At 41.2% G+C, this 72089-nt stretch overlaps 1 protein-coding gene across 1 annotated transcript; it reads left to right on the top strand.

Annotated features, from left to right (window-relative positions):
- Window positions 1-14594: 14594 nt before the first annotated feature.
- Window positions 14595-51576, top strand: LOC309602739 (chondroitin sulfate proteoglycan 4-like; the record flags this gene model as incomplete). Its single annotated transcript, XM_082336610.1, has 10 exons — window positions 14595-14679; window positions 24986-25149; window positions 25741-29310; window positions 30172-30642; window positions 31475-31651; window positions 37016-37214; window positions 40770-40901; window positions 45040-45212; window positions 48839-49022; window positions 49523-51576. The coding sequence occupies 10 exons, from the start codon at window positions 14595-14597 to the stop codon at window positions 51574-51576; spliced, it is 7209 nt and encodes a 2402-aa protein (XP_082192736.1).
- Window positions 51577-72089: the final 20513 nt, after the last annotated feature.

Here is a 72089-nt window from a genome sequence, read left to right as displayed (position 1 = left end):
AAAATTCAAGATGTCTCATTTTAAAAAGTTTCCAAATAAACCATTTAAAATGCTCTTTTGAAATGACACTTCAAGACTGTCAGTTGGCATTCCAGTTTTCCAAATACCAGATTAGGAAAAGGATATCAGTTTAAAAGACATTAAAGCTGGTTGGCAGATAAGGTGTCTTTTCCTCCTAATGCAGGCAGGATGCTTAGAAAGTCTATAAGGAACAAGAGAAAACATCTCTGTCCTCTCCATACCTAAAATGCTTTTACCTCCTCCCTCCCCAGCTGCTTTCCTGCATGCTTTCAGACCCCAGCCTTGGGTCCTGTTGGAGGACATGGCTGGATAAGAGGAGAAAGAGAGGAAGGGAAGTACTTGCCAGAGCTGGATGGGAAGGGGAGGTAGTGTTGGCAATAGAGTTGTTATTTTTGGCTTACGAGTTTTTAAAAGTATTCTTTCAATTGATGATTTGCTATTATTAAAAACCAAAGCTAAAACACATGCTTAAAATTAAGCTCAGCAAAATGCAATTAGAAAAGTTTTAAAGATGCCTCTTCTCCCTGCTGCCCCTGAGAAAGAAGAAACCAGTGCTGTTGTGATAAAGTGGGCAAACTCATCTGCTTGCCGTTTAGGAGAAATGCTTCAATATCCACATGTCTATAAGCTAGCAAACTCTGTTTCAATCTGCTTGCTTCCCAACACTGCTGAAAATGAAATAAAGGTTTGGCCTATGGATCTAATAAAATATTTCATTTCACCACATTTTTTACTACATTGTTTTCCAAGGTAGACCCAAAATATTTCCTGACCAATTCCTTTTGATTTAGCTCCCTAATTGAAAAGTCATATAATTCACACCATTCTACAAGCATATGACTATGAAACAAATACTTTAGAGCTATCTGCTTCTTTGACTGTTCTCAGTGTTTTCAGAAAATTGTTAACAAAGTAAGACAACAGATAATTTTAATCTAAACCTTATACTCCATTGTTGCAAGGACAATGTGACTGCCTTGCATGCTTCCTAAGAATTACCTGAAACACCTAGTGAAATTCACCTAGGTATCAAAAAAACCCTGAGAATTAGACAAGGACTGCATCTATTTTCCAATTTACATCTGGAGAAGCCAAGATGAGAAGAGGGAATGAGTCATCAGAAAAAATAGGAATTAATCACATTCACACTGGAAAATGAATGGTATAGAATACTCTAAGATTTTGATCTTTTGGCAAGAACACTAGGTAATATTCCCTGGAATTTACCGAAATATTTGCAGACAAATAAACATACCAACTTGCTGTGTCCCCATCTCAACAAGTGCAAGTTTGTAAAAGTTCCTCATAAAAAATTGTATCCATATTTCTGTATCTCTTTCTCATATTACTCTTGCTGTTGCTTATAACACTAATGAGACGAAAAGAAAGTGAGGAGTGCTCTTTTTTGTATGGGAAGACTCTATGATATGATATAGTACTGCTAGAAAAAAATAAGAATTAAACCCCAGCATGCTATGTTATTCTGCTAGCTCACTAGAATATACTTCTCTCACCATGGTTACATGTAACAACACCAACTCAAATGCTCAGATGGTGTAAATCAGCATCGCTGCACTCACTGAAGCAGAACTGAGACAATTTCTATCTCAGCTGGACTTGGGGTCCAGTTAGTTTGATATAAGCTTTCACAAGTTCTTCATGGAAAAGCAAATCACTGTAGTGTTCATATTCCAGTGATTAATTAACGGACATTTATTCATAAGTCTCAGTGGTCTTCAAAGCACCTCCTTTCACACTTCCAAAGTTTTCTTTGCCTGATATTGCTGTGGTGTCTGTTACATCGGTGCTGGCATGTGCCTATCCTCACTAGCCAGCGTACGTGAGATTCCACAGTTGTTACTCTCTGATTTCACAAATAGAAATAACTGGTGACTTTGTGGTTTCTTTGGCAAACGTTGACCTTTTACTGCAAGTCTTTCCACTGAAAATTAACATAATGAGGGAGGTGTTAAACAGTCAAAATAACATAATTGCTTAGTCTGATGATCCAAAACAGCAGCAACTGGGGAGTATTAAGTTTCAAGACAAAGACAAGATGTTAAGCCCATTGGTTAAGATGTGTAACTCCTAAATCTATTTTCTCAGCAGGTGAACAGGCTGCCTGGGTTTTGAAAACTACTGGCCACACTGCAGTTTGTCTTGGAACTGGAAGGAGATGCTGGATGCTCAACACTTTTGGGGAAAAGGACTGGAAGCACAAAGGAAATCCTTCTTTCTGCTGAAGGATGGAGAGCTCAGACATGCATGCCCTGCATGGCGGTAGCGTCAAAGGTGGAGAATAACAGAACAAGTAAATTTCTCCCTTTGTTATTATTTCCCTCTTGAGGACTGCTACACAGATGGGGGAATATCCTACAAAGATTAGGTATCAGGGAAAGTAATGCTCTCAATGGGTCTATTTCTGAAGTCATACTGCATTCAGAGAATTCTGAGCAGTTGCAAAATACAGCTCTGAGGCTGCCCATACCAGTAAAATCCCTCTTTGACTGTCAGGTGGAGGTTTAAAACTATCTCTGTGAGCAAACCCAAATGTTAAGGACATTTTTCCAATACATGGATGCTGATGGTCAAAGCAGCAGGTACTTGTGTACTCAGAGACTTGGATCACTAAGATCCATAGGGAGTCCCTTTCTACTTCTGATTATTTTCATTGGATCACATGGCTGAAAGCTGTGGCTTACTTAAAAAAAAAAGCCTCCACACCATATTTAAGGGAAAAATGACTATCATCTGCAACATACCACTATTCAAATGTCAGCTATCAAATGACTAATTCTGTTTTTTCCATATGAAAAACCGCATTTGCACAAAGGCAGGGAACCGATTGCTTTTTTTCAAAACCCTACAGGCTTTAAGAACTACAAACAAATCGCATTTGATCTATCAAGCATTATATTTTATAAGCGCCAATTTTGCAGCTGTGAAGTGGAGTCAGGAGTGGGTTGGAAAAAGTTACAGAGACCCATAAAATTCACACCAGTGGGCTCTCATTGTCAGCAGTTTTGAAACACTGGAGTTCAACCGGATTCGGTGGTACCACATGAGTTGGAGCGAGGAGGGAGTTGGGCTCCCTGTGGGCAGACTACTCCTCAGGAAACATCCATGCAAGTAGTTAGGCCTCGTCACAGCAATCATATTAGATTAGGCCAACCTTTGCCACTGTTAATGAGAAAAACTGCGACAATACTGGGAAAGCAAAGTTTTTTCTACTTTTCAGGTGTTTCGGTCAATGTCTACCTCAAAGGGTTCTCACTGGCAATGCAAGATCAACCTTGTCAGGAGAAGCAAGAGTGTCTCCAGAAAATTGCATAGATTGGTGGGCTGTGAATACAGAGCTGAGCAGAATGTAATGGAGATGCATGTCTATTTTCCTCATATGCTGGGTAAAGAGAGTACGGAAGCCAAAATAAGCCAGACTTTAGCTTAAAAGCTAAAGTGTTTGCAGAAGAAGCATGGCCAGATTATGTAACAATAGCAAGTATTGTTCTTCTGTACAAAGAATACAAATCTAGAGTCTCAGAAAATCACACTTCATTGTGAGCATGAAAAAGTGGGGACAGAAGCTCCTCTTTTTTGAAGGGGAACAGGACTGCAACTGGAAATCTCAGGGGTCTGCCTATGACATAACTATAAGGTCTCTGGATTACCCTGGCTTTAGGGAAAATCCTGACAAACTGTAAAAATAAATTATCAGTGAAACCTCTTCCCTGATTCTTTAGGATACTTACTCTTCTTTCTGGTACCTACATCCCAGCCACACATATACAGACAGCTACCTACTGCCTGCAAGACAGACAGCAAGGCAAGTATAAGCAAGGAAGAAACTTTCCCTTTCTTTCCCTTCTGCACTTTTTCCCTTTACACTTTTTTTTTTTTTTTTTTTTTTTGCTTTTCCTTGTCTGTCAGCATTTCTTTCGCTCCATTCTTTGTCCATCCCCCACAATCCTTTCTAGGTCTTCCTGATTCCTGATAGAAGTTGGACCAACCATCAGCATCCAGGCTCCCTCTGTTTCGAAGCAACTCATCTCTGCTTGCTTTTGATTTCAGTGATGCTGGTGTGAAGAATTTCTACTTTGAAACTGCCCTGGGGAGTGGACACATCTTTAAAGCAGCCTGGGGCTCTGGATACAGTTTGGGAAGTAATACGGGCACTCCATGTACCTGGCCCTATTTCTGCTCTCAGTGCTAACTCAGGTCCACTTGTATGATGCAGCGGTTCAGTGCAGGTGGGTCTCCAGGCCCAGCTGCTGTTTTCGACCACCATATCACTAGACTGCCCTGGCTGGGAGAACCATACCTAGTGCTTAAAGTGTCACTGCAAGTTTAGAGACCTGATCTCAAACAAGGGCACAAGTTTTACTAGTGCTGATAGTGCTACTGCCAGGTTGGGGACAGTGGGAAAGCATGGGGAAAGCTTGCTTAGGTGAGAGCTGTCATTCTTAAACTGCTGAAGAGAAAAGCGATTCCCATCCCAGCAGAACCCCAAAGCAGCAGCTGAAGAACAACAGCACTACGTAGATCTGAGATGACCAGTGAAAGCTGGAAGGAGAAACAAGCTCTCACAATATTTGATAGAGATTTTGCACTGAAAGACATTGCAGATAAGCCCTACCGTCACCTGCGATTGGTCAGGGCCTGAACTCGTATTTCTTGTCCTACAAGCAGTCCTTCATGAACATGAGCTGTCAAGGGAGAAGCTTGATGTCTCTCAGATTATCTTGTTGCCATCTGTGGCTTTTGCACCACGTTCTCCTAGCTAAATAACAGCAAGAAAACAAGCTTTCATCAGTGATCAGTCTAAAAAAGATACACAGGAATAGCACATGATCAGACAGCTGGAAAGAAACACAGAGTGACAGCGTTACTGATATTGGAGTCCCTGTCTGAATGGGTCCTGGGCAGATGTAGGACTACATGCACTGCCAGTGGGTGGGCAATGGTTGCGTTTATGGACTGCTTACACACAAGGAAGGGAAGTACCTCCCATATACCAGTCTACGGGCATACTACCCGGAGTAGTGAAGACACTCCATAAAATGGAGTAAGTATCATTGACACCATTTACAGACAGGGAAGTCTGTAGCTCATGTTGGTTTCGGAGTACGTCTTTCTCTCTCCCAGCTCCCGTGGGGCCACCCAAACCACTGAAACATTCCTTGGTAGTAACAGCGCAGAGTGAACTGGCTCCAGTTCAGCCGGTCTGGACAGTGGAGTGGGATACAATAACCAGTCTGCTTCCAAAATGTAATCTCAGGGTTGAAATACCACACACCAGAACAAAGTGTTCGCACCGGGTTTATTAGGGCACTGAGGGATCTGCCAGACAGGATGAATCGAACATGCCTGAAGTGTTAAGAGGTAGCTTTTCAAACCGACACCCTCCTTCTTAAGGAAATTAATGGATTAAAAATTAAAACAATCTTGCTCTTCTTTTTACAAGGAACTATCCTGGCTGGGAAACACTGGGAAACCTGGATGGATGACAAGTTAGCCACAGTGACAAAAACTGAAGCTACATAAGGACTTGTCCCCCCAGCCTGCAAAAACTGTAGCTATTAGGAATCATCTTTTACCAGTGACCAAGTCACCTCGAGACTTGCCATGTCTCCGTGTTTCTAATGCGTACTAGATTAAAACTTTCTTGATTAAATCCCAGCCCTGTCAAGCTCAACACAAACGGTTTTGCTGGTCTTAGTAGGCCTTTAGGTTAGTACTATTATTTCCCTTCCCATTCACAACCATACATCACTGAGTTTGTGGCATCTGCTTCATCAAGGATGCTAGCTTTGATGGTCTTTTTGATGTTCTCTTCACTCAGAATCCCTCCTGTACTTTCCCGGGTCCTCTCACCTGATGCAATGCTCCCAAGCACCTGAGTGCCAAGCCAACAGCCCAGCCTTCAAACCCCATTCTTCCAAACTCTGTGGCAAAACCTACACAATATATAAAATATTAACCCTATTAACCATTACAGAAATGTTTCACCAAAGTATTCAAAACCTAGAGGCAGTTCTACATAATGTCCCTTTTGCAGCCCAGCTCACCACACCTCATCTCCGTCTACCATTTCACTCTTTCCTCGACATTCATCAGACCTATTTCTTATGCCATTGGGCTGTGTTTGTTTCTAAACTGCCTATGCAGTGAGAAGTGCAGCACTTCTGTTACCCCAGGCAAACAAATGATAATGATGAAGCGACAGTGAACCGACAGAGTCCTGAAGAAAAAGCTGCAATGAGGCAGCTTGTTTAGATATGAGAAAAACAAAACAACACAGCTTCTAAAAGGTGCATGAAATCAATAATGTCCGAATTCTAACAAGTAAAGAGCCACAATAGTGAACATAATATACTGTGTACTCCACAGGCTCCAGGTTGCCATGATAGGCATGGTAAATCCTGCTGTGGCACAGGCCCATGCCAAGGCCAGCTGTGCTCCAGATATCTGGCGTGGGGAAGCGTAGGTGCTAGTCCGGCAGTTCCTATCGGTCTCAGCCATCATTGAGAGGTCACTATCAGACAGCACAAAGATAGAAAGCTGAGGCCTCCAGAGAGCAGCACGATGATGGCCATCTCGTGTGCTAGCTGTTGTAGTTGGCAGGTTTGAGGTAAATGGGTCTCCCCTAGATTTGACAATCTGGTCCATGGACTAAGGCAGAGCTAGACCTTCTGAAGTAAAAAGGGGAAGGTATGAGACAAGGCCTTTCTGCAACTGGGTCTGGATGGCTGCATATTATTCTGGTCACCTGTGTTTCTGAAAGACGGTTTCAAGCCAGAAGGGGAGCAAGAGAAGGCTGAAAAGAACAGTGAGGGTACTGAGAACCTAATTTGTGAGAGGAGGCTAGACAGATGAGCTAGGCTTGTTCAGCCAGGGCTGAGGGGAAAGAGAGTGCCATCTACAAATACATTCAGGAGAAATCTCAGTACCGAGGGTTTGGTAACTGTTTAGATTAAAAAGCAATGTTGGCATAAGTAAGATATCAGCTGCCCATAACGAACTTCAGCTGAAAATCAGAAGTTTCCAAACCATTAGAATAATCACATTCAGGGGCAATTTTGCAGAGGGGGAATCAGGTACAGGACAGGGATGAGACCAAGACATCTGAGTGTTTTTAAGATAAAGTTCAACAAATGAATAACAGTAATTATTATATGAGGTAATGTCTGCAGTAGCCGGGAGGGGGAATTTAATGATTCAGGTGGTCCCTTCCATCCTACTTTATTATGAACCCGCAGCCAACATTATTCTGTACCCATAGCCAACAGAAAAAAGACAGGCTCCCATTACTTCTAATGCAAGTGCTTTAATAAGAGCAAAACAGTCAAAATTGTGAAGGCTGTGAAAATAGCTAGCATGAGCCAGAGATAATTTAGCAAGCGCAGCAGCACCTGTGGAAGATTGATGCAAGACAGAAATCCAATCCAGATGTAAAAGCAACTATCAAGAGAAGGTATTGATTTACAGGAAGAGGCTGCTTTCTGCATAGCAATGGTGTGAACCTACTACAGCTGCAATTTGATAAGTAATCTCAAAAGCAAAGCCGTACAAAATACATTTGCAAATGCACCTTTTAATATAGGCAGCAGGAATGACAGCCATCTGAGTATGAGAGCAGGAGGGCTGTAAAGACATCACTCACTTCTAGTGATGTTAAAATGGACATGAAAAGGCACCAGATGCTGAAACAAAATAATAACAATGATGCTGAGGACATTTCTCACTAACCCAGGATCCACTTGGTGAAAGAAAGATATATTACTGTTATTGGACAAATCTGAACTGCTTGCACAGGCAAATGAGAAAAACAGATCAGTGTGGATGAATATAAATAATTTTCCTACAGAGTAAGTGTCTAACCAAAGGGGACTGAGTTACAAACAACAATCATGAAGTTACTGATCAGCAGGAGTGGCATAAAGAGTCTGCTGAAGCCAAAAAAGATTAGTAAAACTGCATAAATCAGCGAAGCAAAGCGCATCAGAAAAACAAAACTCAAAACGGTATGAAGTTTTTTTTTCTGTTTCACTACTTCTATCCAGCATTCTGACATACATTGCTTGTAAATGTGCTGCTGCAGTGTCTGATCCCCAGACAGTCTCTAAATCAGCCATATCATGGAATGAGATGATGTTTTTCATTAAAACTTAAGAACTTAAATTCTGCAAATGTCTTGAGGGAGACCACGTGCCACTGCCCTGGAAGTGAAGCCCTCTCCGGGGAGCTGCTTTTCTCTTTCAGTGTGCTGAAGCCAGGGGCATGAAAGCATTTTCTTTAGCACCATCCCTTCACGTTCCTCTGCCTCCTTTGACCTGTACAAAAGCCGAATTCTAGTCTCCTCCCTGTGCTAAGATAACTTGCATAGTCTTGCCGTAGTTGTGTTTCTGTTTTTTCTTTGCTGGACTTTTGGCTGACAGTTGTTTTTCTTTGGCAGATAGGGGTGAAGATGTGGTTCAAGACTCTCAGTTCTGACAGATTGTCTCTGAGGAAGTGTCTGGAGTTGGAAGCTTTAAACAGGTTCCCTTGAAAGAAATGACCTGAGACTTGCATATGGATTTGCAGAAGAGAGGACACTAAACTGCATCACTTAACACTGAACTTGGGGCAAATGAATGTTTCTTCTAAGGCCAGTGTGACAGTTCAGACTCTTGCACATATGTATATCAGTAAATACCTGGGATAAAGAAACACACCTCCACATACTGAAACTGAACAAACAAGCAAAAATAATACAAGCTAAGGCTACTGCCTTGTTTGGTGCATTTCATATGTTTGTTTTAATAATCATAATTTGATTTCAATAACACATGCTATGCAAACTAATATACCCATTATTATATTATGTAAATGAAGGAATTGTGTTGCTAAGAAATGATGAGATGTTTATCTGTGACTAGGAGAGACCACATGGGGAGCATCCTGTGTTTGCTAGCATGGATCCTGCAGGGAATAAGGCAGAGTCTACACCATGGCAGCATCATAATATCTACTCATGCTTCTTCATGGCATGTCTTTTCTAAAACTGTATTGCTTTAGCAGAAAGAGCAGCCTTTATTAGTGTAATTGATTAGCCATGGTAATTCAAGCATGGACATGAGGACAGCAGGTGAGGACAGCAGGTCCCTCACTGCACAGCCTGCAGACATGTGCAGAGCCGCTAACTGATGTAATGGGCCTTACCATCCATAGGGACAAAAAGAGGAGGAGCACACCTAAGCCTTCACTTCATGGATAGCTCCAAGGAGCAAATGCAGTATCTGGCCTGCCTACATGGCTATGATTTTCCTCTTGGCCTGGTAACATTACTACACTGGGGATCTCCATTGGGCTGGCCATGTGAGCGGCCCACTAAGGACTGTCACTTAGCAGCTGCTTCTCAAAGGCACACTATTGGCATGCAGGTAAAGGCCACTACCCACCAGTACCATCCCAACAGTTTCTTCTCGGGATCCTCCAACAGTCAAACCTCTTCCTCATAGTAGCAGCTGCAGCCTCCTGCACCGAGTCCCTCAGGCTGTGCCACTGGCTGAAAAAGAGGAATATTTTAGTTTCCTGGATGACCAGTTCCTGAATGCAATCCCAGAGCTCTCTGGTAGGGCTCACCCAATATCAGGAGAGGAGCAAGAGCTGAGCACTCATTCTGTGATATCTTGGAAGTGACAGGGTTTGTATGGTGAATACCTGAAGCAGGCTAAGAGGTCTTGGTTTGAGGCATGGGCCACCAAGGGGAAGAAAGGAAGCATTTGGATCCCTAATGAATGCCAATGCCATCCTCCTCTTTTGTTCAGAGCAGAGAGCCTTGCCTTGCTTTAGGCTTGCATGTTATGATCTCCCGCAGCACCAGCTGTATTCCCAACCCCAGTGGCACAGGGTAAGCTATCATTCTGAGCTACTGAGGACTGCCAGTCCTGGGTGCACGTAAATTTCTCATTCAGATACCTATAATTTTCAAAATTGTTAAAGTGGTTTAGGAATATTCATGGACCAGCATCCCACAGTAACTTGTGGGATGCACCTATGCACTTTTGGGAAACCTATTTTTATTGCAAATATGTAGCCTGAACTTCAAGGTGCTGAGCATTGAGAGCTGCCATTGACTTCAGTAAAAATTCAGTTGTCGAACTTGAAAACTCAGGACCACATGGTCTACCTTTTAAGTCTTCAATGAGGGATCACAAGAAGAGCACAGATTTTGTAGAACAGGGCCCTTGTAATTTAAATTACCAGAAAAATAATGTAAGAGATTCTTTTACCCCATTTTGAGTGCTGACTTTAAACATCCTCTTTACTGAAAAAATGAAGTCCTTATTAACAATGCCCTTTTTTAAATTCACTTGGCTTGCTTAATGAATCGTTGGAAAACTTGGAATTTAGAACTTGAATATTGTTTGATCCCATCTGAATTGAACGGCTCCTTCATTTTCCCAGAAGCTCTATTTCAACAACATTTTCATTTATAAGGCACTATTTACTTAAGAAATTGTTACAGGGAAAAGATTTTCTTGCAGCATCAGGACTCCCTCTAGTGTCATTACAGCCAGGATCTTCTGGGATCTGTATGGACCACTGCAGGTTTGTGTTTGTTTTCGATGAAGACTACAGAGCATACATCCGTAACTTCTTATTTGTATCTGAGATGCTAAGAAGCTTTGGTCCGCTATGCTGCCCCTCCACTCAGGAAATCCAGGATGAATATTTGCCATCTGATACAGCATTAAATTAAAATTAAAATGTCAAATTGTCATTTTAATGCAATAAATGTTGGGTTAATACTGCTTTATCTAAAGACTATCAATTTCTTCTATTTAGCTGGAGATCTTCACGTTAGTAGCACAGGACCTCTCCTGACTGCTTGCAGCCAGCGTTCAGTCTTTCCTGTCAGAATTATCCACACATGTCTTCTGAGTGTTTGTTACTTATCCACAACAGCAATTTCAGCATAATTTAACCCAAACCAAAGAAATCTGATAGAAGTTGTTTTAAAACATATGGAGAGTTTTTTTTTTTTTTTAAATTAGTTGAAAGCCTATGGGAACCCTAAGGAAGTCTGGGCTGCAGCAGCAACTTGCAAAGAGTATTGTTGGCTGAAAACTGAATAGAAACTGATCTCTAAAGTGGTGCTGGGTACCACATGAAACTCCTTTCTTTTCAGTGGAACCTTTCTCCAACCAAATCCAATAAAAAAAACCCTGATGTGTAGTGTATTATAGTGGTCAGTAACATCATGCATTCTGCTTTAACTAATAGACTGACAGGCTGTCAGATGCAAACAAGCAGATCTCCATCATTAATAGGAAAGAATCTGAATGATTTTTCACATTTGCACAGAAGTACTCAGCACTGAGGTTGACTACTGGATATGCAACTGGCACACAGGAACAGGGAAGAAAGAGAGAATACAAACCATCACATTTTACATACTGGATTTCTGCCTGTCTGGCTGCATGACCAGCATTTTTTGTTTAGGAAATAAGTCCTGCTGTGCTTTCAAGACATAAGAAATCCTTGAGTAATAAAAGCCAAAGATGATTAAAAAACCCAACCCCCTCCCCCTGGGAACTGCAGAAACAAAGAAAATTCAGATTTACATTTCTTAAGAAACCTAAGTCTTGCTGAAAGCAAGTAGGACTCAGGGTTGGAAACTCCTGAATGAGTTAAGAAAATGTAGCTTAAAGCTATAGGCCATTTAGGCTTTTCTCAAGATGTGGCCTCTCTCTTCTCAGAAGTCTTTTAATGTTTCTTTTAAATGACCATGGAGACTCCAGCCTGAGCCACAGCATCACAGAACGGTTGAGGGGGGAAGGTACCTCTGGAGATTGTTCAGTCCGACCCCTCTGCTCAAAGTAGGGTCACCTACAGCAGGTTGCTCAGGGCCGTGTCCTGTCAAGTTTTGAATATCAGCAAGGATGGAGACCCCACAGCCTGTCTGGGCAACCTGTTCCAGTGCTTGACTACCCGCAATGGGAGCGAGATTTTTGCATTTAAATGAAATTTCCCATGCTCCAGTTTGTGCCCATTAGCTCTTGTTCTTTCACTGGATACCTCTAAGAAGCCCTGCTCCCTCTTCTTCACGTGCTCCCATCACCTGCTCATAGCCACTGATGAGATCCCCCTGAGCCTTCTCTTCTCCAGGCTGAACAACCCTAGCTCTGTCAGTTCCTTCTCCTGTGTCAGAGGGGATTGCCTTGCTTTGGACGAGAGGTAATTTTGAAATGAGCATATGAAAAAAAAAAAAGATTACTTTGTTTAAAGAAAATATTCAGTGACTGCTGAGTTACTCACTAGAGTTACACACAACTTATTAATTGGCTAATTGCATTTTTGTGGCTGTATCGGTGTAGCTACAATGTGGAATAGGTTTTAAGTTTCACATACCCTGAAATAAATGCATCACATCATTGCCAAACTTCATCCTATACCTTGAACCACAAGGTATTTCAAAAAAAGTCTCATTCTTTTTCACGAAAGTTTGGTAGCTCTGTACCCAGTGTGATACCTCCAACCGCATCACTGATTTGTTTTCTCCTTCTCTGAACTCAGACGTCCAGCTAGCGATCCGGTCCCGCACGAAGTGCCCCTGCTTGCACAGCGTCCTGCACGTGGCCTCACCAACTCTGCATGTGGCACTGGGGCTCTCGCACTCCCCGTCCCACTATTTCTGCATTTAGCCCCAAAACGCCTCGTATGTATGGAATACTCCCATTTACCTACCTTCTGCCCCTCATCCAAGCATCTTGCTGCACTGTTTTTTTCCTAATGTGGTTTTGAATATGACTTCCCAAGGCCTACAGTGCAAGTGATGCTGTCCCTTTTGAAGTATATCTAAGGACCCTCGTGGCAAACTTCTCTGCGCAGGGCTAGGGAAGCCAAATACTCCTAGGTGGGGATATGTTAAGTCATTCATGTGCAACACATGAATGGTGCAAAGGCAAAATAATTCCCCAGGCTTCCCCACCACAGCAAAGAGTTTCACAGCTGCACACCTGGAGGTCTGCTTTTCCAGCCTCAGTCATATTATCAATCGTTATTCCATGTTAAATCCTTTATTTGCCCTTCTTGTTCACACCTTAGACTGATGCTTTTTTACAGTTCCTTCCCTAGGTTTTCACAGATCTTGAGTGCCAGTCTGAATGAAGTTTATTAGGCCTCTGCCTTTGAGATCTTTAATAAAGCTGTTAAATGATAGCTGGGTGAAGATCACTCCCCACGATTTCCCTCTGAGCATGGATCACCCCTCCTTCCATGTACGTTATTCTAAAACTCTAAAGATAGCAAAGCCTGCCAAAAATTGCTAAGCAAAATGTAGACTAAATGATGACTGCAAACCTCAAAGGAAGAGAAGAACCAGACGGCTGACCCAGAAAAGAGATTCATGGCATCACCATTTTTCTTCTTTCTGCAGTTTTGGAATATTATCTCGGTTACTTATTCTGCTTGCTTAGTGTCAGATTTCAGGTCACAAATTCCAGTCCTATGTGTAAGGGAGTAACAAGTTAAAAAAATAACCAACCTGTTGAGACACATTGCTATGCACCCTGCCAGCTGATAACATCAGAGAAAATTTTATGACTGCAAGGCAGTTCCTGGCACGGATGATGTATGTAACTGAAGGCATGTCTCCGTATTTGAATTAAGTACTGTAAGTAGCTTATACGCGAGTGGTTCAAGTGTGCTCTTTAAAGCATTCCCTAAACTGAAACCTTGTGCTGTCAAGCACAGGACACCAATGATGCGGTGTGAAATGCAGAACTTTGTCTAATTTAGGTCCTGTATTCGTTATAATCATCTCAGTTTCTGCTCCTAATGCTTTGTCTACCTGTTACATATTTCTTCCATAAAGCAGTATGATGTATTTCTTCATGCACAGTATGCAAACACTATGAAGGACAGGGCTGCTCCAGCCAGGAGAAGGGCAGGCTTTGGGGGCACCTCACAGCAGCCTGCTCCCGCTGACGGCCGGACGCTGAGGGTGTACAGCGGGTGAACGGCGGGTGAACGGCGGACAACAGCTACAACTCAACGCCTGGGCAGTTCCCGTCTGACGCAAGGACAAAAGCACGGCCGCGCGGCGAGGCCCCGCGGGCAGGTGGCCCAGGGGCGCTCTGGAGCCGCCGCCCCTGCGCGGCCGGGCCTGGCCCCGCGGCCCCCCTCACGGCTAACCCCGCCGCTCTGGACGAGGCCTGGCGCCCCGCCGGGCCCCTCCGCGCCTTGCGCTGCCCCGGGGGGACCCGCCGCGGGCAGGGCTGGGCGGCTGCTGCCGCCCGAGGGGCGCCCGGGGCTGCGGGGAGGCGCGGTGCCCCGTCCTCCCGTCCCAGCCGGTGTTGCTGGAGCGGGGGGCGGGACGCGGGAGCAGCTGCGCCGTGAGGCGGGAGGGAGGAGGCCGTCCCGGGGCAGCGGGCGGGGAGCGCCGGCCCGGGGCCCCCGCGGGAGCCGCCAGCGGGGCCCGGGCGGTGACGAACTCCCGCCGCTCGCCAGGGCCGCGCCCCGTCCCGGCCCCGCCGCCGGCGGTGGTGGTGGTGCTGCCCGGTCGGGCCGCGGCTCCGGCCCGCCGCGGCATGGCGGGCGGGCGGGGGGCCGGCGTGCCCGCTGCTCTGCTGCTGCTGGCGCTGCTGCTGGCCGCCAGCCGGGCGGCTGTCGCAGGTAGGGCTGCCCGCGGGCCGCCGCTATGGCGGGAGACGCCGCTGGCCTGCGGGCCGGGCGGCCGGAAGGCACCTGCGCCGGGCGGGGGAAGGGGCGGCCCGGCGCTGACGGACCGCCGGCCCCCGGGGCGGTGAGGAGAGGCGCCCCGGGCCGGGCCGCGGCCGCCGCCGCCGCGCTCCGGCGGGGCTCGCCTGCGCGCCGAAGCGCGCTGTTCGCCGGCGGCCCGCGGAAGGGAGCAGCCCGCCCGGGGGGTGCCCCGCTGCCCCGGCCCGGCGGAGGGCGGCGCGGCGGGCGGCGGGGTGGGCCCCGTCCCCGGCGGGTGAGGCCCGGCAGCGGCCGCAGCCCCTCGGCGTGGGGCAGGAGCCGCCGGGCTGCGCGGCGGAGCTGGTGGCTGTCGGGCCGCTCGGGGGGCCGGTGCTTTGCCGCTGTCGGCTGGCTCCGCTGAAAGCGGCCTCGGGTGTCTGGGACAGCAGGCGTTTTTGTGAGGGTGTAGGTGACCCCTTCAAAGTGGGGGCCCGGCCTGTCGGCTCGGGTTTGAGCCTGTGTTGATGTCTGTTTCCCCTCCTGCAGCGGCCATGCTGAGACTTGACACAGCTGGACTTTCTAATAAAAACAAACAAGACCCAAGCAACGTGGATGAAACCCCCTTTTGTTTTTTACGATCATAACTGTAATATGTCAGGAGGAAGGCACTAAGGCATGTGCAAGCATATTCCCTGTGATTCCTTCCCCTGCGTTGGCATGCATGTGAACTAGCAGTCCCCATGTTAAGCATCAGCCAGCGACGGTGGGTATCTGGTTTTTTCTGCATCTAGATTCAGCTGACGTAGCCTGGCTTTTCGGACATGCCAAGGGGTTGCAGCTCTCCCTGATGGTGCTGCATGTTAAGGTGCAGGTCACCAAAACCATTGGGACAGCCAAAAACTTCAGCTGGAAATTTCTTTTTCTTCTTGTAAATTACCAGTCTTTGATGGTCTGAAATTTCTCTAGTAATAGTAGCATTGTCTTAAATGTCATGACGAAGGGTTTTGTTATTGATTTTGCTGGCAGCAATGTTAGGCCAACCAGTACTGCTTTGAAAACGCGAAACTGACAAACCACTTGATGCCTGGCTGTTGCAGGCAGTGCAAGGCAAAGCCAGAGCCAGAGGGTACCTTTCCAAACTGCAAGGTAGAGGCATCAGCAACACAGCCTGCTGCTTGTGCTAACCTAGGTGCAGCAGTGCAGGGTGCTCCGGCTGAGCTGCGTTTAAGCTGGGCTCTGCCAGGCCATGTGGACTGGCATCACTACCAGGTGAGCTTGTTAAATTCCAGCTCTCCTCTCTTACTCCAGCTGCTGCTATAGCTGTACCCAGAGATAGGGACTTCCTGCTTCCAAAAATCTTACAGTGAAATGGAAAACCAGTTGAAGGCTGGAAATAAAAAGAAGCACTAACAGCTGCTTTTAGCAGTGAACTGAAATGAAGTTTTAAGAGGTTTTCCCAACTCTTCAGTGTATTTCTGTGATAGAACCAGAAATTAACACCAGCTCTGTACATTTGATGTTCAGTGCTTTAACTACAGGACTGTCTTTTATCTGGAAATCATAGAATCATAGAATGTTTTAGGTTGGAAGAGACCTTTAAACATCACCTTGTCTGGTGTGCAAAGCATTTGTAGATGCAACACAAGGATGTTCTCCGCTGTGTACATTTCAGGTGAGTGTAAGAGTCTTACAGACTCTCATAGTGTTTGATTTACCCACAAAATCTCACTGTAAATCGTACACAGTGAAAGTGTGAATCAACCCTGAGAATTCCCTTTTGAATAATAGTTACTTTAGCCTTAAAGGGCCATTCCCAGTCAATCTGGCAGCTCCCTTTTCCACTTCCATTTTTCCCCTGCCCCTTAGGTGCTGTTGATGTCATCTGCTACCAGCTTAGATAAGAGGACAAAGATGGAAGTAGTATTTTTTCATTATGAAGTGTCCTATTTTGGTGCTTTGTTTTCTTTCTGCCATTCTGCTGTATTATTTCTTCTCTTTGTCCTTGTAGCAAAGCTTCATTAACCAAACTCCTGTTTTGTGAAGTATCAGCACTGATTTGGAGACTGTAAGATTTGTAAGCAAACCATATTACCTAAGGTATTCTGTGTACTAGTAGTGTTTTTCAGTCTCACCAGTTGAATTTGATCATATCTGTGATGCAGCAAGCACTGACTTAAAAAGGAACATTCAAATATGGTTCCATCTAGCTGGAAGAGAAAATGAAGAAGCCATGAGTGCATTTTTATTTATGAGGATATATTTTCTGAAGCTTTTTCCCCCCAGGTGACTATTAGTAATTGCTACTGAATCAGACTGAAAGGAGATTCACTTTTTCCTCCCCCTGCAAAAGCGAGAGGCGTTGAGATTCATTGTAAAGGACAGGGCTATCGTAAGCATCAGATTACAGCTGCGTAAGAGCGATCTTTATTTCATCCTGCTCATGAAGTTCTAGTTAATACTTTAAGGCCCATTCAGTCTAGTTTTAATGGGCAGTCACACAAACTGTTAGGTTTTCTAACACGAGGTCAGATTATAAGCAGAAACGTGAGAAAAATCAATTACGAATCTGATTCTTCACTGCTGTTCAGAAGAAAAAAGCAAATATGAAATTACTTTAAGAAAGTAATTGCTGTCAAATTTTATTTTTCTAACTTCTAGTTTACTTGAGCTTTGAACCACCAGAACTGATCATCTTTATTTCTAGAATACGCAGCTCCTGACAACTCCATGAAACCTATGGCAATTTCTTTTACTATTTGCATTATACAAAAGTAGAGATTTTTATCACTGATGTGCTATAAAGTATATGCAGACCTTTCCAAAGTTCCAACAAAATGTTAGCCATATAAGATATTTTGCCTGAAAGAATTATTTTTCAGTTAGGACAGCTTCATATAATGAATTCTTCTTCTTATCCTGTCTTTGTAGCATCTTTTTCACACCACTTGGAGATGTTTATTTCAGAAGCTTTTGTATAAATTAATCACTTTTAAAGTAATTCTATGTGTGTGCTAGAACCTAATATCTTTTTCTCCAAAATATTTTTATATACTCTGAAGTTAGGATTCTCCTATGGTCACAATGGTTGCAAACATATTACTTGCAGATTCAAGGTGAAGGGAGGAATTACAACTAGATAGGGAAATAAACGTACAAATCACAAAATTTCGGAACAGATGCTTGCAGCATGTGAAAGAATCACTTTGGATCAGTTGTTCTGATAAATGGTTCCAGCTAAGTTCCTCGGCACAAAACTGAAACATGCTAAAGCTACAAACTTTTGTAGCGGTAGAGTCAGTATTTGTAGAGCACACTAGGGTGTTCGCTTCAGAGAGGGCTGACAGCTCTTCTGGTGGTGCAGTAGGTGAAGTCTTGCAGCTGGGTGTAAAGCTCTCTTAGCTGGAAGGAGCTGGAGAAATGGTTTGGTTCTGTGCGACAGCTCTAAGCTTGTTTATAGTGCAGAATGTGAGCCCGTGCAATCATTGCAAGTGTGTTCTTTAATCCCCCATTCTGTCTTTTTTCTGGCAGAGGGCTGTTAAAAGCTTGTTACATTGGGTACCTGGAATTCGGTACTCTTCTCAGTAATGTTCTCTCCCTTTTTACTCTGTCTCCACTTATGCTGTACAGTCAGAGTAAGCAAGGCTTTTAAAAGTTATTAATATCACAACAGCTTATTTATATTTGGTATTAATAGGCTCTGAACACTTGTTTCCATCGCTGAAATCCTATCCCAAGGGAGAGTCTTCCTATTATATTTGTGTTGGAGGTTGCGTGCTGTTTTTCCTGTGGTTTAGGGGAACAAAGTTGGGACCTGCATCTTCACCCATTGGGACCTGCATATTTTATCTTAGCTACAGCAGAAGCTATTTGGGACTCACGGCGTCTCTTATTGTTTGCCCAGCATCTAGTGTATGGGGGCACTTCATGAGCCTTCAAGCTGTACTTTTATATAGCCTGAAAGTATTTTTACTATGTGGAAACCTGCCTTCACCTCTAGATTGCACAACCCCTCCACCTCTCACTGGAGCACCCTAACAGACTTGGTAGTACAAAAGAAATGTGTCAGTATGAAAAGCAACTGCTCTGTTGCAGTTCTGAGAATGGAGGAAGAAAGGTGGAAAGGAGGGTACAAACTTATACCACTTTGGTTTCTCTACAGCCCTGAAGTGAGCTCTCACAGAATGTGCTTAGTAGTCTAATATTAGTATGAAAAGGTCTGCTCTACAAATGGAGAGGTCACACCTTTTTCACCAACCACAGGGTCAAACAGGCTGCGCTCTTAGCCGGAGCTTCTGCTTGAACATCCAAAATAGTAGGGAGTCAAAAACATACCTGAATTTGTCAATGTACAGATAGAAAACCACTATCATGTGGAAGATTAATACTTACCTGAGCTACCTGTGCTGGTTGATTTCTGTTCCTGTTACACTTTTGTGAATGAGCTGCAGGGGACAAATCTTCAAGGTGCAAATCTCAGCTGGACAATAGGAAGCTTATTCATTCAAATAACTAAAGCAGCTGTTGCCTCTAGATGTACTAGAGGTGATGAAGCCAGTACCTCACCAGTCACAGCTGATGTTGTATGCACTTGTTGCACTTCGTCCGAGTGTGCTGTTAGGACAGATGAATTAGCCTTTATTTTGACTTTGCATTTTTCACATAGAAATATAAGTAACTTTATTTTCTTGAAGGGTCATTGTACAGTTGGAGTATCTTGGGAGGGAGGGGCATCAAACATCTAGCAGATAAGGACCTTCTCTGTGTTTGGGGCTCCTAGATACCAGTGCAGCACATGACAAGAGTAGATGGTAGGATAGCAGGTTCAAAAACAGTGAATGTGATTTTCCCCCCTCCCCCCCTTCTTCTTTTAATTCCTTTTTATACAGCCAGCCTGTAGAGCTCACTGATACAGATTATTAGTGAGGCTGCTGCAAAGACTGTGGTCTCAGCTGAGGAGTTACTGTGGCAGAGGTGACTCTTGTCTTTGCAGTGGACAGCAAACAAGCCAACAGCACCTCCTGGCATGGCAGTTCTGGAGTTTGGAGAGGATCCTGGCTGAAAATACATGGGCAATGTTAGACTTAATCCTTTACTTTTACGATTTTATCTTTAATGACTAGGTAGTGTAATAGATTGCATGACCTTCCCCCCGCCCCCACCCCTCCCTGTAAATCAATAGTTGTTTTCACAGAAAATTAGCAGGCTACATAGGAACAGTTTGTCTGAGCAGCAGTAATTCTGTGGCCTAATTATGACATTTATTGTAGTATTGAAAACAGAAGATCAATATGTGAGGTATTAAAAGTAGACAAATGTTTTTGTCTACATCAGAAAGATTCAGGATATCTGACTGTACTTTTAAGTGTTATCTACATTGTTTTTCCTTACTCTATAGGCTTCTGGCCAAAGCATTATCTTTAAAGAGCCTTGACACTGATACCTCCTGAACATTTTGAAGACAAAAACATTGTCCAAATACTGTCTTATATGGGAACTAGGTCATTTTTCTTTTCTGCTTGAAGATGAAATTATGTATTTGAATTTTTTCATAGAAAAGGGTGGATATTATGGGCAGGGAAAGGATCTGGTAAAATGCCCCCTTCTCTTTTTCATCCAGCATAAATGCAAAAACCTTTATGGATTACATGGGTATAAAGGACTTTCTGGTTAGTGGTTCAGGCACAGTAGGGAAAGCCATATGACTTTCTTTGGGAAGAAGGTGTAAAAGGGATCCAAAGAAGGAAAGGTTTGAGATCTGTGGAGCTTTGGCTGTTTCCTGTTGACCGTGGAGACCAAAAGGAGTTGAGCAGACATGAAGTCTGCATTAAATTACTTCCAATTAAGAAGTGAGTGTGGAATTGTGATTCCAAGATCACTGTTCTTCCTTACAATCCCTGTGCATTGCTGAGAAGATACGTAATTTAGTCTGAAATGAGAAATGCTGACAGAAAAAAAGGGGAAAAAAGAAAAAAATCTGTTCTTTCAGTTAGCTCTTCAGTCTTGATTTTGTTGTTGGATGGATGTGCATAGCTTGTGAAAACTGTGTAGTGAGTCTGCGTTTGATTTCTTGTCAATACATTTCTGGGGCTTGTTAGTTTTGGCAATGGAGAAGAGACAAGGCTTTTATTGCTTTGCACTTCGAGTGCAGAAACCAAGAGAAATTATTCAAGGCGTAGCTGTTCATTGAATTTGATGATGTTTTTAACACTAGAGTACGAAAGCTGAACAAAAGGATAAAATGCCAGCCTAATGCCACCACTAGATGATGAGTGAAGAACCTTTTGCTCTGTGATTATGAAGGCCTCTGCTGTGCCTGGCCTGGTTTCTCGTGGTTACTTCTAAGAAAGATGTTGTGGACAGAACTGGTCAGGAATCTTCAGTAAAATTACTTGAAACAAAATTCTTAAAACTTACACTTCCCATATAAACTTTATCTGTTATGATGGAAATATTAGGAGGGATTTATAGCCCCAATGTGGTATTTGTAGTTGGAGTTGATGGTTGGCTCTAAGGGAGAAGGAAGAGAGACAGGGACCACAAATCAGCCAGTAACTCAGGTTGAACAGATCTTTAAATTGGCATCCTAAGTGATTATGCCTCTATTTTTTTGAACCTTTGTTTATCTTTGTCCATGAAGGGACGTTATAGCTGACGTAGATCTGGCTCTTATTCTCAGGTGCTTCCCCCTGTCTTTTCCCCTTGAGGCATAGAGGTGTTACAGAATACATTGTCTGCTCAGGCAATCCGAAGGAATCGTTCCCTACATGGTATGCTGAATTCCCCTGTTCCAGTAGCACAGGAGCTTCAAGGCTGGTATTGTTGGTTGAACTCCACTTACTTTCCATGATGGTATGATTGACATCAGATGGTCCAGAACAAAATGTCCCCTTTTCAAAAGCTGTGGCACCAGATTGATTTTGATGTCACTCATAACATGGTTTCAGCCAGAAATCATTCTAAAAGTATCTGCTCTAGAAGAACTTGATTCCTATACTACAATAACATGCTGCTTAGTTTGGTGGGTACTGAAGCAGAAATCACGCCAAGGCACTGTAGGTGGTCTTGGCCCAAGATTTCATTTAGTGCTGGCTCAGTGCCTAGGCTGATGTTGAGTTTCCTGCCCCACCTTCAGTGATGGATTCTGACTCTGAAGTGTTTTATGGAGGACAAAAGCTTTAACTTATGTTTCTTTTTTCTTTTCCAGGAAATGAATATTTAGTATAAACACCGAACTGTTTCCCAGTGGCCCACCGCAAAATACTGACTCTGTAACTTCATTTCTAGTTACTCTAAATTGCACTTAGTAATCCATGGATAAGTTTATCTTTCTGCTCAGTTGTTTCCCCAAAATCCAATCGTTTTCCCCCACATACTTGAGCCTAATGAGAATTTGATGTCTTTAAAAGTTATATTCAAGTTCCATCAGCAGTCATTAGTTTTGATTCAGAAATTCACCAATGAAATTTGGGGGCTGTGTTACAGTGATTGTAATGAAACTTTCAGGACATTAACATCTGTGAAAGCTTTGGATTTCATTTGTTAATTTCTGAGGAACTTCACTGATAAAATTATAATGAAATCTCTTACTTGCCAGTTCCGCAGGGGTGCTAGGATGTAATGTAGCAAAACAAATGTAACTTCTTCGTGGAGACTCAGCAGGGTGGGGAGAAGGGTCTGTTCTCTTGGGGTGGAACCTTCTTATACCTGTAACATTATATTGATGTTCTGATGTTTCTACAATGGCTGAAGGAACTGGAGTAATCTTTTGATTAAAACAGGTTATTTCAGACAGCTAGGTTATGCTTCCTGTGACCTTCAGGAAGATGTTACCTCAGTGCCTCATTTGCTGAGAAGGAGGTCAGGGGAGTCCTCTCCCTTACCTGTGTTATTGGGTCCAAAGTAGTATAGGGTAAAGACAATCATCTCCCGTAGTCCATCTGTACAGTAGATAGAACAGTGACAGTCCTAGCCACTGCCATAATATGAATGTGCCATAATATAAAAATTATAAGCATTTAACCTGTTTCCTGACTTATAAATAAAATTCAGTCCCGACTTATATTGGTGGTTTGTCTCTAGTTCTGCTATTCCAATTCTTGCTTTAAAAGGGAGATTGGTCTTTATTAACCCCACAGTAATAACATTTTTATATACAAGAAACGGCATTTGTTCTCTTACTGTATAGATTTTATGGAAGACCTGTAAGGTACATTAGAGTATATTTGATGAAAGCTTTTTTTTGGTGGGAAAGAATTCCTTTTTATTCAACTTGGAACCAATTTTTCTATGCACAGTGGTGACTCTTCCTTTGCAAGAAATACGCATACTTCAATAATCTAAAAATCTTTCCTGTGTTTCTGTGAGTACTTACACGCTATTACATAGCTTTTGGCTGTAGGGTTTGCTGAAATCTTATTCTTGGGAAAGCCACCTAGAATTTTTATATGTACTACAGCAAATTTTTAGGTACTATTAGTGATTGATTCATGAAACAGCTGGTTAACGAGAACTTTGATTTGGTGCTCTGTAATGTGCAGAGTACAGTCCAGAGTCTGAGTTAAAGCCACACTTTCTAAGAGTCATCAGTGTGTTAGATTCAGCAGAGGGACAGCTAATGTAGAGACAGGAACAATTAAACCTCAAAAGTCCTCTGCAGTTACACTTAATTTTAAAAAGAACTGTGCTAAAATGAGAAAATTGTCTCAGAGTGAAGCTAAAAGCTGCAAAATAAATATTTAACTGGTGGCATCCTTAAAGAGTTGTGTCCAAACACAGCTGAAAGCATCATAAATGCTGGCAGATGTAATGTGAAAATAGACAGGCCTGGGGAAAAAAAAAAGGTCAAGGGTCAGCTAGCTGAAGGAATCAAAGCTTTTACTAAATCCTTCTTAAATACGTCAAGAACAAAAACCCTGTAGAGGGTCTGTGCAGCCAGTTGCTTAAGTTATCATTATAAAAGAAGCACTTGGAAAGGGCATGGCTACTGCAGAGAAGCTAAATGAAATGGTGTTTACTGCTAATTGGGAAGATTCCCAAACTGAAATTCCTCTTTTGAGGGGGAACGAGAGGGCTTGACCTAAAAAAATCTCAGGGATGAAATTGCTTACTTGCTAAGGGTAATGTCTGGTCTCATGCTTTAAACTCCTTGGGTACCTGAAGCCTGGGGGGTTGCAAATTTTATGCCAGTGTTTAAAACAAGAATGACCAGAGGACTGTAAGCCTCTCATCCATACTATTCAAATTTATAGATATTGTAACAAAGGATAAAAGTCTCAGTAGGGTTTCTTTAAAGATAAGTTCTGCTTTACAAACCTCTTGGGAGTTTTCTTGATGGAGGCGGGAAAGGTGGCTAAGATTTAGATTCCCAAAAGGCTTTTTGGTGAAGTTTGACATCAAAGGCTTTTGAGGAGCCATTGGGTACGAATGCAGGGCTTTGTATAATAAGTAATGGATTAAAAGATAGGAGGAGGGGTAAATGATTGATTTTTTTTTTGTGTAGGAGGGAAGTTACCAGCAGAGTTTTTGAGGATTTCATCTTGGGATCTGTGCTGTTCAGTATAGTAATAAGAGGGATGGTAAAGTAGTGAAGTGAGAAAGTTTGCTGGTGTTACTGTTCTTCAAGGCAGTGAAGAGAGGAGAAGAGAGTGAAGGATTGCTGCAGGCCTGTACAGAAATGAGAAATGCAACAGGGCAGCAGGGGTGGTTAGTGGCTGCATACGTGAAACAAGAGGACACTTCAGCCTGGAAAAGAGATGGATGAGACCATATGAAAGAATCGCACAGGTGGCAGGAGACCTGTGGGTCTTCTCATCAGAGATGACAGAGGATGTCTCTGACAGAGAATTAAGAGCATGTTGAGATGTTTCCAAAGAGAAACTAGAGGAGTACTTCAGAGAGAAATCCTTTGGCAGTTACAAAATAGACCAACGGTGACAAGCTCAGGAAAACACCTGAAACAAAAAAGTAATTAGAAGAGTATTTGAAGGAAAGTATTAAATGTGATTGCGCTGTTCTTACAATTCCCTGTCATCACTGTTGGAGGTAGAATACTGTCCTGTATTCACTCCTTGTCCATACCAGTATGGCCATTGATCTCTTATCCAGTTGCTTGGACTGGAGGATTTGATATCTGAGATCTATTTTCATTCATATATAAATAAGTATATAGAGAGTTAATATAAGGTTTTTTTTTTTTTTATATATATATTTCGCTGTAGATAAGGAAGATTTTTTTCTGTGTGTGTGACTAAATCTCCGGTTTGTTTTCCTTTCTTTCTTTCAGTATCCTTTTATGGTGATAGCTTTGTGGAGTTGAACATGGCAGAAGCATCCTCTCAGACATCCTTACAGTTGCAGTTTCGAACAAGCAAGCCACATGGATTGCTTTTTCTTGCAGCTGGGAAGAAGGATTATTGTTTAATGGAGCTACGCTCAGGAAATTTACAGGTGTGATTTATAACTATAGCTAAAAGATATGTGTAGCCTGTATTGTTTACTGTTTTTCTTCAAGCTGTTTTCTATAACAATTCTCAAAGTTTATGTTGAAAAAAAATGGAAAAATCACATAACATAATTGATAATTTCAAAATATGGTATTTATTTCTTACAATGGTAATTATTAAAATTGGCCTCTAAAGCCTTTGAGATCTTTAGATCTTAGGATCATTGTGCTCAAAGCATGAGGTTCAGTAAAGGCAAAATTTCAGATTTGATGATGGTAGCATCATAGAAAATGTTTGGATCCAAATAATAGTTTTTCTACAAGATAAGTTCTTGAAAGATCATTGTCATTTGGGTTCTCAGGAGTTGTTGGTCCTAGTGGAACTGCAGAGGAGTCCATTCATTCCCTCTTCTGCAGTTATTCTAGTCATATTTGTGATGGCAAGTAAACCTACACATAATTTATTGGGATTTTATTTTTTCAATTACATTTTTTAAATTACATAATAGGAAAATTAATCTATTAACAATATATTAATATATGATTGTGAAAAATACCACTTCGGATTTTGATAGTTAAAATTCTGTCTCTTGCAGTTGAGAATTAACTTTGGCGTGGGGGAACGAGTACTGCATTCTCAGCAAAGATCTCAGCTGAATGATTTAGCTTGGCACCTGGTTGAACTACATCACGAACATGATAATGTCACATTGGTAGTTGATAAACATGATAGAACTAGTGCAAAAATGCCTGGAATTCTCTATGAATTAAATATTGATTATGGATTCTACGTAGGTGGTACTAGTAAACTTGACGTTCCCTACCTTGTTGGAGCACTGCCCGGTTTCCGAGGATGTATTGATGATGTGTCATTCAATCAGCTAGACGTTCTGATGCCTCTGAGACCTTCTCCTGGCTTTAAAAATGTCCATGAAGTTTCGGTGGGATGCAGTGATGAATTCTTTGCAGGTGAAGATGAACCCATTAGTTTCTTCAGTTCCAGATCCTATGTTTCTTTCTCATCATGGAATGTCGGTGATGAGGGAATCTTGGAGTTTACATTGCAAACCTCAGCTGCACGTGGCTTGCTGCTTTACCATCCTGGGCAAGCAGGAGATTTCATTGCAATGGAAATGGAAGATGGATTAATTAAAGCCTATGTTGGAAAACATAAAAGTAGAACCCAGCTTTTCTCTCGTAGGTCTGTCAATGATAGTCATTGGCACTACATCGAACTGAAATTTACTGCAGAATATTTGCAGCTGACATTGGATGAAGAAACTGTGAAAAAATCATTGCCTCCCCACAGCAAGCTGCCGCTTCTGAAGGGGTCTCTCTTTGTAGGTGGTGTAGATGACAGCACACGATCAGAAGTGATTAAGTTAGAGCTAACTTCAGTGTCTGGGAAGTATGCCAGAGGAGGGTCCTTCAAAGGTTGCTTAAGAGATCTGAAAGCCAATTCAGAAAAGAAGTCACTGAAGAATGTTCTGGTAACAAAGGACATTTCAGCTGGATGTGAAACGGAGAGTGCTTTTAATACAAATCTTTCTTTAGAGATGGCTGTAAAGAACCCGACTGTGAAAGCAGCCCCAACGTTTGCCATTTCGCCTGAAAGCTCTGTCTCTCTGAGCAAGGAAGACAAAAGCCACGTTTTAGTTCTAAGTAACTTGGTTGTGCTAGAGGGCGGACAAGCTTCACTCGAATCTAAACATATTAAAGTCAACTTAGACTTTCAGAAATTAGGGATTCATCAATCACAAATTCTTTTTGAAATAAAGGAACCACCCTTGCATGGAGACTTGAAACTAGATGTTGAACCAGTGCAGGAGGTGAATACATTTACTATGCAGGACGTGTGGCAAGGGAAGATTCTTTATGTCCATGATGGCTCTGAGGACACTTACGATTATTTTAATTTCTCCATTTCTACCAGCAGTGAGAGGATTGTGCCTCCATATTTGCAAGGAAATGAGCAGTATGTGTTTAGCATTACTATCACTCCAGTAAATGATGCACCCGAGATCACACTTCCCGCGGGAAACTTGCTTCTTCTCTTAGAAAACTCAAAGAAACGTTTGACTAGTGATCTGATAAAAGTTCTAGATAAGGATACAGATCCTGTGGATCTCAGTCTTTCAGTGCTTGGAAATCTGAATGCAGATGCAGGATTTTTAGAAACTTCAAAGCATCCTGGAAAAGCTATTACTACTTTTTCTAATGAGGACTTAAGAGATGGCACTGTTTTCTTTGTCCACAGAGGCGTCAAGAACTCAAGGATTGTTCTGAGGGCGAGTGATGGTGAGAAAGTGAGCAACACTGTTGTGTTACGTGTCATGGCAGTTCCTTTGGATTACAGAGTTGTCAACAACTCAGGAATAACACTGCTCCAGGGTGTTACAGCTCTGATCACACCTAGGCATCTGGCAGTTGAAGCAAATGCCAACCTCCAGGAGCTGGAGATACGGTATGAGGTCACAGAGACTCCCCAGTTTGGGGAAGTCCAAAGGCAGCATTCAAGGGGGGAATGGAAGCGAGTCAACTCTTTTTCTCAACGCTCTGTTCAGCGCAGCCGTGTGAGATACTGTAGCACTTTTAAAGAAATTCAGCTGGAAAATGTTACTGACCAATTTAAATTCAAAGTTAGCATAGGAAACAGAATCAGTGAAGAGCACACATTTCCAATCAAAGTGAAATGGTTAAGGTACAGTTTATTGAAACATGCTCCTCTAGAAATTGAAAAATCAAAAAAGAAGTACTTGAATTCAGATAATCTTTTTGCTGTGATTGTGGATCTAGAAATACCTGAAGATGAGCTTCATTTTAAATTGCTGTCCCTACCAAAGAATGGACAAATACTGCTTAATGACCAGCCTTTGAAAAAAGATTCAGTCTTCAGTCAGAAAGATATTACTGATCAAAAAGTGGCATATGAATTAATCAGCAGATACCATGAAGACAACTGTGATTCATTTAGATTCCTCATTTCTACAAAGTATCTGGAATCAAATTTATATGACTTCAAAGTCTACATCAAATCAGATTTCAGAAACATTATTTTGACTAACAATGGCCTAACTGTTACTGAAGGTGAAGGAGAGTTAATAACAAGCACAAAATTGTTTGTGCAAACACCAGATAATAAAACTTTCCAATATAAAGTTATACAGTTTCCTAAGCATGGGAAATTAAAACTAGTTCATTTTTCAGGCTCATTCGAGAGTAATGACAATCTCACCACTTTCACTAGCAAAGATATAACTGATAAGCGCCTTATGTACGTGCATGATGATTCTGAGACAGCTTTTGACGAATTTCTTGTCAGAGCTTCCAGTGAAGAGTCAGGAAAGTGGGCAGACTTTGATCCAGAAGTAGAACCTTTGTCAATAGAAATTAGATTCAACATTTCTGTCCAGCTGAAGAATGATGAGAAACCAGTGCGTGTAATCGATAAGATATTTAACATAGTGAGAAATGGGCAGCGATTATTAACTTTGGCAGATCTTCGCTATCATGATCCTGATGCTGATTTTGATGATGGACAGTTGCTATATACTAGACGTGGCATTTCCAATGGGGACTTGGTGCTAACAAATGATACTTTGCACAGACTCTACCAATTCAAACAAGCAGACCTGGAACAAAAGCAAGTCCTGTTTATACACCGTGGTGCAGATTTTGGGCGTTTCGTGCTCTTTGTGACGGATGGCAAGCACTATACCTCTTTGCTTCTAGAAGTTAGTGCCACTGATCCTTATGTTAGGTTGGCAAATAATACAGGCTTGTTGGTTCAAAAAGGAAAAGAGGAAACTGTTACAACAGCTAACTTAAGTGCTATTACAAACCAAGACATCAGAAATGAACGTGAGATTACATATGAGATATCCTCTTTCCCAAAATATGGAAGAATATATGTAAATAATGTATTGATGGATTCCTTTACTCAACTTGATCTGATAAAAAAGTATGTGACCTACAGGCATGATGACAGCAACAACCTTAGTGACACCTTTAACTTTACAGTCCATGCTAGAGATGTCCATCTGGATGCTGGAGTGCATGTTCGCATATATTTGGAAAGTCATCAATGGCCACCAAGGATTGTGAACAAAAACAATCTGTTAGTTGAAGAAGGAAAACCAGTTAAAATCAGTAAAGGAAAACTGCAAGTAGGTTAACTGTGTTGTCCATTTCTCCAGTCTTGTAGCAAATTTTCTTCACTGCTTTCTCAGCCATTGCAATGTCCGTAGTCTCTCTGTCTTCTTTAACTCCTTTTGGTTTTCACTAACGTGACTGCATTCTGGATGCTTAATTCTGGAGAGACTAACACTAGCAAGCTTCCATTTCTAGAAAGGAAATGGGTTATATTAAAGAAAAAGATAGCTCATAGTCTTTGACTCTGCTACATATTGGTGCTTGAGAACGTTAAGATTTGGAGATGCTGCTCTTGTGTATGTGTTTTAGTTATGACAGTTGTTTGTACTTAATGTTCATGTATCATTCTTAGTCGAGCTGGTGGGAAACGCCAAGGAAGAAAGGGTTTTGCTTCATTCAGTTTGGAGCTAGCCCAGTTAACACTGTCTGAGGACTGCATCCAAAATTCTAAAAACATCAAGTCACAAACCTGAGGTCGTTTCTCTTTGGTTAGTATTTTCTTCCCCATTGCTTGTGTGCAGCCCTTCCGAAACCACCGGGAGGGGGCTGTGGCAGCACGTGGCTGTGCTGCCGAAATCCTTGTTCCAGGCAGAGGTCTGCAGTGCTTAGGCTGTTAGTTAATTCCGCAGTGTGTTCCTTTTCTGAATTTACAGATTAGGTCTACAAAACACTCCCAGGCCACATTATTTAACAAGTCTACTTAAAGTATTACTGTATTGTACTAGGAATTTGCAGCTATACCATGTAGCCCAAACAAGGAATGCCAGTTAATTAGGCAGACAATCCAAGGGTTAAAAGTGGAAAATTTAGAAGAGAACTAAAGAATTTCTCACATTTCTGTTTAAATAATTTTGGGGTATGTTTTTAAATTTAAGGTCGTTCATGAAAACAGTTCTCCGTCCGAGATTGTGTTCACAGTAAGACAGCTTCCAGTACATGGATACATTCGGAAGTTTTCCTCAGAAGAAGGTTATCTTCGTGCTGACCAAAGGCCAGTTTTGAGCTTTACACAGCAAGACGTTGACGAGGGCAAAGTTCAGTATGTGCAGACAGTTTCTGACCAACTGGATGACCGTTTTTCTCTGGATGTGACCAATGGTGTCCGAACAGTGAGTGGAATAGAGATCTCTGTAGACATCATCCCCAGAATGATTCCCCTGGAAGTACAGAACTTCACAGTAATTGAAGGGAGCTCGAAAGCCCTGGTGGAAGACTATCTAAAAATTTCTAGTAGACACTTTGCAGGACTCAGCTGTGAATTTATTTTAATTGACCAGCCAAAACATGGGTATATTGAAAACTCTCGTGTTCCTGGAATAAAGTTAAGCACATTTACCAGAAGACAGGTAATGCATTTAGATCTGCTTTGCTGTAGTCACGATTAATTCTTTGTATTGCTAAAAGCTAATTTTTGCCTGCAGTGGGATGATTTGGTAGGAGGTGTAAGATGCACAAGTTTGAGCTTAATTCTGGCCTTGTACCGAAGATATTTGTGCAGTTGCTAGCTGGTTGTTTCGGGTGGGAAGGGAGGGTGCCTCCTTGTTGTGGTTAACCATATCGCTTCCTTGTGAGCCACTGATCACACAGATTAGTGTGCTATAATCACAGTAGACTGATGGGGCACTTATATTCAGGCAGAGGTGTTGATACTCTGGAAACCCAAGACAGACAGACTGTAGGTACATTTTGAAAAGATGGAAACAGTGTGTAGATTGAACAAGGAAGAAAGTGGAAAAAAATGTGATGTCTTTGCTCACAGAGAGCCAGTATATGCATAACATGCTAATTTTCAGCCTTTTGTCTCTAAGAAGCAAAATTGTGTCAGAAGTCACCATCTACTAATACTATGTTCAGTTTATAGATTCCATGAAACATTGTGGTAAATATAGTGGGATTGGATTTTCCATTTTCCCTTCAGGGGGAAAGGGGAATGCCAAGACGGACAAGTTAAGATACTCTGGCTAGAGGAATGGAGAGATGAGCTGTAAAATTTGCTGTTGTGGACAGAACAAAGATAGAGGTACAGATCAGATATGAGCATAAACAAAATCTTAGAAGTCATAAAAAGTTGAGGCAATAAATACAGAGGGGCATGACAGCTTGAAAATTTTTGTTTTTTTAATGTGGCGTTCATTTTCTATTAGCCTCTTTAACTTTTCAGGTTGTTATATTTTTCAGGTGGAACAAGAATTAATCTACTATGTTCATGATGACAGTGAGGAACTGATGGACAATTTTACCGTGATAGTAAATAACACAGAACTGTGGAAACAAAGCTTGCCCCAAACTGTATTTGTAACTGTTACTGCAGTAAATGATGAAGCTCCTGTTATAAAAGTTAACAGAATTCTTCGGGTATGTTTGTCAACATTTTGAAATGTTAAAATTATTTCTAACCTAATACCATTCAGTGCACTTTCATTAACACAGTATTAGGTTTGTATCTGGTGGGATAGTCAATATAATAAATGGTGGTCCTGGGATTTAAATAAATTAGTGTTAATGAAGGTAGGCAGTACATGGATAATGTGTATTTAGGGAGATTCTAGTCATCATGAAGAACATTTTCTGCTGTTGTAATGTAAAGTTTATCTAGAAGGCTGACCGAGCTTTTTTTTAATCAAAGATACATCAAGTCTCTTGGACTGACATAGGGCTTGTGGGGTGGGATGGCTTGCACCTGGATCATTGTTGTGTTTCATTGTTGTTTGCTAGGGCGTCTTGAGGGCTGTTAATGAACAGTGTAGCTTAGAAAAGTACCAGAAGTAATGATGATGTGGGTGCAAATATCTCACCGTTGTCTTTGCACAGCCTTCAGACCCCGTGCCTCTTGCCATTTAGTGTACTGAAGGGTCAGACCTGCTGAGATGCGTTCTGCTGCCTGCTTCTCTCCAGATCCCCAATGGGACAGGACAGAGAAGAAAGCAGCATTCTCACTGGCACTTCATTAGAGAATTGACTATATGTGTTGGGTATTTCTGATACAAAACAGGAATGTTCCCTTCCTTAAAAGTTCCTGATAAGAATAATGCAATGCAATCTGTGAAAATCTAGGCTGTTAGAGGTCATCAAAGTATTAGTGCAGACACTGAAGCTATTACTGTGTGATACTGTGAGCTAAAAAAAGGACATGCTAACTTATTTCTAACTCTGCCCCCACTCCCCAGATTCCTGAAGAAAATTTTAAAATTGTTGACTGATGCTACCATTTGCTCTGAATAACCATAACTGGCTTTTTAATCTTTTGGTCTTTGAAAAAAGTCACTACTGTCACTTCAGTTTCAGTGCTTTTTCAGATTTATTTATTTATTAATTTATAGGATTATTATTTGTTTGTGTTATAATAGCACTCAGTAACCAGAACCAATTTATTACGGACGCTGTGCTCATGTAAACCAAGAAGCCCCAGTGTGTAAAGGCTTCCAATCTGAGATCTGATGAGTAAAAACAAATGAGGTGACTCTGAAAAGCAGAATGAAATGGATATGGGTCAGCTAACAAACCTGTGGTCACAGTAAACCAGGTGAGAGGCATCAAGACAGAGAAGATACTTAAGAATATGTTTGAAAGAAGCTAAGCAGGGTATTTTTGAGGCTACATCATCCCCAGTGTGCGGATAGTGGTAGTATTGTGCAGCTTTGCAGTGACAGCAGGTAGTCTGTGATAATCTGCAGATGTCCACAACACAAGACACCGTACCCTGTGCAGAGACTGCTGGCAGAAGGGCAGACTCACTTCACAAGCATCTGCATGGTACAGAGTAAAACCTTCCCTGGTTAAAGTAATTACAGTGGTACTCTACAGACATCAGCACAGCACGCAGTAATGTTTGTCTAGTTGCAGACGAGAAGGATATATGTCCAGTCAGAAATTTTTCTGTGTCTCCCTTCTGGTGCATTGCTGGCACTGAAATGCAGTCTATTAACAGAACTGAGGCTGTGCAGTACACTGCAGTGCAGCATATGGATTTTTCTAAAAATACCAGTAAGTCTAGACTTCCCAAGAACAATGATAACACAGCTTAACCTAGCCAAAGTTGGTCCTCTCTGCTGGGGACGCAGTTTGCATACCCAGAACCAAGATGCTGCCTTTGTGCCTGACATTTTGCTGGTCATGCATAAGCTGTTGCTGAGAAATAATCTTTATTTTTGTCATGAGTGGGTACTAATATGCACACATATGTTGGCTTCATGTGCGGACTGAAACAAAGCTGTCAGTCGAGTTAGGTACTGGGAGGAATACACTGATACAATCCTCCTTCAGAGCAAACTTGCACATCCCAAATAGGTGGGAGAAAATGGGTTTTTCTTAGTCCTGCTAAATATTGAGATGAGCGAGGCATTCCTGTGTGGGGTGATACTTGCTGGCCCCATGCGCTAGCCAAGCAGTCTGTGCTCCTCAAGGACATTGCTAGTGGTGAATGTTGGGTAATGAACTCTCTGTTGCTTTTAAAAAGGCAGTAGCTTTTCTATATCTTTCGAAATAACTGGAAATGTGCAAAATATACAAAAATATAAAATGAGGGACCAGTACTATGAAAACAGAGGTCCAGTGGGACCATTTGAGTTGACTGGAGTTTAGCACCTCAGAAATTTTGCACATCTCCATATAAAGAGTTAGAAAGAACTACAGAACAATTAAAAAATAGGTTAGCTTTTGGCATCTGCTGTTGAAAAATTGCTTCTCTGAAGAGCTGCGTTACGTGGCCAGGGATGTTGATGTGGATATATGAAAGTTAATTTTGGCGTTTGTCACGGGGCTTCTGGCCAAATACAAGAAACTGTTGAGCACGTGCACACATGCTGAATGAGTCCTTCAATTCTGGCTGCCTCACTTCTGAGGCATCCATAACGGCCCTTCTTCAAACAACCTTGTGTGTTGTTATCAAGGTTATGAACACCATCAAGGGTGTGAACACCATGGGAGGAGTTTCAGGAGGACAAACAAACAAACATTTTGGGAGTTGTTTCTGATTTTTCTCTAGGAAGTGAAAATGAAGTTTTTAGGGGTTTGGGTTTTTTTTTTTTTGGCTGTGAATTGATGACATGTTGAAGTATTTACTTTAACATGACATATGAGATGATACAGAAAATTCTACTGTCCTGAGAGCTTCTGTAATGTATGCTAGTAATTTTTGCATTTAATTTAAAGCCTTTCCATTAGAACACTAAGTGCATGAGGGATATGTTTATTTAGAAACTATACAGTATTTTAGGTATAATTTCCTAAAATTTCCACAGGTTCTATGGTCTTTTTTTTTTCTGGGTTGGGAATGGGGAAGGGAAATAGGATATTTTTAATAAAATCACTATCCTGGAATTATTTGCTTCATTTATGTGTGTTTTTAAATATATTTATGGGTAGTGATGCTGTGAAATGACTGTATCCTCCCGTTGCCACAAGAGGGCCATATTTTCCTAGAATTAGGTTTTTTTTAAAAAACCAAATTCAACCGTAGATTTTTTTTTTCCTTTAAATCACTCACTCACCAGAGTATTAAAATGGCTGTGAATATAGAGTGTCTGGTAGGATATGTAGCATGCAAGGAGATACTGATAAGCTGAATGCTCTAAGTAGAGCAGAATGGATTATTTCTCAGCGGGGCAGGATCATGACCCTTTTTTTGGACCATGCCTGTGCAATGTGTTAGGCACATGCAAACTTAGTGTAATGCTACATCCTGGAAGTTCAGATACAGTTTTCATGGTGCTCTTGAAGGAGGACTTGATCCCAGATGTGGAAAATAAGCCACTTGTACAGTATTTGCAGAATTCTGAGTGTCTGCTTCCCTACAGCCCTTTTCAGCTCTTGGATCTCCTTTCAATCCTCAAGGATCATGTTGCAGGTCATGGAGCATCTTAGCATGTACAATACTTCAAAAAGCATCGTGAGTTAGTGTGCTGGAACAATAGAAATAAATACTGACTTTATAGGAAAACAGCTCTTTTTTCCTCCAGTAAGAGAAAAAAATTCAAAACTTTTGGACATTTAGAGTCATTTGTAATAACATGTTTGCATAGTTCTTTCTTATGTTTTTGCACATTCTGTATGTGGCCTTTTATTTTCTGTGTAGAATGATCTGAATCAAGTGCTTCTGAGATGAGTTAAAGGGTGTCCGTACAAAACCAGTGACACTGATGTACTTACTTGGTGCCGCTCAGTAAGTCAGCCTTTGCTATTAGTTATCATCCACTGTTTTCACAGGTGGTATCTTTTATCGAACTTTGATAGTAGTAATTACATTACAGAGGAATACATATACCAAGGGAGAAAATACCTATTTCCTGGTTGCAAGATATCTTCTATTATAAAATGTAACACAACTTATTTTTCATACCTTTTTTCTAATTAGAAGACACATATAATTTCATTTTAGTATCTCTTTTTCCATGGCACATATTTTGTGACAGAAAGTAGTCTGAAATCTTTCCTCTATTGAAATGTCATGGCAAAAATCCCAGTGGCTTTAAAAGGTTTTCTCCCATAGTTTTTATTAAAAAGTAAAATTAATACTTAGGGAAAAATTTGTGATTGCTGATTTTTGGTTTTGGCAGAGGTAAAATGCCCTTTGTCAAGGATCACATTTCCTCTTCAACCATTTGGTGTGATGTTCTACCAGGTATTTGTTAAGTGTACTAAGACCCTAGGAGGACAGGAAGGAACAATGCAGTATGCATTTTGAAGCTCAAGCTGAGGTTTTTAAAGGCCCAGGCTCTTAAGATTGTGTGCTATATAAACTCTAAATGGAAAGAATTGGTATTGGTGTATTGAACATTTAGGAATTTAATTTCATGTTGAGATAAAGATATGTTTTTCTTTGTTAGTACTTTTGTCTGTAATTCCAAATAAACACAGCAAAGATGAAGGGTAAAACAGGCTGTTGCTTATTGTTCCCAAACAAGAAATTATCCGGTGAGATATGGATGAAGCTCAGATAGCAATCCTTTCTGCTTGAAAGAAGGATCTTGCAGTTTGTGCATATCTTAAGCTAAAAAAAAAAAGGCATTTAGATTTATTAGAATTAAGTAATGGGTTTTATACCATCTTTCCAAATGCTAGTTAGCTATTTTGTTTGGAAGCATGACCTTGCAAAGTGCTAAGCAGCTGTTGGAGGTGTTGATTCCTTCGTCTCCCACTGAACTGAGCACCTCTGTGGGTTGTTTGGTGCACTAAAAAGGGGCCTTTAGTGCATGTTGTTATAAAGGAATAATGCAACTACAAGAAGTGTTCCATTTGTATTAGAGATTATGCTGTCCCCAGGCTGTTTTTCTTTTTTCTGTTCTGCTGAGGAAAGTACAGCATATTGAATGCCTTGCCTGCTGTGAAGTACATGACACTAATATTCATGTGTATGTGTTGGAAAGGAGCTCCTTGACTCAGTTATCAAAATACAATTTTGTTATGTTTGTAAGAGTTTGGATAGTGCCTGACAAAGAGCACTCGTGCTGCAGCTGTCTAAAACTCAAACTGGTATAGGGTGTGTTTGCTTGATATTATTATTTCGTGATCTTGTTTTTTGAAAACCGTTTGCCAACATTAACTATTCCAGTCCATGATCAGAGATTTGGATGGACAGTAAGGAAACCTGTCATAGCTGCTAGCATTGCACAGCACAAATCTTTATTCTTTCTTTTCTTTGACATTTTTTTCCCCTCTGATTTTCTTTTGTATGCATTTTCTTTATTATTACTATTTTTTTTTTTATTTTTGCTTTTCTAGGTCTGGGTGGGTTCAGTCACAGAAATAACTATTAATGACCTCTGTGCAGAAGACAAGGACTCCTCACCGTCAGAACTGATATATTCCATCACTCCACCTAGCAACGGGCACTTGGCTCTGAAGTTTTCTCCGAACAAGAGCATCCTTAGTTTTACCCAGGCTCATATAATTGAAGGGCAGCTGGTATTTGTGCACAATGGTATGTGGTTTCAAAAATACCACCTCTGTTACCAAAATACCCCTCCTATTCGGTATATTTGTGTTTGTAATCCTTTGAAGATCTCCTTGTGATGTCACAAAAATCTCAGAGCACCAATTATGTGATACAAGATCTCACAAACTAAACAGGAAAGGGTCTGATGACTACTTAAATGTGTGCTCACCAAGAAACCTTGCTGTATTAGTGGTTCAGTTGGTAGCACCCTTTTTTCTCAATGCAGGTTTGCAGTAGGGGAATGTTGCCTTGCAGCTTTCAGAGATACGAAATCCATTTTTTTGGCCATTGTAATTGAGAATCTCCTGAAGCCTTCCTGTCTTGCTACAGTGCAGAGCTATTCATGGACCAGCAGTCTCTCGGATACCTGCCACAGTGTACTCGTGTTCCTGAGCAGCTCCGGGCAATGAAGTTATGGGTCATCTGGGTGATGTCAGCCTCTCTTTCAGGCTGTGAAGGAATTCAGCTTTAACCATTGGCTCTTTTTTGCCACTGGCCAGAGCTAGAGATTGAGTTATTTGTGCTGCTGCTACAGAGAGAATGTGTGGGCAATAAAAAAAGAAGTTAGGGCAGCTGCATTCATCCTTGAGTGGCAGTGCTGGGAAGCTGCAGGAATGAAGATCCCAGCGGGGTTCCAGCCAGCAAAAGAGGTGGAGCTTTTACAGGGCAATAGCTGCTTTTCGCCTGCTACAGCTCTATTATCGTTACCTTAGCTGAAAGAAGAAAGGAGGTGCTAAAGAAGAAATAAACCAATTTTGGGGAAGGAGATGGAAGAGGTACAGCAATTTCTTGCCAGTCCCGAGGCAGGCTGGAATTATTTCCAGTGCTCCCTGGGGTGCAGCAGTCACTGCAGATCTGTGCTGTGTCTTCATGAGGCTTGGTGCAGGTTGAAGTGCTCTGACTTCTGATGCGCTGTCTTGCAGAGTGCATATGTGTTGCTGAAATTGCTCTACAAGCAGCTGCTGGTGAGCTGTAAGTATCCTGGTCAGATAATTTGTTCAGAAAATGAAAGGTCAAGAGCATGGTACAAGTGAGCCAAGCTGTTCAAATTGTTCCAAGGGAGACTTTGACATGTAAAATGGTGGTACGAGGGTGGGAATCTTGGTGTGACGAAATGAGTCCACTTTGTGTTCCAGAAAGGGCAAATGCACATCTGTAGCCTTAGGAAGTGAATCTTGATTAATAAAAAGAACAGCAAATTGAATTTTCCAGTGTGTGGGAGTGTGGGTTGTACAGTAAATTTGAAATGTAAAATTGCCCAGGTCGTGTGTCAGCTCTTGCAGCTGCTCTAGCTCTGCCATCTGCTCAGCCTCATGACCTCCAGTGTTTCAGAAGGTACTTTGGACATTTTGCTTCTTTTCCTTTTTCGGTCTGTGATTTTCTTTCGCCCTTCATCTTGGACTGTTTCTAGAAGTGTACTTGTTACTCTCATCTTCTTGCTCCCAGTCTTGTCCTGGGGCCTTTCCTTACTTGGTTGCTGTCATTCAGCTTTTTACTCCTTTTCTCTTCAGCTTCTCTGTCCCTCATCTTCCATCTTATAGCATGTGCTAGCTTCTTTGGCTCCTCCTGGGAAGTACCCCCAGTTCATGTTCTCCACAGCCTGGTGTCTACTCTTCCTACTCACTCTAACCCTTTCCAAGGGGAAGAGCAGCATCTTCTTGGCTGAGGCAGCTCTTCCATCCTCTGGCTGCTCCTCATGGCACCACAGATTCTTTACATCTGTACATGGCAGTGACTCTCCATCCTCAGGGTCTTTTGTACTGCCAAAGAAAGTACTACTGTACTTCGCTTTTATGCCTCTAACATTAGACTTGATAAAATTTTCTCTTCATCTTTGCTCAGTCGCACGAGTCAGATTGTGCTGCTTGTTCTGTGCTGTGAGTTGCAAATACCCCTCTTTGTTCTCATGTTTTCCGCTTAAATTTTGTGTTTGTTTCATCTGTAATCCCCAATTGTTCTGTCACCAGCATAAATGCAGAACCAGAACACACCTTTCCTTTTCTGTACTCTTTCACTGTGAGAATTCCTTCCCTTTTCCGCCCTCACTTTACTCCAGGGTGGGAGTACGTGTTCACAGTATGGGGTCTGCCCTTAAACCCCGCCAGTGTTTTCCTTAAACACAGTACTGGTCAGTACTGAATTGAACTCTTGTTGGTTCTGAAGTCTCTGTGTCTTTTCAGTGCAGTTTTTACAATCCTCTTTCTGGTGTCCTTTTTATCACCTCTGATCAGATATGTCTTTAAAAATTAATTGTGATAAAATAATACATGCTCCACCCAAGCAGCACTTATGGATTTAGTTCTGTACCTGACTCTGCCAATGACGAAGTGTCTGTATCAATCGGGTAGTTGGCCTGCATTAGCCAAAAAAGCAAGTGAGGCTAAGTAAGCCTTTTTTTTCCAAGCTGAGGCAAATATCAGACTTCTCAATGCCTTTTTTAAATGTGCAACTACTTGTGCATTTTTATCAAGAGAAAATATCAGTGAATAAAAGCTTTTAAAATAAAAGCAATATGACCTGATCTTCCAGAGATGCTTCATTGCCTGGCTGTGGGTATAAGAGCATTGCCTAGGGTAGTTGTTAACTATAATCTCAGAATGCACATTTGATTCTTCTGATATGTTAATTTATAGTTAGACAAGGAGTGCTGATCTTTAAGTGAAAGTACATGGCACCTTCTCACTTTCAGGATATATAGTCATGTAGCAAGATCTCCTGGCTAAATTGGACAGAGTAATTGAGGGGAGCAGTGGTAACTGTTTGCAACAGTTAATGTTTCAATTTTTCATTCTCTCTTTCTACCTAATTAAACAATCTGGGGAGCCTCTACTTAGGAAGCTCTGTACACCTCAGTAGTCAGTTCTGAGAGATGTATTTTTAAAGGAATCCACTCAGACTCCTGGAGGTATTTTGCTATCACTTGTGCCAAAGTACATACAGGTCCTAAGATTAAAGAAAAAAAATGTGTGTTTATTATGAGTACACATAACCTCTGAAATAGTTTAAGCTGTGACAACATACGCTCTTCAGCAAAGCTGAAGCGGAGCAAAGAGGCAAAGGAAACAACCTGCGAGTTGATTCAGTCCTTGAAATGTAAGTCAAAGTGAAAGAACATTCTAGTTGTTTTTCTCCCCCAATTCCTTCTTTGCCAAAATGTGACTGCTTAAGTGCTTTGGTCCCTCCTAAGGTATAAAAGAAGTAGGAAATTCAGGAGTCATTGTCTCCCCAAGTTTAACTTGGTTTCAGCTCCGCTGAGGTCAGTGAAGAAAGGAAGGACCACTCTGCTAATTTACATCTAAGGGATGTCTGGCCTTCAGTGTAAGCAACAGCCAGTAGTTCTTTGTTGGGAAGGTGTTTTCTGTGTTATTAATTTATTTAATTCTAATTAAGATACAAAGGTACTGATCAAAAATTGCTTCAGGATGACTTTGGATGTATTTCACTGTAGCCAAGAGCAAAAGGTGTCCCGTGTATGTTTGTAGATTTTGGATGGACAAATAGAATACTACAATAATAAATTTACGTTTTTGTTTTCTACAGGAGCAATGTCTGGAGGCTTCAACTTTCAGGTAACAGATGGTTTGAACTTTGCACCTCGACAGATTTTTAGCATCACAGCTCGGATGCTAGTCATTAGCCTTGAAGTGAACAAAGGACTCGGAGTCTTTCCAGGTCTGTTTTATAAGATAATCATTATTTCATCCACTTGAAAAAATTGCATAATGTACGGTTATTTGTCAGATAGCTAGCTTGCTAAACTATAGAAAACTGTACCTGGGAACATCTATCTGTCTGATTTTTAAAAGAACAGTTATGTTTTCTCAAGCAACATGTTGCTTTATTGTTTTATAGTCTTTAACTTTTTGATATGCGCATGTGCTTGGAGATACAGAAATTGGCAGTAAAATATATAAGCACAGTGTGACAGAAATGATGTCTGCCCAAGCTCTGAACATTCCTCATTCAGATTTGTTTAAAAGCTCTATATTATATTCATATATTTAGAGGTGTCTTAGCTGGTTGTGATTTTGCCTGGTAAGAGCAGAGGGAAGCTTGTGTCCATGGGATTCTGAATAGCACACGTAAGCTCACCAGGTCGCTAGTTCACTTTCTTGTTGTTTGAGCTAAGTTATGGAGAGCAGCACAGTCTCACTCATGAATCAGAAGGACTGAAAACTTTGATTCGTATTTGTGCATTTAGAACTAGTTGGATCAGCAGCTGAGTATTTTTTTAATGAAATCCTACTCCTGCAGGAGCTGACCAGAGCCATTTACTGCTTTGCATTGGCAAGAGTAATCCCTCGTTGAGTTAGTAATCTAACATTAATTGCAGGATTAAAGGAGAAATGAAGATTAGTCTTCTCTCAGCAATGTCTTGCATCACACTTTTGTGTGATCTACCTTCTTTCTGCTCTGAACATGATCTGTACAGCCAGAGAAAGACTAAGAATTGGTAAAGCTCTATAGGTATTAATCTGTACTTTGATTTATTAATTTGCTACAGAAGAGCAGCACTTTACTTTTCTTAAACTTCCTGAATATAAGCTGCATAAACAAAGTCTTGCAACAAAAGCCACTTAAACGCAGGCAACAAAAAATTAGATCGTAGCAGCCTGATCTTCTAATTCAGTCGATATAAATGGGATTCACGTAAATCCACTTACAAAGCTTATTAATCTGCGATTTTGGTGTGTAAGGTTGCCTTAGGCACAGGGATTTACAGGAATTCTATCTTGAGCCAAAGATAATTGTAAGAAAAATATGCCTGATACTTCCATAGAAGGCAAAGTCTCTAGACTGTCTTATCAGTTCTCTGGTTTGCAAAATACAATATTTCTTTCAGCCCTGCAAGCTGTATTCATCTAAGCCTACAGTTTTTATGAATTCTTGCTTACTTTCGGTTAGCAAAATTTATTTTTGGTGTTAAAAAGTATTGCTAGCTTTTTCACCTGTTCTCTTTATGATACTTTTTAAAGATGTTCTGGAGCTGTATGGGTTTCAGCCGTACTTGCTTATCATGAAATGACTATTACAACAATGATGGTTCCAAATGGTTAATACACATAAAAACAATAGCCGGTGTCCTGTTATGCTTTATAGCACTGCAGGAAAAGTTAATTTTGAGACAACTTGAAGAATCTTCTCTCTAGGGAAGTAAAAATGGAATATACCATGAAGAATTTGCAATATCTTCACGACTGGGTATAAACTATTCTCTCAAGCATATTGTTCTGCGATTTTATAAGAGCATGTACTGCTGTCTTCTTTTGTGTTGAATATACCAGATTTGTTTGTACAATTTATGGATTTTTTTTTTCTGGTCAGCAGAAGCTTGTTTTATTCAGCGTGCTCAGTAAATTGACTGCTAGATATACGAGTTTTTTCTTACTTATGCTAGATATCTACAAGGTGAGGATTTACTCTCTTCAGGGAAGCAATTGCATGAAGAAGGAGTGAGCCAAGTTGCTTTTTGGGAAGGAGAGGCAGCCTGACTTGTAGGTATTGGGAAGCAGAGCTGTCTAAGCAGTCAGTAGATGAGATGATTCATGACTGTTTAGCAGTGATAGGCAGAATGCTTATGCCAAAGCACTTTCCAAATCTTAAATGTAGGCAGTAAAAATGGATACCAAAATTATTAGGTACCAATAATGTCCTTATGCGGTTGCATTCTACTTGTATGGATTAGCTTGGCCCTACTTTGCATCACCCATCCTGGCTGTGTGCCTTCCTCCCCTATCTCTGTTCCTTTCCCCTGTGTTTGCGTGGGGTTGGTTTTGCAATCTCTGCTCCCGTGTTTAGGAACAAGCAGACACTTGTTCTCACTTCTCTTTCCTTCACCCAGTCTGTTGGCTGGCAAATAACCTTCCTCTCCCTGTTGAAGTGTCAGACCAGAGCAGAACTACTGCGCGTGCTGGAAAAGGTTCTCAAGGCTCAGGGCAGAAGTGGGTGAAGGACAAGGTTATGTCTGGGGGAGGATCCATTTTACAGGAAAGTGTGAGAGACTTTGTTGTCTGTGGCCTGAGACTGTAGTTCAGCCTGTGCTGTGCAGTGAGTGAGATCAGGTCTATTAGGAGCAAGCGGGGGCTTTGTGGCACACATCCTCTGCCCCCATGTCCCTACATGGTGGTGGTGGTGGGATAACCTGGTATGTTTATGAAAAATCGGAGCAGTAACTTCTGCCACTATAGTGTGACCATGTTTGAGAGTTGTTCTTGTCTTCCTCTGTTAAAGCAATGAGGCCTGATTTGCATAAGTAGGAGGTTATTGAGAAATAACTGTGTTTGCAGATACACGTGGTCTGATTAGCTGTTGCTTTCAGTTGTACATTCCTGACCACGTCTGTACGCACAACACAAGGTCGTGCTTCCCTCTCTGCCTGTCACACAAAAAAGAGAAAAGAAGAGAGACGAAGAGAAGGGAGACTTCTTGAATTAGAAATAGTGTGGCAGAGTTTTTTTAGACCTGAGGGACTGCTTCGCTTTTCAAAGCAGTATGGAGACAGAGAGGCACGGGAAGGTGAAGAGGTGAAAACAGGCAGAGCCAGAGATCTCACTTCATTGTAACAACTCTGTTTCAAAGTAGACATGGTTTGAACCAGGGCACAACTACATGTAAACAGGCAGAATCCTGATGTTACTAATGGCTTGCGAAACATCCCCATTCTTCAGTTTGCTTACCATATTTTTTCTTCTGAATATTATAGCAGGAACATGCTATTTTGTGTTATTCTGGGATAAACATTATGCTTTATTGAAGGTGGACTGATAATTCAGACTTCAAGGATATATACTGCTAGTATCTGAAATGATGCATTGATATCTATAAAAGCTTGTTTCTCAAGAAAAAAAGAAAATGCAAAAATGGAGGCAGAAGTGGGGGCAGGGGGAATAGGATTATGGGAATCCATTGCTCCTCCAAAAGTATCATTAAATGTGAGATTTAGTTTGCTGAGTGTGTACCATGAAACAGTGCACCAAAAAGAAGGCAAATAAAACTTTTTTTTTCTTTTAGAAAATGACTAGGTTTGGTTTTGTCACAGCTATGTCAAAAATTGTTTTGGTTTGACTAAATCCCGGAAAGCTCTTCATAATCTTTATAATATTTAAGCCAGAAGGTACTGGATAGTGTGGTGCTATGCACTAGAATGATTTTGTTACCCCCTCAGTCTCCATCCATCTTAATAATACATTATTTCAGTTCAGGCCATTATTTCTCTTGTGTGATGTTCTTTGTAATTTGTTTAATTAAATATTTTTTTAAATTTCATTTAATGAAAATCATCTTTCATATCGATAAAGTGTGGTTCAAGCTTCTGGTAATAATCAATTTTGGTTTGTGTGTTCAGTAGAAACTTTGCTGTGTTAAGCCTTCTCCCTGCCAAATCACCCTGCCTTCTGTGGGCAACTGGGATTACCAAAAACATTAACAATGGTGACTCCAGCTGGAGTTTGAATTCAGTTCTAGCCATGTAATATAGGAACAGGGCTTCTTATACCTGCTCTGCTCCTTACTTTGGGTTGTTTTTGCAGAAGCTAGTATTTGGCGATTACATGTGCTGAAGAGAACTGCACTTTTTTCGTTTCTGTAAAACAAAGGTACATCCTGCTGATGGGCTTTTTGATTGAAAAAGCTGTGGAAGGGTTGTAACTAGAAGGTAACTAGAAAAAGTGTAAACCTGCTGATCTTATAAAATGTTATTAAGATGCAAAGTAGAATACCTAGATGAGAGGGTGAGTTATGCATACAAAACTTGCCCTTTGGGGAAAATTGCTGTTGCAAATTTATTTTACTTATAACTGACATTTTTCAGGTTCCAGGAAACCTATTTCACGACATGATCTGAAAGCTGTAACCAATGATGTGGCCAATGCAGGAAACAGAACTATAACTTTTACGATTGTAACTTCCCCAAAACTTGGAAGGCTGATCAGAGTAAATTCTGATAATACCACTCAGGAAATCCTCAGTTTTACGCAGTCTATGGTAAGCATTTACTTTATAATAACTAGTTCGGGGGTAGATTGTTACTTCAAAGGGCATCTCAGTTGCTTGTTCTTTGTCTGATCCATTTATATCTGTTAAGTAACCAGGCATATGTGACCCATCAGTGCAATCACCCAGATTTGCTGTGTCATTAAATATCTGGCATCTAGTAATGAATGCAAGAGGAGCCTTTGTTCCCCTCTGCTTGGATACTAGCAGGGTCTTGGCAATTCCCACTGTTTTGCTTGTAGCAGTGTTTTTCAAGAAGAGCTGTTCTGGTGCCATTAACCAGCAGTCCGAGGTTGGAAGCCTTTAGTTTTTGGCAGAAGGAATAGCCTTTTGCTCTATGAAAAGTCCAAGTATCAGATTCATTTCAGCTGTACACAGTCCTCATGGGTGTCCCCAAGAGGACTTTTATTGACTTGATTGGCAGTGATATTAAGTGTTTAGAGAATCTGAACTGTGATACAGGGTCTCATACTTGAATGACTAAAACGTGGCAGCTCATGTAACTTGATGGAAAGCATTATTTTGCAACCAAAATGACTTATGTCTGTGCAGAATCTGAATATAACTGTGTGCTCTGCGTGCAGTAAATTATTCTCAGAAAGTCTAAGCAGGGGAGATAAAAGGAGCTCAATCTCCTGACTTTGCTGGAGGAAAAATTAAGAGATAATTTGGTCTTAATGTACATTTACAGATTTTAAAAGTGGCTGTTTGATTTAGTGTATGAAGGAATGAGAAAATCTGTCGGACAGAAATTGAAACTTGACCAATAAAACCTGGAAAAGAGGTTGACATTTTTATTAGTTATCACCAAACTTTGAAACAACCTGACCAAGGACTGCAGTGGAATGAATCTCCACTTGAACTTTATAAATCAAGATGAACACAGAATGTTTCTCTATAAACTATATTCTAATTCCATTATGTTAGTGGTCTTGTTGCAATAGTTGCCGAGTTTTGTCTTACATTATGAGGGAGATGAACTGTAGAATGACACTCTTCCCTTCTATTCCTAAAATGTGTGATTTTTATGAGCATTAGATGAAAGAGTTAAGCGTGTCAGACAGAAAATCTTTCAGCTAAGGTTTTGAAGTTTTACTCTTTTTGCCTATGGGTGTGATTTTCACATATGTTTATCAGACAGTGCCATGTCAGAACATGCCATTTATTCTCTATAGCTTTAGTTCTTACTGAGGTATAGCTAACTTTCCCTTTAACTTTGTAAATTGTATGAGGATTTCAGCTGTAATAATGTGTATGCTTTTCTTCTCAGTCAGAGGTATTTATATTGGCCATTTTCGCTTCAAACAAGTAGAGCTAAGTGACTTATTGCAGGTAGGATTAAGGTATCCTAACCAGCTTACAATTTATTCTGGTACACAATGAGGTATAAGGGAGAGAAAAGAGATCCTAAATAAACTTTCACTGTCTGGCGTGTTGTAGCCACAATGAAGTTAAATATCAGTGAGAAAATGACATTGATATCACAAACATTGTATATTCTCCATGTAATGGAGAATAAGGCATTCAATTTCTGTTTGGTAATAAGAAGCCTGTAAATCTAATTTGAATTGAAAATATTTTGCGTTAGTTTAGTTCTTTGGGTTTTCATTGACTTCATTCTGTTTTGTGAAACTTGAAGTTTCACTTCTGAAAAGTACTATGCAGCTAGCTTATAAAAGTAGTTAGCACTTCAGAGTGCTGAACTCTTCCTTATGCCCTATGGTTTGTTGCTTCGTTGCCAAAGAAGAAGGAAAAAAAGAATTGATATCACTATTGCATTCCAAGAAATTTTTTCACAGACAGTTATTGTTCAGCCAATATAAGAAAATTAATTGCGCATTAAACACAGTTGAATAACACAGTAGTTCTTGACATGATGTTTGGGTTTTTTTCTCTGCCAGTACTTTCTGTGGTGTCTTAGAAGTATTTTCATCTTGCAGCAAGCCACAATTTCTTCATTATATTTAAAGTCATTACAGAGGTAAACACCGAAATCCTCACCAATTCCATTCTCTTCTTAGCCCAGATATTAGCATGGGCTTGCAATTAAAAAAAAGGTAACCCTAATAAGATTGATACTAAACACCGCTAAATTTAAAGGATGCATATTGTGCTTGTTCTTCTTGTTCCTGTAATAGACATTAAGAATTAAATCAGTATAGGGGAAGCATAAACCTGGAGATGTGCATATAGGATTTTATCACATCAGTTTGAATTTTCTGGACAGTAAGATGGAATGGTTTTGAGGTTACTGAGAAAACCGACCCTGAAAGCCTTGTTTCCCTAGTGATCTCAGTGGGGGCTGTTGTAGTAGTTTCAGGATTAGCACGCTCTGTACTCACAGCTCCAATTCTGTAGTGCTAAAGTGCTTCATCCATGATAGCAGCAGGGTTTTTTTTTGTTTTCCTTTTTCACACCTTTCAAGCATATGTGCTGGGAATCTGTGCTAATGAGTTCCTTCAGGGTGTTTGCAAGCTGTGTAGAGTATGTTACAAATGGTGAACTTAGAACCGGTACCATCTCAGGCAGCGATCTCTTTGGTAATTATAAACTAACACATACAAACCAGGTCAGTAGTTGCCTGGGAAGTTCCCAAGGATTTAATGGGTATAGCTGTCTTCTCTCCAGGTCAGTGAATGAACTCGCAAGCAGACTAGACGCTGAATCTACTAGATGAGATTTAATAAGTGTTCTAGTCTTGTGGTTATTAGGTATCCTATTGTAGTTGCAATGTATTATGGTATTGATGTTAAAGAGCAAGTGTAGTTCCAAGTGATGAGAATCCTAGTCTGAAAATACTGCCTTTTACCTATTTTGAGATAAATGGTTGCATCTTGTATAGATATGTGTTTCTCTGAAGATTTACTGCACTATTCTGCTTTGAAGCTTAAATCCTCATGGTGGGACTGATAGGATTCCCTTGAGTGTGATGATGTGCAAGGTCAGTGAAGGCAGGTGTAGGGCAAGCCAGGTTCCTTCCTGTCTCTTAGGAGAGAGGATGCCTTCTTGCCGTGATGTAGAAAGTTTCCACTAAGTAGTCCCATCAGCTCTTTGTTTATAAAAGAGAGTATATTTCAATGGTCATTGCACCTCTTTCTGGTTTCTGTAGTCTCTTATGAAGTATCTTTTGCTGTTCACTGTGAAACACCTCATCAAAGTCCTTTTCAAGCCTTCAGTCTTTCCTGTGCTTTTTCAGGACAATGAGTCCAGCCCCATTGGTGTCCTTATAAAGAAAAAGCCCTAGACGTATGATACTCCAATTCACTAAAGATACAGTTCAGCTGAGCTCCTGTTCACCATTACTGTTGCTAGTTTGAGATAAGTTTCTCAATGTTGTATATCTCTGTTCCTCACATAAGGGCTTTACTAAGCGTTCATGCCCAGTAATGTTTCACCAACCTTCAAGTATGCTTGTCTGGCAACACAGAGTCCATCTTCAGAGAAAGAGAAATGCAAGATAATCTCAATGTAAGTTACATGTACTTTAGTCCAGGCACAGCATGTAAAGGCCTCTCTTGAACAATGTTCTTAAGATTTTTTTTTTTCCCCCCTCTTTACACTTCTGTGTTTAAAATTATTCTCCTCTTATACCTATGGCTTTTATTTACCTTAAACAGGTGGATGAAGGTGTGATCATGTATGAGCACTTAGATGTCGAGTCAGCTGGCTGGAGTGCAGAAGACTTCTTTACGTTTACCGTCTTCTCTCCACCATCAGCTTTGGACCTCCAGGTGTTTCATATTGTAATTTCATATGAAATTACCAGGCATGATCAGAACAGTCATCTTCTGGCAAATACAGGTAAAGATGTTGTACTGTTTGGGCTCCAAAGTGTTTTGGATCTGTTAGGGTTCCAATGAACCAATGCGAAAAAACAAAGGCTACTTTCTCTTCAGTAACAAATGACCAGAATACCGTACTACCACAGAGTGTAGTGTAGGTAGTAGCTTGGAAAGCTGCATCACTGCATCTTTAAAAATGAGATTTACTACCTACGTTTGATCCTTCCTACTGCTGTAGTGGGTATTCTCTATTTTGCTCTAACGATAGGTGAAAATGCTGTCAGAAGATTTGAGATATTGATATTTGTTTAATCAATGTACACATCAATAGAAAATCTTGTCTTTTATATGTGCCTGTATTTGAAAAGTAGTAATATATTTTTAGCCGTGACATGTGGAAATCAAGGATACCATGAAGGAGAAACTTTTCTGACCATCGTCAGTGTTTGATACCTGATTTCTGAAACACTGCAACTGTAAAATAGTCAATTTCTAAGATTCTCTTTTCCTTTCTGCTAGGTGCCATAGTCCAGGAAGGAGGTAGAGTATTAATCAACAGAACAAATTTAGATGCTTCAAATCTATTGATTAAGCTACCCGAGGTACAGCGCTCCATGTATGAAGTCTGGTATCAAGTTGTATCTTTACCCCAACATGGCATGATAGTTGTTGGAGAAAGAAACATTACCAAAGAAAAACCTAATTTCTCCCAATACATACTGAACAAATTTGGAATTATGTATATACATGATAATTCTGAATCGCTTAATGACAATTTCACTTTTGCTGTTTGGTTAAACCTAAAGAGCAAGTCTGCAACAAAGCCCCATAGTGAAGTTTTGGAGGAGATGTTTAATATCACTGTTGTTCCGGTGAATGACCAAGCTCCAGAACTGAAGACTAAAAGGCTGCACTTGAAAGTCCTGCAGGGAGATGTGTCATTGCTGGGGTCAGAGAATCTGAAAGTTGAAGACCCAGATAACGTCCCAGCTGAGCTCAAATACACCATTGTTAGCAACCCCAATAATGGTTATTTGGCAATGAAAAGCAATCTCAGTGTCTCTATAAAGGATTTCACACAAGCTGATGTCGATAGTGGTAAAGTTTGGTTTGTACAGGATGGAAGTTCATCTTCTGGGGTGTTTTATTTCAGCGTGACTGATGGTAAACATCGCCCTTTATACAAACTATTCAGTCTTGAAGTCATACCAGTCGCTCTTGTCCTGGTCAACCTTACCGATGTTGCACTGCCACAGGGCCAGACATCTGTCACTATTACTAACGTGCAGCTTTCAGCTGTCACAAATGGAAAAAGCACTAATATCATCTATGAAGTAACTCAGCCGCTCAAATACGGACACCTGATGATTGGAAACGAGCAGGTTACTAAATTTGAGCAGGCAGATTTGTACGCAGGAAGGCTGTCTTACCACCTGACAAATCTCACTGCATCCAAAGAAGTACTGGAGTTTATGCTGTTCACTGCAGAAGGCAATCTAACAGGACAAGTGCTGAACATTACGGTGAAGCCTTTAGTTCGAGTTGTACCTGACATGCAGATTTCAAATCAAGCAGCTTATAAATTCAGAAGCAGTGACTTGGATGCTTCTGAGCTAGCTAATTTGACAAATAGTAATCCTAGATTTGAAGTGATAGTGCCTCCGTCTCATGGAAGGATTGTAAAGAAAAGGTTCGTGAATGATGCAGTGTTCGAAGATATTCAGACATTCACCCAGGCTGACATTGATAGTGGTGTTGTGCTTCTAGACGTAGATACAAATATGACGGGCATTGATCTGTTAAATGACTCATTCACATTTATACTCAGGGCAGATGCTGTGCAGCCTGCTGTCGGCTGTTTTCAGTATTCCATCGTGCCATACAGTCTTCCACTTGTGCAGGGTTTTACAACTGAAGCATCTTCCATAATCAGCACTACCACTTTAAACATTGACACTACCTCAAAGGACGAGGCACCAGCCTCCTCTCAGGATGAAGAGCCTACAGTAGCACAACAGAAGACTGGACCAACCACGTGGCCAGGGCAGAATCGCTGGGGAAGTCTACATGAGGAAGGTCTGTTGCTGAATCTGGCAATGGGAACAAGTGGATCTGCAGGGACTAAGATCACAACCCAGGTTAATGCCAGGAGTCCCAGAGAGCAAGCAGGTGAAAGCAGCAACCCTTGGTACATCATTATCCCTCTGGTCCTGGTGTCTGTGTTACTCATTGTTGCTGTTATTTCTGTGTGCATTTTGCTAATGTGTCAGAAGAAAGAGAAAACAAAACCACTCGTCAAAAGTCAAGCAGAGGCAGTCCTCAGTAGTCCAGATCGATGTCTGGAACGGAGCTTGACTGTACCCAGTGTTACAGTGACTCCTCTCCTGAAGGGGGCTGAGAGAAGTACAGCCTCAACATTCATGGCAGTAAGACGTGAACAGCTGCTTCCTGCAGTGGCTTCTCCGACTGTAGAACCGTCTCTGCAAAACAGCTGGTTAAACCTTGATCCTGAAATGATCCAGTATTGTCGAAGAACAAACCCTACTTTGAAGCGCAATCAATACTGGGTGTAGTTATGGCCAGTTTGGGTCATGCTAATTGATGTAGTATGGAAAAGAGTACACATTGCTGACATATAATTTTTTCTTTACTACACTTATTTATTATAGATCAAATGATGCACTGTTAGATGAAATCCAAATACCTGTGAAATAATAAAAATCTTCCTGATTACAGTGGCCATAAAATAGGATTTCCAGTTCACGCTTAGGCAAAATTCCCACTTAATTCAGTGCAGAATTTGGCCCCAAAGGTTTTGAGTGCACCCTGTGTATGCAATATTTTTTATTTCCCATGACAGGGGTAAAATAGAATGTTCCGTCATGGATTATATATTTTTAATACAATTACTTTTTTTGAAGAATGGAGTTTACTATAAAGGTCTTGTATTCTTTCCTGAACCACCACTTCTATTTGAAGAACTTTCAACTGTTTCTATAAGTAATTGCCAAGGTGCTAATCTCAATAATATCATCTTGACCCAAAGGCTGTTCAGAGGCTGGTACTAAAGAAACAAAGCTGTGATTATTTTGACAGGTGTTTGTCCAGGTTGCTGAACTGGAAATTTAGAATTCAACTCAGCAACAATAGTACAGCAGTGAGAGTATGTAAGGATTCTGGTAAAATACTCATACTGTGAGATGTTTGTTCTTTTGTTATTCTTTTTCCTCATTTGATACCAAACTCTAGCCTTTAATGTCTGCAGACTGGTAAAATGCATCCATGACCTCTAATCCACATAGCAAAAACTGTCTATCTGCCAGTCAGCCCATCTGCTGAATTATCTTTAGGCTTAGGTTATGTCTGGAAGTGCATACCAAAATTTCCTGCTTCTGACAAAGGGCTAAAATCTGCCTTTAGTGGAGCAAGCACAACTCTCTCTGGAGTCTGGGTGTTCAAGCAGATGACAGTAGAATCAAGTCCTCTGCTGCATGCTAGCATGCGTTGTGGAGCTACTGACAGAAACAATTCTGTGAGGAAGTACGTATCCCCTTCCGAAGTTCCACAGTTTACCCTTCATCTCCCAGAACACTGAACACGTGTGCCTTACACACTGTATGACAACTGCTACCTACTCTAACTTTGCTCTGGTGGTAAAATGTGCAATAATTTCTCTGCAAAGGGAATATTTTTGTGTTTTTGGAAATCCAAGCTCAATAGTGATGTGCAGTCTCCTGTTAAGGTCCTGTCTTTCTTCCATGGAGGATAACAGCAAAATCATTGTTGACTTCAGAGAATGAACTGACTTCAAGGGAATGGTACTGTGATCATAACCAGTCTCTTACTAACCACTGAACTTCTCATCTGTTTTTATATTTTTGTACTGTTACAGCTTCCAGTTAGCTTCTCTCTAAAAACACCGTGCTCAGTGTCAGGATGCAGTCTCAGCAGCACACACAGTTAACACTGGAATAACATTTTTGTTTGAGCCTAGGTACTGCAGTTTTTGCTTTTATAAAACAGATGTATGGGCTTCAACGTCCTTGGTGCTATTCACATTACTTTGTTTCGGGCAATTTTTTTGTTGTTGTTGGTTTTGTTGATGATTAGCTGTGTTTCTGTCATTTTTATGTGTCAATTATGGAAAATTTTCACCCATGAAGAGAGCCAGACTAAGTCTCCATTTATTGCTGCGTTCTGAGAACTAAACACAGGAGCAGTGGGGACAGCCTTTCTCATCTTTACCACCTCTGCCATGGTCAGCTGTGATTGTGGTACATTTTGAAGCAATGCATTTTTCAGAGCCCACTTCAAGGAGAGTAGTCCATGTCAGTGGAAAATATGCAGGCCAGATCAGCTAGAGAGTAAAGATATGAACCCTTTATATGCTCAAACTAAAATATATTTGAACTCTGATACACAGTTTTTATTTCTCTGTCATAACCATTTTTCCCTGATGCCAGCACGGAGCAGGTTTGAATTCAAGCAGTGCGGTAAATGTAGAAAGCTGGGGTGTTCAGGTGTCCCAGGTGGACTGTTGCAGATCTGCATTGTAGACCTTTTCCCAAGAAAATCTTTCGGACTGTTTTTAGAAACTCTCAGCCAGAGAGGTGGTGCTGCCAGCCATGGCAGGGACACCCCAGCGTCCTTTGTGGGGGTGCAGCTGTACGTCTCTTGCCATTTCCTGAGACCTCTTCTGCTAACACCAAGCAGACCGCATCGTCCTCCAGATCCCAGCTGTCAGCAGAGCATTTGCTACAGCCTGCCTCCAATGCCTTCTAGCCAGTAGCAGGAACCTGATGCCCTTATACCTCCTCCGAGGCCTCACTCCAAGGAGGAGTAAAGAATTATAATCCAACACTTCCCTGACACTTAAAGAAAGAAGCCTGTCTCGCATTTCCCTACCGCTGAGATCTTCCTGTCAACAGCAAAAGAGGCGTCATACTCCAATACCTATCAGGAGACCAGGCAATATTCCTCCAATTCGGTACCAAAATATTGCAATGCTGAAAGCTGCTGAAATCTGGTGACAAAATCCACACTGTGGACCCCTGACAGGCTGATCAGAAATAATGGCAGTGAAATGTGTGCTTAATGAGATTTTGCTAAATGTATCCTTATAAAGACAGGTGTGCCCAAAGTTGCAGTGCTCAGTGTGCAGTGGAGATGGAACATAGGGCTGCTGTAGTGTTGGTGATGGTAAAAAATGAGACCACGACATAATAGCAACCGAGTCAAAAAAAACTGCGATGCAATTAGAACTCCACAATTGAATGGGCATTCTTGAATTTCAGCATTTGCATGCTCTGAGCAAGAAATCGTACATAAAAAATACAGAAATGGTTGTAGAATTTGTGCTGGCTTTTTTGGCTTCAGCATAATGGGCTGAACTCTTGTTCTCTGTTTCCAAAATGCTTTTGGCTGACCACAGATGTTCATTTCAAGTAGGTCAGGCATTATGGAATTGTATTTTGAGCATTGGACTAATTTTTTAAAGCATTGAGGGTTGGTTTGTTTGTTTGTTTGTTTGTTTTTAATAAAAACAGCCTAAATGCCTGATTCACCAGTGAAGTGTGCCAGCATTCAGTTTTCTCCCTCAGTTGGTGCTACTCTGAGACAACCGTGCCAAAGTGCCTGTCATATTAGGGAATGTTGTGATGAGAACTTCATATGGATATAAGTATATTGCATTAGTGATTACTGGGTTTCATACAAAATGCAGAGGTAATATTTTAACTGATAACTACATACAGATTTTGCTTTAATATCCTACCCTGAATCCCCAGTAAAAAAAAAATCTGATTGCATTAATGTAAGCTTTCCCTGTGGACAATATAGAATAGTCTCCGGCAGAGGACAGTTCATCTTGTTCTTACATAGATATTTAATAGAGGTGAGAGGAGTCAATTCTGAATGAGCTGAGGTCACTGGCTTAGCTAGAAGTCCAGCTCTGAAATGGTAAAAGCTTGCTGGGATGAATCTCATTCTGGGTTTCCTAAATAACAATCAGTCTAGAAAATCCCCAAGAAAAATGTTCTGTACATATGGATTCTTCTTGTGATTCCAGGAACATACATAGTTTATGGTCAGAATCTGGTTTGAATTTTTTGGTTGTTTCACTTAACCTTGAAGTTGTGTATTTTATTTAGTGAAGATGGGGTTTATGAAGGATTCCCTTTCTTACCAAACAGAGTTCTAAACTGCAGCATAGAAGTGCCTTGAAAACATGTGTAAGATGAATAAACTGGTTTTTTTATAATCCACACACACACGTTTTTGTGCTTTCTTTAAAGACCTGTAAAGTACTGCAGTTAGTGCAGAAACAGGACAGGATCCCATTGCCAGGAACAGCGTTCTTCCAGATTTTCTGATGTTTATTTTTTAAATTGCACATGTGCTGAGATTGCTGTTGGGCCGTGCCCAGCGTTGTGCCTCTAACATAATGCATATGGCCAGAAAAGGAGAGATGTCTCATCGTGCATCTGCTGGCCATGTTCGGCACTTGCATGACTGTAACATCAAAATAAATGCATTGATTTGAACTTGCTCAAACAGGACTGCACTGGGTTTATTTCAGTAAGGGTTTTTTAACTGCACATGCTTAGAAGATTTTAAAATATCAAATTCTTAAATGTTAATACATTAGTGCTGTTTTGTCATAAAAAGGTCTTTGATTTTTTTCATCTTTAATGTTTGTCAGATTATCTTTTATGCTTGATCAAAAATATACTGTCACTGCAGCCTCACACCAAATGCATTGTTCGACCTGATTTTGGTTTTTTTGTTGATCAGAACTTGGCTGGTTTGTAGTTGTGCCTGTAACTTGAGAGGAGGAACTTTTTTCTTGAGACATCAGAAATGCTGGTGGCCCGGTGGAGCAGCTTCCCCCGCACCGTGACTCAGTGTCCTGAGCGCAGAAGTCCGTGTCAGCAGTAGCGGCACTCGGTCTCGGGGTCATGTCCCCCTCCCCCAGCCCTCCTACAACTCAGAAAATGTTGCATTGGGAAGAAAAAAAATAGGACAGAAATGGTCATAAACCTTTGATGCTTTTCATTTTACTAAAATATTAGTAAGGGCCAGCTACAACTTCCACTCCAGTAGCCTGTTACTACTTGCAAGGACAAATTCGGCAGTGAATCTGCTTGCGTGTCCTGAGCTACAGAACTCTGTCCCGCTTGCACCATTTTTTTCAAGTCAGTCCTTGTGATGCTATACTGAAGTACATTCTGTGAATATTTTTAAACGGGCTGAAAATAATTGCCCTGGCATATTCAATGGAAACTCTATTAATTTATCTTCACTCATTTCAAGCTAAATAATTCCTGCCAGAGCTTGCATGTCCCAAATGCAGTCCCAGAACAAAATGTTCTTTCATTGCAACTGGTGAAATCCATAGTTTCACATCTGTTTGTAGGAGACTCTGTATGGTGAAATGCTTGCTTTACTTGATCGTTTCCTTATTTCCAGTCTTGCTGCTTGGTTACTTTTGTGGTAATGCTTTGTACATGCTGGTAACCACTACTTAGATGTGAAGTTGTTAGCAGACTGAGGTTTTAGCTGCAAAACCTTTGCATGCCATCACAGTGAGAGGGGCATCAGGTCTCATGAATTTGTTGGGGAAAAATGAAGACTGAGCAGATTGAGCATTGGTACGGGATGGTACTGAGCATCAGAACTTCCTGCAAGAACATGGGCAATAGATCAGAATAAATACATGCAATTTATAGCGTGTGACTGATCACAGTGATTTGCTCCAGCTAATACACTGTACAACTTCATCTTGCATAGCAGCTTTTATGTATGGTGCATGAAAGCACATTGATGAGGAAATTCTTGAGAGAATAAAAAATAATGGGAGGAATAAAAAGTTCATATTTCATATACAAGTACATATTGAAGTACATATAAATTGAATCCATAAGGGAGAGACACATAGGAAGCTGGTTTGAGACATCCAAAGCCATCAGGGAAGCTGCTTTGCTGGCAGGGCGTGCTGAGGAAGAGGTTGGTTAGAGAGGCAGGGGAAGGTAGGAGGATGGGACAGAGACAAGTTCTCTGGGGTTAGACGGAGTTTCTAAAAAGAAGGGAAGGTCATTTGGAAGCAGACCCATGGGCTTGTTTGAATGGCAGAGATGATGTGCTGGGCTGTGCCTCTGGGAAGTGGGCTACGACCCGCCACGCTGCTTGGGGAGCTCACCCCACTGCCAGAGAAAGGGAAGAGCAAGAATCAAGATGACGAGTGCTGTTCCCTTTAGAGGGGACAGTTGTGCTTGGAGGGGGTGGCAAGACTTAGAAGCTCAGTTTGCTTTTTCTTCTGCTTCTCTCTGCAGCTGGCAGGAGATCTAGTAGAAGTAAATTTCCTACAGCATGAACATTTTGAACGTTGACTGACAAAAGTGGCTGCCTGTCAAGAAGTCCAGTTGTGGGGGTTCATCAGATCAGATCACTAAAATCCTTCCTTATATAACCATCACCCAGTCTGGCTGAGCCGAGTTGCCTAGGGTGTAACTCAGATGCTAAAGCCTGTTGGCATGAATATTGCCTTAAAAATAGAGCTGTAATGTTCCTAGTGTCTTGGTCAAAGTGCAGAAAGGAACAGAGTGAACTTGCATGAGGCTTTGACTGATTGTAATCACAATTAATGATTAATGGTAAATCTAGTTATCTGCAGACACTGAAAGATATTTATAAGTAAGGCATCAGAGGTCTTGATTTTGAGCACTGAGCTAACTAATGCGGATAAAGATAGACCTGAGCTTAGTCCTTGAAAGAAATGAAAGTAGCTTGAGGACTGATCTCATTTACACATGGCTGCACAAAATACTGCTGAAAAGCAGCTCTAGGACTAAGATTAGACCAGGTGTAGAAGTAAGAAGAAGTTGGATGAATCAACTAGAAGAACAAACAACTGCCTACTTCATAGCATCTCTTAGTCAATCTCTGTTGTCCATCCCAGGTCCTATATGCTGCTAGGAATGCTGCAGTATAACCATCAGCAGTTATCAGCTGCCCATTTTCTTTCCCTAAATCACGTTGCTCCTGCTTGTAGGACTTTGGTTCATTTGGTCTTCCCTGTTGTGCTAATTTCTGGGATTCTGAGATGTCTTTTTGGCGGTCCTTGGTTCTGAGTATGGGATCTGTCCTCAGAAGCCCTATACTTCTGCGTGTGCTGCTCAAGAGCCAACGGGGTGGCAATGGTTGGTCACCACTGATCTGTGTTGGGGCCTACTCTAATCTGAACCCACAAGTTACACTTAATGACACGTTATACCCATTTCACCGGTTCCCCCAAAAGCCTGAAAGTTTCTAAAACAGTGGGTTCGTGATGCCCCTCAGTGATGCCACAGCTCGGGAAGCAGCTGCTTGTTCCCCCAACGCCCAGCTCAGCTGCAGCACGTGCTGTGCCTGGCAGACCTTGGTCATTTGGCAGCCTATTTCATACCTGCCATACCAGGCTGTTTCACAGACAGAGGGTGAGAGCCTTCACTCTGCCCGGCCTCTCTGCACTGCTTCAGCTGTCAGGGAGAGGTCCGCTCTTGCATCTTGATGAGTGCAGCTGCAGAAGAATGGGTTGCTCTCAGGGGCTGTTGGGTAGCAGAGCTTTGCTCTGGTTTCACTGATTTCCCACTTCCACCCTGCTGGGAAATTCTCATGCTGGCAGCTGTGAGCAGAGGGCAGTACTTTGCTAAGAAACCTAGACATACCGACATTCTGCTTTAGAGTTTTAGTTTCCTTTTTTTTTTTTTTTTTTTGAGGAACACAAATCCAGAATAAGAATATATGAGCACTAACATAAATCAGAGCCTCTGCCAGGAGCAATTGTAATAGTTTAGTTGTAAACAGTGCATCAGCTCTCAGGTGTTAGAGCTACAATCTATATAGGATGGATGTACGTACCTGAACGCAGCTTTGCCCATTACCTCAGTGACAGTTTATGTGGTCATCAATCGTGGATGTTGTCATTTTCTTCAAACAAGTCTGACTGCCTAGGAGATTTACTTGTCTCTGTTATGGAACTGTTACATGGTTTAATGCTCGCTGGTCACAAATCACCAATACGTGTTTCTTTAGTTTATGGGAAAGTTCGATAAGAAGCCGTTCCAGTACATGGATTTTGGAACAGAAAGTGTCTAGTACATCAAATGGTTGAAAGTCTTTGTAACTCCAGAGCTCTTGGAGCTGATAAGTGTATTTCAAGAAATAGCATAGCTGCTGTTGGCAACTTCTCCAACTTTATTGCTTTGGGAAAAAACAAGCCAGCACTGCTACATATGGGTAACTCTGTAGAATAGTTTAAAATAAATAGCAAAATATATTTTGCCCTACTTTCTTCACACTGTCTTCTGATGATGTGAGACATGGACCTGTTTCTTTCTTAGCTATTGATACCATAAACGAAACGCAGCAAAAATGATGAGGCCGGTTGTTTGTGTGGCCAGTGCAGGGTCCACTGAGAATACGGCTGCCTTTCTCTAGCAAGTGAAGAGCAGCTGTAGCTGGAAATGTGTTTTGGATGCTGTGTGCGGAAATCATCCAACTGGTTACACTGACAGCACGTGCTTAAGAAATACCAAAGGTGGAGCTTGCAAGTATCTCAAGAAGGTATTTTATTTTCTTGTTTACAGTTTCCACAGAGGAACGGAAGTTGTTGTTTTCCTATTAGGAGATATTTATATTTACAAAGTACTCCACCGAGCTCAACTTTTTGTCCCATGCTAGAATGGACGACACAAGTGACTAATAGCTTCCACACAAGCATGTGATTTGGAGAGAAGGAGGTGCCTGACTCAAAATCTCTGCAATCTGCCTTTGAAGATTCCCCAGGCACAGGAAATGGCATGGCCTCTCTTGCTTTCGGGGCAGACACGCAGGACTCCTACATCCTTTGAAAATAACACAAACGTTGGAAACGCAGACGGTTACACAGCTGATCTGTAGCCTGGCTGATTGGAAGTGACTTCTCTGTGCCAGTTTACTCCTTCAAACCTAGCTCAGAGGGATCTCCCACAGGGGGGGTAATGGGAGCAAACGCTGTTGGCACCAGGGTGTTGCTCAGCATGTGAAATCTGGTGCATTGGCCATAGCCACTGATAAAAAGGAAGAATATCTAGTGAGGTCTTTCACTCCAAGGTAAATCACAACAAGGACCTGGGTGTCACTGCACCTGCTTAGTTGATGATGCACATCAGCATTCACGAAACCTTCAACAATTCCAGTAGCTGGAGTCCTGGCAGGGCCTAGTTTGACTGGGAGATGCCGAAATCAGACTGGCCATTCTTTGGGCTTGTCTTGGTCTTACACTCTCCTCAGTGACAGAGTAGGGAGCACAGGGCTGGCAGTTCAGGGTAGCAAATGATCTGGCTCCAGCCTACACCTTGGCTGGATTAATAAACTAAACTACATGTTTTGTTGCCACTGTTTGCAAACCCCACACGGTCTGGGAAAGAGTTGTTGGTGGCAGGTAGGGATGGTGATTGGAGCATTCATATAATATTGGGGAAATCCAGGTTTAAACCTTCTTCCTCTCTGACTGAGAAAGGTGTCCTCCTTGACTCCCAGGAGAGAGCCCAAGGCTGTGAGCTGTAGCTGCTCTTCACAAAAAAAATGAATGAACAAGGAGGCAGAGACTAAACCATCATTTAGGGTGCTCTCCAGAGAACTGGGGTCAACACTTCATTAGGTCAGGTGAGTGCTCTGCCCTTTCCACTACTGTGTGCAAAGAGCAAGGGTAAAGTATGTTCCCCTACAGCGGAACCTTCCAGGCTTTCTGGGGAAAACAGCTGAGCTGGTTTAGCCATTACCTGAGTCACTGACTGATGAGTGCTGGCAGACCATGCTAAGTGGAGACTGCCCCTGTCCTGCAGCCTGCAGCTGGGAACCAACCTCCCTTTCATGATCCAGACCTTGTTCCTTCCTTCTGGTTGGCTCAGGCAGCTCCAGACACATTTCACTAGCTACTATGAAAACCTTTTTCAGGTATCATCTAATGCTCCTTCATACTGTGTGGATGAGTTTGTGTGTCTAACTCACTAGCTTGCAATTTTTATTTTTAATTTTTTTTATATAAAGCCACTGACTCCCAGTGTGGTGTTGTCTAAGTATTCAAATCCTCTAGGACAAAGGCATTGCATAAATTTTCTTCTCCAGAGAATTACCCTTAGATGTTAATGACAAGGGTTTTTTTCCTATTGTTTTACAATTTTTTATTTTTTTGTTTTCTGTTCTCAGATAAACAGTCCCACAGAAATCATATCACGTCTTTCTCTGCAGTCTCAGGCAAAGCAAATTGTCTGACATTTTACTGTCACACAGCAGTTACCCGACAGACACATTTTCCCATTGCTTTTGCCACAATGCTTACTTTGTTTTCTAGTTTTGATGAGTTATATTCATCTATGTCTGCTCTGTCTTCACAAGCTGTTTCCCTGTTGCTGCTCCAGCTTCTACTGTTATTCTAACATCCAATAAAAGAGCCCAGCTGGCAGCAGATGTGAATCTACCACGGCAGAGTCTCTTTCTCAGATGTGTACAACACAAAATCACACTCTTTCTTATAACCCATGCTGCTTTGGAACCACTTTACAAGAAGGTGTTTTGGCTTGTTTTTAAAAATGCAGGAGACAGCCTTCACAGAACACTGCCCGAACTTGCTGCAGAACAAATTTTTATTAAATGCTGCTTTTAAGAGTGTAGGAATAATAATATAAGGGTGTGGGTTTCAACTTCAAAATCCCTTGTGATTTGCCATCAGGTTTCTCAGGTCAGGGCATTTCAAAACCTCGTTCTATATTCGTCTGAAAGGGATACAAACAGGTGCACGTGTCTAAGCTACAAATAGGCTAGGGACAATATTGCTAAGCACAAAGAAAGGCCCCTCATCAAGTATAAATGAGAACGATATTTGATAGGAAGCTGGTATAAAATATAATCAGCCCAAATATTCCATGCAGTCTGCACAGTCATCTTTTACATCTGGTAAGGATGGTGTCAGGTGATGACTACGCATTGGGACAAGATGGCACAAAAGGTGTAGTGGTATACCGCTGTCCTCTCTTCACTGAGTTTTGTGGGATCTCGTGGAGTTTCCTAGTGTCTCGGCTGTGCTGATACTCCTTATTATTGTAAAATACCTAACTAAAACCATTGATGATCTGGCACTGAGCCCAGAAGTTATCAGTGGTTCTCCTTTCCTTGTCCTCATTAACAAGGTGGTCATTTCTTTGAAAGGAATCACTGGAAGATGAGGACCAGCAAGAGGAATGAAGTCTAGTTTCCCTTGGATGTATGTTTTATAGGCCCTAGTCCTGCCCTTCCTCAGGTTCACCTTCAGCTCCTTCCCACATAGCTTACACAGAAAAGCTTCAGTGCGTCCTGTGGCTGCTTCAGAGCTACATGTGTCTTGACAAACCAGCCAAAATGTGCCTACACACTGGCCAGATGGCTGCTGCCTCTTCAAATAGAGAAGATGCTGAGTTGGGCCTGTCTTTCACTCACCATGAGATACTAAATTTGGCTTCTTTCCTCTTTTTGGCTGCGAATTTTTGATGAACTTGTAAGAACTTAGCATCTTTGAGAACTTCACACCTCTTTCAAAGTTGGCTTAAGTTGGCTGTTGCACTGAAACTGGAGTTGGGAGGCAGACAGGCAGATGGCATAGTTGCACAGGGGTTGTTCCTTTAGAAAACCAGGCTAGAAAGGAAGAACAATTCAGAGTTCAAAAAAGTTTTCAGTGTTGCATATATTGAAAGACTGAAATGTGTAAAACAGCTACACGGAAGCAATCTGGTACAATGACGTTTTGTAGATAACTGAAGAATGAGGAATTATGTTTTAAAATATGTTCTGTGATTGTCAAGATAAATGCTATTACCACTCTGCTACAGTTTCTCCTCCCTCTGCTCTTCCTTGTTGTAGTCCTAGTTATTGGGCCTTTTTTTTTTCCTTTTGATCCCCTTTTTTCTTTGTTTCAGTTGTAATGGGAGAGTGGGCTTCTGAAGCACCTCCAACCATGTTCACACATAACTACATCTGAGGAAAAAGACTGTAAGTCAAAGTGGAGTTTGCCTTCTCCAAGAAAGCAGTGACACTGAACTGGAACTACAAATGACTACAGATGACAGTAGAAAACCACTTCAGCCTGATCTGCAGTCCAATGCTTTAGATCAAAGAGGATAATCCTTGGCACTAGTGGCTTAAGGAAGAAGTAGTACTGCATTGATGGGAGCAAAAAGGGGCAGATTTTTCAGTGCTGATGTCCATGTTTGGAAAAGTAGTTGAAGTAGGAAAGGAACCTAAAACAGAGTGATTTGGTGAAGGGGAATATTTGAGGAAATCAAACATCTCCCTCTTATGAGAAGACTACTAAGCCACAATTATTTTATTTTACAAAAGAATGACCATGCTCTGGCTTGATGATGGCCTATGGAAGGTTGAACAGGTAACAGGTAACACAGGTAACAAAGAAAGGCAGAGTGAACTTTGATGCTGACTGTGAAGAAATGATGTAGAAATAACAGAAAACATTTCTGAGTGCACAGCTTAGCTATTGCAAAAACATACTTGGAACATCATTGTGCTTTTGTTTATTTGGAAGTCTTCAAATTAAGCCTGAAAGTCTTTCTTAAATATGTATTGTAACCCAAAGACATTAATAGGCTTAAGCAGACTTAAAGTCTGAAAATTTATGAACTCAAGGATTGAGTCAAGCCCTGTCAAGCAGAAGTGCCCTGGTCAAAGAATGAGGTAAAAAGGGAATGCCAGCAGCCAAACAAAGGGATCCTACCCACCTCATCTTCTTGGGGAAGAGGAAATGAACCAGCTGGCCTATCTTGATGCCCGAGCATATCCTCCTGGACATAGAACATGGAGTCTCTCCTTTCTGGCCTCTACTTTCTGCCATCCTGACAGTCTCCAGCCTCTGGCTCCAGGGGTGGCAGGTACTGCCTGCCTGAACACAGGCACTTCTGAGGTGGTGGGATGATCATTAGGCTCTTGCCTACCTGACACCTTGCTCTGACAGGCAGGCTGGTGCCCAAAGTTCTCCTAAAATAAGAAAAGAGCTATAGTATGCTCTTTACTTCTTTGAATTAGGCTATTACATAAGTATTCTGCCAGGCATTTTGGAGTCTAACTGAAGATACCTTAGATTTTAAATGCTGGCCCCAGTGCACTCAGTCTGTGTCATCGCAGGTGTTTTTCTCAAAGGCTAGCGAGGCTTTGGTTTGGGATGGGAGTTAAAGGGTTGGAAGGAAAAGCAGAGCTGGAAGGGTTGCCTTATACTTCCTTCGGATTTTGTTAACTAATACTTTTATTGGAAGAGTCAACAAACAATCTGGCTCCAGCCGGTTGCCTGTGCAAAGCCCAGCAAGGGCGGTCCTCACAGTAACACGCTCTGAGAGCACAGCCGTTCTCCTACTGCCCAATGTGGAGGTGCCTTAGGTGCTTCCCCATTTCTAAAGAGATTAATACTCCTTTTCAAAAGGAAATGACACTGGCATTTGTTCCAGAATGGCTTTCTTATCTTACCTTAAAGAGTAAGGCAAAGAAATGTCTATGACACTGGAGGAAAATGTTATACCTGTTTTGTCCTGTGTTTTCACAGTATATATGTGCTCATGCTCTTGGAAAATGGAGAAAAGCACCCTTTGTTTCTCACTTTGTGTTCAAATTGCTACAAGGCTTATAATAAGCAGCCATCTGGCTGCTGTTTAGTGTCCTTGATGAAATAAGGATGGTAGTTTGAACTTTGTATCCAGAGAACAGGTGTCCATATCATTGGAAATTACGAGACTAATTAGTAAAGAGGCCAGAATCTCTGGGGGATGTGCAGTCTAAGTAACCTTTCCATAATGAATGGACTTAATTTAATTTTTTAGGCCATTAAACTGTGGAGGGTTTCTGGTTGGTTTTCGTTTTTTTTTTTTTTTTCCGACAAAAGTGGTGTGAGACTCCCTAATGTCAAATTTTCAGTATTGCTATAGTTCTAATATTAAGCCCCACGTGATGGGTGCTGTATGCCTGTCCTGAGATTCTTAGTCTGGAAATAAATGCACTTGTCAAATTAAATGAGACAAAATACAAATAAATCCAAGCTGGTTCCTTCTAAAAAAACTCGTTTATCCTTCAACACTGCAATTTTGAATTGTGATAGTTAAACTGTTAGGGTGAAAACAATGCAAACTAACTATTGCAATAGCAGAAATAACAGGGGAAGGTCACTGTTAGGTTGCAGTCTGAGAAGATGAGACTTTCCCAGGACAAAAACATGCAGTATCTTAATAAGCATGATATGTCAGCAAAATAAATAAAATCAAGTTTGAGAAAATTCTTTTAACTTCTAAATCACAAATTAACAACAAAAAATAATTTTGAGCAAGAACAGATTTGTAGTGGGTTTTCTATGTTTTCTCTGAGTGGAATTTAAATTAGATTCAGTAGTTCACTAGTTTTATGCTTTTTAGAGTCATTAGATGATAACACCATCCCAGCAGAAATCTGTTTGCAGTTCAATTAGAAAGATAAGCGACTCCAAATGGGGTGTTTTTCAACACCCTGAAATACTCATATTACATTGGTAATGGCAAGAACTGTATATTTTGATGTACATATTCAAAGCAGAGTATTTATATATTTGAGGGGTTATAGCAGATGTAAAAACCTTAATTTTACTAATAACTTGAAAATGTTTTGAACGTGACCTTTAGCTTTCAAATTTGAAAGGCAGACTAGCCTTCTCCTCTCAACTTCACAGTGAATAATGAATGACACATACTTGTGGTTAGTTCTGCCTGAGATCTCTCTGTTGTGAAACCTACCCCTTTCATTACCCAGAAATTACTGACGGTCACTTGCTTTCACAGGAAAATATAAGTTTCTGTTCCATTCATGCCTACTTCAGTTGAAGTTGATGTACTAAAGACTTTCTAAACAAAAGGCACATTTTGTATTCTAGTATCAATTAAGAGAGCAGAGGATTCAAGGATTCAAGCTTGGCAGCATGCAGGAACGTTAAGGGAAGCAACTCAAATTTTGTTCATACACTCCTCACATATCAGTTCAAAATAAACCCAAATATTTTCACAATTTTAACATCCTTTGCAAAACGTGTAGCTCTATGGTTACTCTGTCATCACTTGCTCTGAAAAGAAGGAAATAGATAATAAGAGGTAGCTAAATATGGAGATCAGGATTTTAGAAATCCTGGCTTCTAATCCTAACTGGCACTGATTTAGTCAATGTCTTTAGGTGAAGCGCTTTAGTGGGGGGACCGTTTGCACACATCTTCAGGGCCTAAAAATGAAGGTACCAAAAAACAATGGCTAAATAAACACCTACACCTTATCTTCTGTTTGCCCCAAATTTCTTGACTCTGAGCAATAATCTTCATCTTCAGTGAACTGATATAAAGGTTTATATATTTGTGTTTTTAAAAAGATTTTGGAGTTCTTTATTTTGAATAAAGCAATGGAATTCAGCCATATTCCAGCCTTGGGAAAGTGGGAGATAATGGAAAGTGCATTGCTGCTAATAGGGGAACATAAGAGTGAGAATAAAAACTGGTCTGAAAGCAAAAGTCCCTGCAAGGGACTCAGCAGCAGTCTGGGGTGCAAAGGCAGGTGTACATGCTCAGCTGTACTGCCTTTGCAACTTGCATTCTCACTGCCTCTCCTGCAAACTGCGCCAACGTGCAGCAGGCACTGCAGGTCCTGTGGCCTGCAGTGGCACCCACCCCCTCCTTTCCCACCGCAGGGGGAAGAACCCATCCATACCACCACAACTGTGTGATGTCCCACACCTGCTCATGCCTTTTTCCATCCCTCTCCTTGCCTTGTTCATCCTGCTCAAATTATACAGCTAACTCTGCCTTTCTCCTCGGTTCATGCCATAGAGCCCTCACCTATTCAATTTAATTGAATTTAACTGGTTCAGTCTTCCATATATACAGCTACTGCTACTTCCAGTAATGACTTTTTCAAAGTGTGGTGGTCTTGATGTAGTCTCACAGACAGTTCACTGTCCAGAGTTTTCAATGTTAAGTGAGAATTCTTGAATACAGGATTAATGTCTCTTCATGGGCATTAGAAGCATGATAGCAACTGCAGGAGGAAGATACCCACACGTGTCTGAATCTGTCTTTCTGGCAATTCTCTGCAATGTCCCGTTCCTTGCAATAAACTCATTCTCTATTCACAGGATACAACCATGCTACAGGCTCAACATGTTTCTTTTCAATGTGTTTGTGGAAAATGCTGTTTCACAAAAGTGCACTGACAAAAAAAAGCATTTTGACTGCTTGTCATAGACCCTGTCAAGACAAAAAAACAGTGGTATTAATGTGAATAAAGCTTGTGTGACCTTGCCTGCAATGTATCTGACATGGAGAATGACTAACATTCAGGTTTTCTTAGTAACTCTCTTATGTCAACATTTCCTGATTGCGGTAGTCATAGGTTTCTCTTTCATCGATACATGATGAGTTGGGCAATGTGGACTCTTGCAGGGCAGTCTGGAAACATGAGGCTACAAAGTGCATTAAATCACAGCTGAATCCACTGTTGCAGATTCCCTCCATCCTCCACACCCATGGTGTTTTGTTTTCCCTTTTGTTCCATGGGCACCTCTCCTTTTTAATTTTATTTTTCTGTGGTCTGATGTAGGGTTAAAGAATGGAAGGGAAACAGGGGGAAAAAACGAGAGTGGAAAACATCAGGAAAAGACCATTGCTCAAGTGCTTAAATAACAAGGCACTCTCAAAGGTCACAAAGAATAAGGTAGTCCTTTTCTATTATTTTTTTTAAAGTTATTTATTTCTATAGGACCCTTGTTGATTTAGGTGAATGATGCAATGACTAAAGACGACTGCCTACATGCTGTTCACTTTTCCTGAAACTTGCGCCCCTTTGCTGTATTCTGACATAAGACAGGTTGTTAAAAGAATGTTTGCTAAAATTGTCTCTGAAGAGCAAAATTTGAAAAAAAAAGCAATCATCCAACCAATTTTTATAAGAGTGGTTCATTTCATATATGCAGTCTGCTCATAAAAATATCAACAACAGAACTCTTATTGGCTTCTTTGGATTGAGCTGCTGTTGACTGTATTTGTTCTCTCTTCCCGTCCAGGAAAAATGAGTTTTAAATTTCATTCCAAAAGCACAAGAACTTGTCAGTCCTTCTGTTTTTTTCCAAAGGCAAGTTCCATTTTCCTGTATTAGCTGTCCAGAAAGCCGTGTGCTGGGACTCCCAAGTCCCGCCTGTGCAGTTATCAGTTCTGGTGTTCCACTGGAAGGTGCTGGTGGAGAGAGAAGGTCTCACATCATTTGCGTCAACCTCAGAAGGAAGACGGAAAAGTTGGATTTAACCCAGTGTTAAGCCAGGAGACTTGCAGACAGCAGGCATTACAGTGATGGGTTCTAACCTGCTGTGCTGTGCGTCACCTGGAGCAGATTTAGGAGCCATAGTATCATTTGCAGATACCAGCTATTGTAATCATACAATCTGAAGAGCTCAACTTGGTGATTACATCTATGCTGGTAAATTAAGCACGACAGAGATCGTTTTCTGGCACAGAGGCCAATCCTCTTAGGAGAGCCCACAGCCTATTAACCCCACTCGCCTTCCCAAACATGATGGCCACAACTGGAAATTACCATGTCTAGGAAATTTTGGGAGTCTGTCCGTTGTCTTGGACCAAAACCTTGCTGAGGATGATTCTAATCCTAACAGCACTGAGTGCCATGGCCTAGGCACATCCCACAGCACTATTTATTTCACTAGCGCTGGTCTACCTAACATGACCTGTACACCTCGTACTTCAGTGCAATGATAATCCTCAGTACACAGCCGGTACAGCACGAGACAGGACCACTTCACATAAATTTTTTTGCAATGTTTGAGTTCTTGGATCGTATGTTTAAGTAAGTGCATAAGCTCCAAAATCTTAAGCCTCTTTTTGAAAAGAAAGATTTTTCCCCTGTGCACTGGAAGACTCCACTGGAGGAGACGATTACAACACAGGAACAGCAGTGCCCTGTGGCTCACAGCTGTGTATTCCACTGGTCTGGTATTGTCACGTCCCAGCAAACAATAGCCCCATCTTCTGTGGCTCTGCAAAGTCCCCAGGGATATTTCCTCATATAAAATGAAGCTGGGACTCTGTTCATTGTCAAAGAAGAGAAAAGATTGTTAACACCATCAAAATACAGAGACAAAATGCTCAAACTGCTAGAGGATGATAGAAGAATATATAATCCCAGTGGCTTCACAGTTATATAGAGCTTCAATTGTGCTAGCCAACCTTTAAAAAATACATGCATTCCCATATACTGCTTGGCTTCCTGATCTCCTTTACACTGAATTCTGCTGCAAGACAAGAAGGGAATAGCATTTGCACTTTTTATATTTGTGAAGTAAGCCATTAATAGTCAGGTACGCTCTAAAAGAGATTCAGTGTGAAGGAAAGAGGAGAGAAACGAGTGATCAGAGTGGTTTTCATGACCTCAGCATTGAGGAAGACAAGAAGTGACTTATGCCCTGTTGCTCATGAGAAGTACGATGTCTAGGGAAACTGAGTCCTGTGAAACAATTTGGTTTTATGGCAAAAAAGAAAAAACAGCTGACTTACTGAAAATAAACAGGATTTTGAGATTATGACCACAGACATTCAGCATCTGACACAAAATGCTGAGTAAGTTTGAAAAGACTCCTTTGCCAGCAAACAGGAACTGTTTACTAATCTAATGGCTTAGTTCTGATATATTTTTAAATGAAGTGTCATAATTCTTGGGGTTAGTTGATCTCCTGATGAAAAAAAGGCCTGATCCTGCCAGTTGCCACACATCACAAGTGCTGCTGAGGCTGTCTACACTAAATTCAGCTTCTCAGCAAGGTGCCCCTAATGTGCCAGACAGAGTATTAAATACTTTTCCCAGGGCAATTTTGCTCAGGTAGAAGAGAATAGACAGGGTGACCCCCTGAAGAAACAAGAAAAGGTTGATCTTTTAGCTGCACACAACTGAACTGAATGACCCAGTACATCTGTAGTATGATCTAGCAGTTCTGGTGATACAAATGAGGACCCACTTTTAAAAATTAAGAACCTAAGACAGTTCTTCACTTCCTGGGGAATTCAGATTATTTCACCTCGGTGGAAAGAGCCTGATTTATATACATGCAGTTCCCGATTCCGTACCGGCCTATTCTGTCCTTAAGTAGGGACAAAATTTTAAAAATGTGTTTTAAATATTCAGAACTAGCATTGCAGATGATCACATCATTTTAGAGTGATCAGGATCTTAGAAGAGATATCTGGGCAGCCTGGCATAGAGATTTCAATGATTTAAAATTATTTAATGGAGCTGGGTGAATTATTTATTATGAGTAATTCATCTGACCAATGGGGAAATGTCTCTGCATATAAATAATTCACAATTTTAAAAAAAATAAAATTATTATTGAACCTGCCTTCACATTTAACAAGGTTTAGAATTTGGCCCTGCATGCACTTCGTATGTCAAAAGGTGTGAAAAAAGATCTTCTATATTACACTGGCTGCCTAAATTTATTTTTCTTCCTTCTTCTCTTTGTAATGATATTTTAAGGTAGTGTGAAGATAAAAACCCCATGAGTTCCAAACTGAAAGAAAGAAGTGAGAGAGCATGAAAGTTCCCTGTCCAGACATTAGGTCATGAACATTTGTTCTGTTTTATGCATTAACAGCTAAAACATAGGGAAGGCATCAATTTCCGTATGCAGTTGCCTATATTGAGCAATGTTTAACAAAAGCACAGTGCACCCTTTCCTGCTTCTCTGCAGTTACAGTAGTATTGAATTAATTGGTAAATCATTTCCTTGTCCCCTTTTATAAAACAGGGGCTGCTTTTGGAGAAAATTAAATGCTTAGAAAGTTCTATCTGAGATGGCACAAACTGATCCTATTTGATTTTTTTGATTTGCAGATCTCCCCGGTCTTTTCCAGTGCAGTTCATGAACATGCAGTTCATTTAGAGGGAATTTAAGCCTGCTGACAATTGGCTTGCTTTTCTGTTGCTGCTTGTGAATCTCATAGAAACAGTCCACAGATCATAAATTAAAAAGAGTAAACCAGGAAACAGCATGGGCAAATGCTTTTAAATGAGTTCTGTCATTTCTTCTGCAGGACACAATGTCTGAATTAGTTAAAAAGAGGAAAAGAATGCTTACTGTGACATAGCTGTCACCAGTAAAGTAAAGGTGTTAATCCAGGAAGGCTGAAATATTCATACACTGAGTGATACTGGGAGAAGTTATGTATCTATCTTCCTGGACATTGAAGAAAATAACCAACCAATAGTGATTATCCCTCCAAAACTCCACTGTAAACCATATGCTGGATCACTACGTTAAAAAGTCAGATCATGATCTGCATGTGGAAAGTAAAAGTATTTTCAGTTGTTGCTGGGTAATCCCAACTCTTGCATGCATTTTTGTGCATCTGTGCTCTCCTGGGACCATTTTCATTACAGCACAATAATCCAATTAATCCATTATCTGCACTTAGCCTTTATCAAGACAAAGTGACATATTGATTTTCAAGCATTACACAAATTGACAAAGCAGAGTGTGCCATTTGAATGTAAGTATTCCCCTGAAGTCATATTATTTCTAAGATTCACAAGGCCTTTCTTAGTCTAGACCCGTTTCCTTCTGAGTAGACAGACTCATTTATAGAAAAATGTGTCGTACGCGGCAGACACATAGCATGTTTTTAAATATTCTCACTTGGGTGACAGTTTTAAGACATTTGGGTGTGTAGTTCCCACTGATAGCATAAAAAATACTTCCATTTCCTCCATGTTATCACCAATTTATTAAGATGCCCTGTTCCACACCAGGTGCACAGATGATGTACATACCTATGAAGAGTGGTATAATTCCAGCAGCAATTTGAGAAGGTAGATAAGTAACAAGCACCATACTGGTGCAAAAGTCCATCTACTCCATTACCCTGTGTCCACCAGTGGCTAATATTAGATGCCTACCCAAAATGTAAATCAAGAGAGGATGCATACATAATATTTGTTCATATGCTCCTATTATCCATCAATCTGCA

This window comes from Platalea leucorodia (assembly GCF_965183815.1).
Source record: "Platalea leucorodia genome assembly, chromosome: Z".
Taxonomy (NCBI): domain Eukaryota; kingdom Metazoa; phylum Chordata; class Aves; order Pelecaniformes; family Threskiornithidae; genus Platalea; species Platalea leucorodia.
Note: the sequence above shows the minus strand (reverse complement) of the source record. Positions and strands in the feature narration are given on the sequence as shown.